The 72,089-nt window shown below is 34.5% G+C and overlaps 4 pseudogenes; all 4 read left to right on the top strand.

The window, feature by feature from the left end:
• The first annotated feature begins 20,013 nt into the window (after positions 1-20,013).
• LOC149578198 (disease resistance protein RPS2-like) lies at positions 20,014-27,654 on the top strand (annotated as a pseudogene).
• A 5,131-nt stretch (positions 27,655-32,785) lies between these two features.
• On the top strand, positions 32,786-33,235 carry LOC149578199 (ubiquitin-conjugating enzyme E2 11 pseudogene; annotated as a pseudogene).
• Positions 33,236-51,288: 18,053 nt separating this feature from the next.
• Positions 51,289-51,738, top strand: LOC149578200 (ubiquitin-conjugating enzyme E2 11 pseudogene; annotated as a pseudogene).
• An 18,055-nt stretch (positions 51,739-69,793) lies between these two features.
• LOC149578201 (ubiquitin-conjugating enzyme E2 11 pseudogene) lies at positions 69,794-70,243 on the top strand (annotated as a pseudogene).
• The last annotated feature ends 1,846 nt before the right edge of the window (positions 70,244-72,089 follow it).

Below are 72,089 nucleotides of genomic sequence, written 5' to 3' on the forward strand. Positions count from 1 at the left end.
GAAGTGAAATGAAATACATTGTATAATGCAAACATTATGCTAGTTATTCAGAACTAGTATATTTGAATATGAGAAGGAAATTTTAATGAAATATAATAGATACAATTGTTACATAATACAAGGAATTAGTTGAAATAAAATAAGAGGAACAAAAAAGTAATACAATAAAAAAATTTGTTAACAAACATAGTTAAAAAATATTGGAAGATTTGTTGAAAATATGAGTGATAATGGCTATAGTAGGACAAGGAGGGAAACTTTTCCAAAGTTCTTGGTTCAATATAAATTTTTATAACATTTTATTTCAAAACCTTAAACCATTGAGTTGGAAAGTAATGAATAAGATAAATTTAATTGTGAAACACCATTTGAAAATAATAGTTTGAAACTTTCACACTTTAAATATTGCATTACCAACTACACATTAAACACAAATATGCCATAAAGTATTGAATTGGAGATAGAAAACCATAGGCAAATTTTACAAACCAAACTTTTCTAGAAAATAAATCTATACATGTGATTGTCACATTCTTTTTCTTTTATAATTATGATTGGTTGGATTATAAATTTTGTATAAATTAATACAATAGTAAAGTCTTGATCAAATGTCCAATAATGTATGCATCTTCTTTGCAACCAAATAGATACATAGTACAATGAGGGATGGTTCTTATCATTCCTGACACATCTAAAAGCCTCCTATCATGCAACATAAAATTTACATAATTAAGAATGATATATGTATTGAAAGATGTGTAATATTGAGTAGTATCAGTGCTTAGTAATGTCAAACCTCAAATTAAATGATGGAGTCAACTATCAAAACAAATTATTGGTGTTAGGATTAACCACAAGTAGAAATAACAATTACATCCAAATATAATCAATATTAGAAAATAATAAATTGCACAAAAGAGAACACAAGACACCGAGATTTATCATGGTTCACCCAATCTTTGGGCTATGTCCACCAAACATTGAGTCCAATATTATTACTATATAGTGATTACAATTCGTAATCACTTATAGCTCAATACCGCTGCAAGAAGTAGTTATCACATCACACCTTATGAAAATGCCTAACCCTATGAAAATCCCTTACCCCAAGCCTTTTTAATACAATATTTTTCCACTTTAGGGTTATAATTAACTACAACATGTTGGCTCAAAATTATCGATAAAATAGGCCCAAATCTTGAAGAATTCTAAAAAATGTACAATACATTCTTGACCAGTCACCACATATTAAAAATTGGAAACTTTTGAAATACTTTGGAAAAAAATTCTAGTATAACAAATAGAGCTTTTTGTGCAACAAAAGTTTTTGGCTTACTATCAAACTCTCATAAATATCCACTCTTTGTGTTAGGTTTTTTTACTACTGAGGTATCCCCTTGACCCAGCCTAGCGCCCAACTGGCTTTTTCCTTGGGCTTACAAATTGCCAAGTTGGAGGCTAGAAGAGGCGAGATGGGGCGAGACTAATCCTCTGCGGGTAGGGCCACAGGTTCATACTATGGTCCCATCAATTAAACTGGAGAGAGTTTCGAACCCGAGACCATGGGGGTAACCCACAGCCTCAAGCCTCTGCTCTCAATTATTTTACTAAGTAATTAGTTATAGTAGGGATAATTATTTGTTAAATAATTGACTTCTTTTAGAAATAACTAGAAACCAATTTTGTTATTGGTTGTTGGGTAGTTTTAATCTTAACCATCAATTGAGAATCAATCTCGGTCATTGATTTTTCAATAGGTGTAGTATAAAAGGGGTTTGGGGGGCATTTGGAGAACACAAGTTTGAGAAACATTTGTAGTGTTAGAAAATGAGTTTTAAGTGAATGAAAATAGTCTTGCAATGCTAGCAAGGGCATAATGATAGTGTTGGGAATAATAGTGGATAAATATCAACAACCAAAAATTGTGAGGTTGTCAAGACAAGAAAATTTATATCTCTTGATTTGCTAAAGTTTAATATAAGTCCTCATCTATAGAACTAGTTTTCCCTTAGGGATTGTTTCAGGGAATTCATTGTGTTGCAATTTTTTTTCCATATTTTATAGGTGAATTTTCTACTGTGTTTTTTTTTATATTACTTGTGAATTAATTTTTGGTAGTTAAATAATCATTTAAGATAGGAGATTAATAATCAGTCACTACAATAATAATTTCACACTAGTATTTTCCATTTTTTTTTAAATGTACTATATACATCATGAAATCAATTGGTTAGTGAGAATGTAAGATAAGGTTATTCCTAGATTGAGAAAAAATTAACAATTTAAGGGAATTTTAATTTTAATTATGTGTATGTGAAGTGTTTATAATAGCTCTTGTCCATTTATAAGTGATATTGTAATTGTCAAATCATAATTACTAGTGGAAAGCTAATTAATGGGATGTGATGATAAGATGTTTCTTATGAATAGTACAAGATTCCAAGAAAATTACTTTTGATACCTAAATGGTTTTAAGTAACAATTCACCAATAAAAATATATTGAAAAAATCAAATGGTTGATTATAAATTAATCTACCTAAGTTGCCCCAAGATAGAGGGAAGAGTTGATATGGAGGGAAAATGAAAACAAGATTGAATTTTTTATAGTCACTAAATACATACTTAGTATGCTATGCATTTGAGAATGGTTTAGTCTTACAATGAAATTGTTTAGTGTATTATTATCTTGAATCTGGGTGAGTTACATATAAGAAAGCATGTAAGATTTTATTGATGGATCAAGTTGATAGGTATATATTCAATATGAAGATGAACCAAAAAAAACATTCAAAGACTCCAGAATATAGTATATGAATGCTTCTCATTGAAACACTTTCAACAAAACCCAAAAGTCTTTATCTTTAAGGATGAAGGGCCAATATGAATTTTGTGCAATGAAGCATGTCTTCAATATGAGAATGGTGCGTACAATATTTTTCCAAATAAATGAAATGTGTGGTTATAATAAGATGAAAGGGACAGTGAGTACCCAAATCTATTTATCAGTATTCTAATTGAAAAGCATAATAGACAACTTATAGGGCATGAATGAACTAAACTTTTACCATGCAAGGCCCCATTTATGTTAAGCATTCAAAAAATTGTCAAAAGATCTAAAACCATAGAGGTGAAGAATTTGAAATGAAAAAATGTCATCTTAATCTTTAACCTTTTTCTTGACATCCTGATGAAGTTTTAAGAAATCAATTCAATATTGTTGTCTCATGTACTTAACTAAAGGTCTGAGGACTTTTTGCACTATGCAAGCAACAATGGTACACCAATGTTTCTTGATAAATACTTTATAGATATCAGAAGGGCAGAGTTATTAACTAGATAAAATGTATGGAGGTGTAAGAAGTCATATTCTAAGGTAGTATAGAGTTATGGAAAGCTTGAAAAGGGATAATGAAAGGCAAGTAAATGAATGAAAACTTGGAAAAAGAAGAAGATAATTCTATGTTTTGCACTAATGCAAAGGTAAGGGAAACTAATAGGGTATGAATGTATCAAAACTTGACCATGCAAGGCCTCATTTATTTCAAATTTCAGAAAATTATCAAAAGATCTAAATCCATAGAGGTACTGATTTGAAACAATGAATAGTGAAACATGAAAATTTACATCATTTTAACCTTTAAACTTCTTAAACTATAGACAATGATGAGGATCTTGGAATTTTATAATTAAAATATTGTTGTCCTTAAGTCTCCAACACATAAAACATTTTGTGGACAAGTTGAAGTTATATTTTACAAGTTACTAATTTTTTTGGAGTATGTATTCAAGTTGTCTTCTCACATTCCAATGAAAGTGCAACACTAACTGTCATATTCATTTATTTCTAGTAGGTCATTTTGAAATTGGTTTTTTTGTGGGAAATGTTTTGTGTAAATAATAGGTAGACCAAAAAGGAGGAATGTTTTCTTGACTATTCTAGAAGTTAGTTTGTGTGCAATAGTAAAAGGAGAAAGTCCAAATTTTACTATTTGTGTACGTGATAAAGACTTTATTGTAGAAACACTCGAGTGTTTTTTTTTTGAGTAGTGATTTCTCTAGACATTTTTGTGAGCTCTAAGAAGATCCAGGTTTATTGTATGTAGGTCTAGAATGCTGCAAGTTTAATTAGTCAATATCTATAGTAGTTTTAGATTTATTTTATAAAGTTTTCATTTGAATTTTTTTAAGATTTGTGGTTGCAAAGTTTTTCTAGATTTTTTAAAGATAAAAAGCAAGCAAACTTGCACATCTCTAGCTCTTATTTTGGTGTCTCCATTTTTATTTTTTTGAGTCCATTGTGCATTTTTTTTGTGGGAAAAATAGAGTAGGAATCTATGTTATTTCTCTATCATTTGGGGATTTTAGATTCTTAGCATGGTATTAGAGTTGTTTGGCCCTAAATCCTTGTGAGTTTGGGCTTTTTTTTTGGGTATTGAATTCTTTTGTGTAGGAGACATGGCTAGAGATGAAGGAAAGACTTGGTAGTAGCCACCATTCTTTAAAAAACTATAACTATGATACTTGGGCAAAGAAAATGAAAATGATAATGATTGCAAATCATTTGTGGGAGTTTTTGATTAATGGGTTCAATGATGTAAAAAACCCAACACAATATGTTGCCCTCACCAAGAATCAAAAGAATTAGCTGAAGAAGTCAAAGAGGAAGAATGAAAAATCATTAAGCTTAATTGAGGCAACTATGATAGAGATGATTTTTCTCAAAAATAGAAACACCAAACTAATCAAAGGAAGCATGGGGTATTCTTGAAACAAATTTTAAAGAGATTGGTAAAGTCCATATAGTGAAGCTCCAAATGATTCGAAGGGAGTTTGAGAATATTCAAATGAAAGATAATGAGTCTATTTTAGATTTCAGCTCAAGAATCTCTAGTTTGATAAACCGGTTGAAGTCAAATGGAGAAGAATCTAAGGAGCAAAGAATAGTGGAGAAATTTTTAAGAAGTCTGCCCCAAAAGTATGATAATATTGTGTTCACCATTAAAGAGGCAAAAGACCTCACCACATTGTCTGTGGATGAGTTAATGGGTATTCTTCAAACCCATGAGCATTAGATTAACAGATTTGTAATTTTTCCCAAGAGAATTTTTTTAAATTTCAAGATAATGTAACAGGTAGGGGGCGAGGAAGAGATAGCTCTAGAAGATGCTTTAGAGGTAGAGGTCCTGGTAACTTTGGACAAAGAAATGTTGGAGGAGAAAGATCAAGGAGAGTAGGTAGTCAAGAGGGAGTGAGTAGCTCTCAAAATAGCTCTAGAGGAGACAAGAAAAATTACAGCTCTAACAAGAGCAATGTTGATTATTATTATTGCCACAAATTTTGGCATTATGTAAGTGACTATTGGAAAAAAAGGAGACTAGTCAAGGAAAAATGAAAATGTAGTCAATGTTAATATGGGTGAATCAAATAAGCCTATGAGCTTCATCCTTTATAACATTGGTTAAGAAGACAACTCTAAAGTTTGCATTTGAATAGTGGTTGCAACAACCAAATGAGTGGTAATGAAAATTTATTTTTATTTATTGATAAAAAAATTCAAATATGAAATTAGAATGAAGAATAATGAAATAATTATTATTGTGGAAAAGGGATCTATCATGATCTACACCAAGCAAGGTGAGAAGGAGATAAAAAAATATTTATTTTTACGCCAACTATGGAGCACAATTTGATGAGTGTTAGAAAACTCATTCAAAATTGTTACAAAGTGCTAATGAAAAATTAAAATTGTGTCATTCATGAGAAAGATGAGAGCAAGAAAGTAATTGCAGCATTCCAAATGACAAAGAACTGAATGTTTCCTTTGAGGATAGAGACATGTTTCCCTTCTTAAATCATTGTTGCACCTCCCAAGAATGCATGTATATAAATACAACAACAATCAACTCTAAAGAGTGTGATTGAAGACCCCTCTAAGCTATAACATGTCAGGGATGGACATTTTGGTTATTTTGGTTTGAATTTAATGTCCAAGAAAAGAATGGTAGATGGTTTTCCAAAGATTGTAGAGTCATGTACTGCAAGTGTGAAGCTTTTATTTTATGTAAGCAACATAGGATTCCCTTTAAAATTCTAGTAATTCTAGAAGGACAAGGACATCATTAGATTTGGTGCATATTGATTTAGTTGGCCCTATGAAAACTATTTCTACTATGGGGAGTACCTATTTTATGACATTTATAGATGATTTTAGTTGTATGACATGGTTATATTTTTCTTGAAGTAAATTTGATGCATTTGATAATTTTTAGAGTTTAAAGCCTAAGATGAAAAAGAATGTGAACATTATGTTAAAGTCCTAAGGTTAGATAGAGGAGGGTAGTATATACCTCTAATTATTTTGTAATTTTTTGCAAGAAAAATAACATCAAAAAGGAGTTTACAATCACTTATAACCTAGTATATGAGGTTGGACAAGTATTTGCAAAGTTGACATTTGTGAAAGGTACTATAGATAGTAACTTATATTTGAAATAATTGAGAATGGCTTGTTGATTATTGTGATATTTGTGGATGACATAATATTTAGAGGTTATAATAGTGAAGCAAGTGACAAATTTTCTAATAAAATGAAAAATAAATTTGAGATGAGCATGATTGGGGAGATTAAATGTTTCTTAGGTTTACATATTGTGTAGAACAGTGATGGTATAATTTTTCCTATCACAAACTAAATATTTGAAGAATTTTTTAAAAATATTTGTCTTGGAAATTTGTAAGCCTATTGATACACCTGTGATAATTGCTCACAAGTTATCTAGCAAAGATAAGACATCTACTATTGAGAAAAAGAAGTCCATGTCCATGATCAGAGGTTTGCAATATCAAGCTCATACAAGACTAGATATAAAAAATACAATTGGTATAGTAGAAAGATTTCAAGAAGACCCTAAGGAATCACACTATCCAATAGTAAAAAGAATATTCATATATTTGAAGGGTATGTGCCTAGTTTTGGGCTATGGTATGATAGATAAAATGACTTTATTATATGTGCATACACTAATGTGGATTGGGAAAGTAGTATGGATGATAGAAAGAGTCTAGTGGTGGAGCATTTTTTCTTGGAGGATGATTGGTTGCTTGGCTAAGCAAGAAACAAGATTGTATTTCATAGAGTATAGCAGAAGCAAAGTATGTAGTAGCAAAAAACAATTACAATCGAATCGTGTGGATGAAATAGATGTTGGAGGATATTGGGATAGAGTTTTCAAAACCTATTATCATACATTATGAAAACTCAAGTACAATATGTATGTCTAAGAATCATGTGTTACATTCTAAGACAAAGCATATATTGATTAAGTATTAAATTTTGAGAGAGAAAATTATAGACAAACTAATTAGATTAGATTATGTTAATGCAAAAGAGAAGATTGTAGATATTTTTACGAAGCCTTTACCTAAGGATACATTTGAATATTTGTGAGGAATACTTGGGGTTATGCCTCTACCTACTTCAAAGTAGATGATGTAGAGATTGTATTAGTCCAATAGTACATAAAACTATTATTTATCTGGACTAATTGTTGGTGCTTTCTGTATAGGGGAATATTTATGGTTGAGCAGAGTCATTAAGGACTCTTGGTAGCTGGCGTGAAATAGTGTCTTTAGACACTTGATATGGTTGAAGAATTTGAGCAGTTGATTGACATAATGATGTATTTGTCATCAATGTCAATGGAGGAGAGAATGTATGAAAAACATCTATGAATGGGGAGAGTGAGTGCATATGAAAAAATCTTTTGATATTATGTGAGAGATGTATAATCACATTGCATTATATCAATGAGGGAGAAGTGCAATCAATTGATGTCATCCATATAAGCATGTGAAGGTATAGATAAAGACTTGTTCCTAAGAGTTTCAAATTTGATTGACAAAGATGATTTGATAAGATGAGAGCATTAGCAACAAAGTTGGATTTTGTATTCACGGACTTAGATGTTTTTCATCTATGTTGTCATCAATGCCAAAGGAGGAGATTGTTAGCATGAATGTTGATGATATTCCTTTGGGGGAGTATCCTAAGCATTGCTAGAGAATTTGAGAGATTGATATGTTGCATTCGTGATTGTGTTTTTCATTAATGTCAACATAGTATTACTTATGTAAAGACAAACAAATTAGAATACAAAGAACGAGGTCATATAGACTATATATTGACAATGAGGTCTAACCTAATAGAGGATATGTTCCACAATATGTCCTAATGAAGTGGACAAGTGCAAGTGCAAGAAGTCGAGGTTAAATGCACAAAAGTTATTTATAATTTATGGAAGATAGTGCATAGACAAAGTACCTAAGAAGTGGTTTCTAGTGTTTGGATTGTATCTCCTAATAGGCATAGAATTATGATGAGTGGAGTTTTATAGTGATAGTTGATAGCCTAATGATGATGTCATGGAGTGTACAAGATCCAAGGTCACGCATGTGAAAAGTTGTGAAGAATGTGAGCCAAGAGTATTTTGTAATTATGAAAAGATGTAATAATTATAATATCTTAATAAGGTCCTATTAAAATTAATTGAGAAATCCTCAAGGCCACTTCAAAAAATTATTTTGAGGAAATGATATAAAGGAAGGTTATTTTCCTTGTGATAGAGAAGTAAAATATTTGTAAGTGTGAATTGTGTAAGTGATATATGAAGTTGATAAATACAACTAAGTGATCAAAAGGATCAATTTGATGCAAAGTTAAAGATCTCATGTTGAGATTTGAGAAGTATTTGGTGTGGTATTGGCATACTAAGAGGACAGAGCAAGAGTTCAAGTTGCAGAGATCAATTTCATTTCTATTTTAGAAAGGAATAATATAGAAGTTATATGGATAGTGAGTTCAGTGGTCTTTCCCCTAAACTATTTGGATGGTTGGTCCATTTTCCTTCTATGACTCTTAATAGGGTTGGCACAACTTCTAACAGGTTTGGAATCTCCTAATTGGGATCAAAAGTCTCCTAAAAAGGACTTATATGTATTGAATTTATTTCATTGGATCTTAATAGAGTCCATCCTCTTATAAGGAACATTTATATATTAGTACATCATTTTGTGGGTACAATCCCCATTGGGGTTTTTGCTTCGATCAAGGGTTTCCTAGTTAATATATCTGGTGTTATTGTGTATTTGTATCTTCTTATGGTTGATGATTATTTTGACCACATGTTTTAGGTTTAATAAGTTTGATAAAATTTATATTAATCTAATAACTATTTCACACCCACCCCCCCTCCCCTAGTTATCTTGGTGGACTTTACTTGCTAAAAAATTAGACATGGGAACTTGTAGATCTACCTAAAGGTAAGGATTGTATTAGAGTTGAACAGGTTTTTAAAATTAAATTTAATGTGCAAGGTGAAGTTGAAAGGTATAAATCTAGATTGGTAGCAAATGGTTTTTCACAATAATATGGTGTATATTATAATGAAATATTTTCTCCAATTGTTAGACTTGATACAATTAGATTGGTTTTCACTACAATTGCAAAAAATGGTTGCAATGTTTTCCAAATGGATATAAACTTAGTTTTCTTAAATTTCTTTCTTAAGGAAGAAGTTTATATTAAACAACCACTTGGTTATGAGTTATATGGGCATGAAACTGAAGTATGCAAATTGAAGAAGGCTCTTTTTGGTTTGAAGCAAGCCGCTAGGGCTTGGTATAGTAGAATTGATCAATAAATGCAAAGAAACATTATTTGCTAGAGTCTTAATGAGCCTGCTTTATATACAAAGATCTATAAAGAAGGTCAAACTTTGATTGTATTCTTATATGTTGATGATTTGGTTTTCAATGGAAATTTTTCTATAGACATGTTTAAGAAAGTAGTGATGAAAGAATTTGGAATGACTAATTTGGATTTGATTAGATATATCTTGGGTATTGAAGTTGTTCAATTTGATGGGATTTTATTTGTGAAATAAAGTATGCCAATGACGTGTTAAGGAGATTCAATGTGATGAATTGTAAAGAAATGCCATTTCCAGTTGTAACAAGAACAAAACTTAGCAAAAATGATTTTGGGCCATATGTTAATTAAAATTTATTACTTGTTCAGAGTTTGATGCATCTCACAACTATAAGGCCTAGCATTGTATATGGTGCTAGTTTGATCTCAAGATTCATGGAGTCACCAAAAGATTCACACTAGCAAATTGGAAAGAGGATAATTAGATATGTTGTAGGAACAAAAGAATATGGAATTTTATATTCTAAAACTAATCATTTTTTGTTGATTGGTTATTCTAACAGTAATTTTGTGGGTAATCTTGATGATAGAAGAAGCACTTCTAGATATATATTTTATTGTAGGATAGGTGCTATCTTATGGGCATCAAAGAAGCAACCTATAGTAACAATTTCATTAGCTGAAGCTGAATATGTAGCAATCACATCAGCTGCATGACAAGAAATTTGGATGAGAAGTATATTAAACAATCTACTTCAAGTACAAGAGGAGTCAACACAAGTTTTCTATGACAATAAATCAACAATTACACTTTAAAAGAACCATTTTTTTCACAAATGGAGCAAGCACATTAATGTGAGATTTCATTTCATTAGAGAATTGGTTAATAATGGAGAAATTCAACTTGACTATTGTAGATTTGAAGACTAACTAGCTGATATCTTCACTAATGCATTACCAAAAGAAAAATTTGAATATCTACGATAAAATTTGGGAGTGACTTGAGGTGAAGAAATCAAGGAGGCACAATGGAAAAGAGAAGTAATTTTGTCCATGTGACAGTTTACTTTCATGCACCAATCTAAATGAAAGTTCATCTCTACCAAACATAGAATGCATAATAGCATGCAACATTTTGAATTAGTAATTCTTCCAATTTACATTCAGAAAAATAAGGAAAATAGCCTTCTACGGTGGTTGAGACTAGCTTTTTTAAGTTAGCTAGAATTTAGATTTAATAAATAATAATTTCTCACACTCTTCATGTATCTAGTGAAAACTGCACTAACAACAGCTAAACATTGAATTAATTTTTTTTTCATTGATCAAACTATTTTTAGGAGGTTATACACTTTAGTTTATCTATTGTACTCTACATAAACACCCACCACGAGTGGTGTGAAAACTAGTGTAAATAAAGGCCATGTATTCATGTTTTAGAAAGGGAATAAGAATTATGATTGTGTTGTAGTAGCGTGACAATAATTGATGGTTTAATATTTTCTTTTATTTATAGTATGTGATTAATATTTTTTGCTGTAGCAATTGACATTTTGATGAATTTCTTATTTCTTTTCTAACATATATCATATTCCAGCAACCAAATGGGCTTATGCCCATTTGGTTGCTAGAATTCAACTTGAATAGGAATAAAAAATTAGATTTAAATTTGTATTCTTCATTTCATGCACCAAATCAGAATTAGGAATAAGAATGTGTATTCTCATTTTGTCCCTAAAATGAGCATATGTCCATTTCATGAAAAAAACTATTATTGGAATAGCTATTCTTATTCCCATTTTTTTCCTTATTTGATAATTTTTTAGATCCTCTTCATACTAATGATATTGAAAAAAATATTTTCAAGATCTATAAGAAGAAATAGGGTCAAAATCAGACTATTTCAAATGTGATGATAAATCAAGGAAGCCATAGTGTACTATGTCTAGAATATACCTTGAGGGTTGTGTAGTTTATTTTCAACATGTCTCGAACCCAAAGAAGAAATTTTTTATAAAATATGTAGTAAATTAAAGGATGATTGTCCTCATGGAGGGCATTGATTCAGTGGATCAGGTGTTTGAGTCCTGAGTCATCCATGTTGTCATGTACATTTACTTGAACACTATGGGATTAATGTTTAAATCTAGAGTTGGATCATCTTCTGAAAGACCATCTATAATGCACTCAAAGTGAATGTCCAACTTTAGGGGCTATAGAGATTCAATGGCCCATGCTACTGTTGGGATAAGGTGACTCAGCCTTACCATGATTTATTGCTTTATTTGTGCTTTCATGGAAAGTTGCTAAATGAAGTTGGATTCTTCCGCAAGAAAAAGACTTGGAGTAGAAAAATATAATTTTTTTTTTTTGATGATTTATTCTCTTATGCTTTTTTTTTATGCAAGGGTTGTGCAAGTTTCTAAAATAATTTGTAGATGCATTGAATGTAGACACTTTAGAAACTATTTCCTCTTGTATGAAAACTCTATAAGTACAAGCATTGTTGTAGAGAATAAAAGAGAGAGACTAGAAGTTATTTGCACAGGGTTATGCTACCAAATTTTCTCTAGAATGGAGCAAGATGTAAATCTTGATGTGAAGGTTGAAAATGTATTGTAACTTGTTGTTGAATAATACATTAGCTTGATGGTTTAGAGGGTGGGGTTTTTACCCGAAAAGGTTTTCCCCACGTATATCTATGTTCTCTATTCTGTCTCATTTCTTCTAATTATTTGATTGTAGAATAATAATCTATATGTCGTAATGCTGCTGAAATTTATTTAGATTAGTAAATTGAAATCACTTTCCTTTAAGGTTTTAATTGTGGGAAATCAACTATGTTTGTTTCCACTTTTATGACATAGTAGTATGCACTTGTATTTGCTTATTAGAAGTTTTAAAAGGAACTACTGTATACAAGATGTGCATACTAATCTCAGATGACTTTCTGGGGTGCTCTCATTTCCCTTCAATTGGTATCAGAGCTCAGTTTTGTGAATTGCATGTTGCTTGCATGTGAGGATTCACAAAGTTTCTAGTTATGGGCATTTCTTCTATAAGATTTCTTAGTTTGCAAAGCTTGAAGAAGTTTGTTTTCAAGAAATGGACTGATAATTAATTCTTTGATGAGTGGAAGTCTTGCAGTTGATTTAGTTTTTTAGGAGACAACAGACATTTCTTGAAGGATGTTGAAGATAGAGAAAATAGAGTTGGTCATGTTGAAATGACATTGATCTGGAGCTCTTGGTTGATATCAAAATAACTCTTGATTCATGGGTATTTAGAGTGTATCTTTTGTTACTTGGAATGCATAGAGGCTATGGAGTTGATCATCTAATGATCTAGAAGCTTCTGAATAGCCTATCTCTCTCTCAAATGCATGTACTAGTTGCTGTTGTGGGATTGGTCTACAAGTGGGCCTGGACTTCCAATACTATGTTCTCCTCTTGGATGTTTATACATGCATGGCTTGGATTCTTGTTTGTTGGATTTGAGGGGTTTATAGATTTTCCTTAAAAAAAAATCTATGGTGATGTTCATCTATGATAATCCATTATTTCAGGTTCAGTTGTTTGGTATTTTATTCAAACTTTGAGTCTTCTAGATGAGAAGTGGGTGTGGATGTGCATGGGTGTTTTTAAACACAATGTTTTTGTAGGTTTTTGCATGCTGAAATCAAAACTTGTAGTTTTTTGTGGATCTACTAAAGAACTATTTTATGGACTCTTGTTCCTCTAGATTGGCACCAGATGAGATAGTTGTAGTTCTACATACATGCATTCTTTGTGCATGGTGAGAGGAGGTGTTTTTCTTTCTCTACATGGAGATGTTGGTACATGATCAGTCACTTAGCATTTTTGTGGTGATGCTTTGTTGGATTCTTGGACTATGGTGCTTGATGTGGACATAACTGGCAAATCAGATTTGTGCTTGATCTGTTGTTTGAGTCATGTTGTCTACATGATTATTCTATTTGATCTCATTTGTATATGTCACTAATGTGATAGTGGGTTTGCATGTTGCAATGATTGGATCTATAAGTTATGCAGTCAAGTGGGTAGGCCACCCATTTAATTGCAGTGGGATAACTTGGATATGGATTGTCTTTATCCACCAGATTTGATTTAGTGTTAGTGTGGACTTGTTAGTTGGCATTGTTTGTGGTCACTTGTGCATTTGTGTGGTTTCTTTGAGATGAGATGATGGATGATATTTGAGTACTTGGATAGTCAATTATGGAGTCCTAAAGCATGGTGAATTTCCTTAGTGTGGAGATCTTGGTTTCACCTAGTGTGATGTGTGGGCCTAGATGATTTTCAGATTTGGAGGATGGTGTGTCATATGCTTGGAGAGCTTGGTATCACACTTCAATGGGATATTTAGAAATGGTTATATTTTTCCATCATATGGTGATGGATGATCTTCTTTAGTGTTGCAGATATTGGAGGATGTCTTAGATCCTATTGTTGTAGAAGGGTCTTTCACATTTGTTGGTTCACTAGTTGGAGATGGTATCTTCATGTGATTGGAGATGTTGACATCTTTAGGATTCAAGGGGTCCTTGGTAGAGATGTCTTTTATGCTTTTATTTGATATGTTATCATGGTGGCTTTTATTTCATGATTCTCTCTTTATTACCAGTTTATAGTTGTGACATGATATAGTTACTTGATATGATCACATCAAGCATGTTATCTCTTTGGAGGAGATGGTTTAGATCATGATGTCATGTTTATGTTCTTGATTCCATGGTTGGAGCTTTGACATTGATCTTGGTTTAGTTTCTTGGTATTGAGTACTTTGATGATTTTCTTGATACTTCATGATAGTGCTATGTTGCAGTGGAGTGATTGATTAAAAGTGCTTGTGGATACTTGGAGATTAAGGTGAGGCTAGAGTTCTCTTGAGATGAGAGACATGTTGTTGAGATGTATACTCTTGATGAGATTTGAACAAGTCCGAGGAGCCTACACCTTTGTTGGACATGAGTTCAATATGGACCTACGAGGAGATTGTTCTTGGATAAGTCACAGGGTGACTTGCATATCTTGGAGAAGCACTCGCATTCCCTACTCTTGGTCTACTTAGTAGTTTATCACTTGAGAGGTATTGCCCAATGTTACTTTCAGGTGCTTTATCTTTTCTTTCATATTCATGGATCTTGAGCTGCAATTAGATGGTTCTGGAGGATTCATTGTGAGAGATGGATAACATGATTATCTCTTTGAAGTGTACTTTCATTTATGATGGCAATAGGAGATGGTAGTGGTCTAATTTCCTAAAATGGGAAATGGGGTTATTTGATCTTTTTTGAGAGGCTTACATCCATGTAGATTCATGATATCATGTTATGTTTGATCTCTAGAGGTTGAATGGTTTTGGATGTTGTTGTGGCTTTTCTATTGGGGTTGTGAAGGAGATCATACTTGGCACAGCTGACATTTATAAGTGTTTGTAGAAGGACATGCTACATGCCTATGATTTGTAGTTTCTTTCTTTGGTCTTGGTTATCTTCTTAGATGTTTTGGTTCATATAAAATTATTTTTGAGATCTGTTGGAGCTATGGTGGTCACTCTTTTGTAGTCATTTGTTATCACTTGTACTTCATTATTTTTGTGATGACGAGGTGGTTCCTTTATCTCTTTTCTTTGTTGGATGTGGAGAACATAGGCGAAGTATGGAGACTGGATGAGAGCGATGTTTCTTGTAGTGCTTTTTCTATAGGATTTGCATTTTTTTTGGATGGTCCTTGGTACTACATGATTGCACTTTCTTTGTGTTGTTATTAGTAGACTCAATATGCTTTTAATTTTTTAGATTCGACATCACCCATGTAGTGGGAGTTCTTGTATGTATTTGGTCTTCATCAACTGGTTTGCACGTAGAGCTTCAAGTTGCAATTATGGGCTAGTTATGTTGCTAGCATGAGTTTTCTGGTGTTGGATACCTTTGAGGTATGGGTGATTGGATGAGTTAGCATTTACTGTGGATGTTATTTTCAATCTCATGGGTTTTTCAATTGGATTGGACCAATCAGTTTGGTTATTTCTCTAACTAACATTTTATCTTGCTTTCTGGAGGATGACTTCACATTTTTGTTGGGGTAAGAAGTTGATTTTTTGATGCTTCTGTGTAGCTCATGAGTGCAGTGAAGTGGTGGCGGTGTTGTGTAGCCATTGTTATCACTAGGATCTTATGCTTGTGTTATTTAGATAGGTGTCTAGTTGGAGCACGAGAGCATGTGTTAAGATTTATGTGGTTTCATGAATGGTTGTGATGATATAGTTTCATCAATTTGAATCTTGTAAGATCTTCGTCAAGTGGGAGATTGTTGCGATAAGGTGACTTAGCCTTACCATGATTTATTGCTTTATTTGTGATTTTTTGGAAAGTTGCTAAATGAAGCTAGATTCTTCCATAAGAAAAAGACTTGGAGTAGAAAAATAGAAAGATTTTGTTTTTTGGTGATTTATTCTCATATGCTTTGTTTCTATGAAAGGGTTGTGCATAAGTAAGTTTCTAAAATAATTTGTAGATGCATTGAATGTAGACGCTTTAGAAACTATTTCCTCTTGTATGAAAACTCTATAAGTACAAGCATTGTTGTAGTGAATAAAAGAGAGAAATGAGAAGTTATTTGCATAGGGTTATGCTGCCAAATTTTCTCTAGAATGGAGCAAGATGTAAATCTCCATGTGAAGGCTAAAAATGTATTGTAACTTGTTGCTGAATAATAAATTAGCTTGATGGTTTAGAGGATGGGGTTTTTACTTGGAAAGGTTTTCCCCACGTATATTTGTGTTCTCTTTTCTGTCTCATTTCTTCTAGTTCTTTGATTGTAGAGCAATAATCTGTATGTCGCAATGCTACTGAAATTTATTTAGATCAGTAAATTGCAATCACTTTCCTTTAAGGTTTTAATTGTGAGAAATCAACTATGTATGTTTTCACTTTTATGACATAGTAGTATGCACTTGTATTTTCTTATTAGAAGTTGTACAAGGAGTTATTGTATACAAGATGTGCATACTAATCTTAGATGACTTTCTGGGGTGCTCTCATTTCCCTTCAGTTACTTTGTGATAATTGCAGTTGAGTGGGATGAACATAACTAGCATCCAAATTCTTTGAGAACTGGAGCACAAGATTCATGTGGCCTATTGCAAGGTATGAAATCGCCACTACGTGACCCTTATTCATATAATTCCCTCCATTCAATAAATTTTCATTTATATTTGTCTAACCAAATAGAGAGAAGAAATTCCAATCTCAAAATACCAATTCCTATCCCTACAACCAAACGGACCCTTAGAGTGCACTCAAAGCACCAATTGTTCATACCATGTCAAAGATTTTGTTAGAAATGTTAAATCAATTATCTCAACCAACAATATATGGTTGACACAAACCAATTTCCTAAGAAACTAACCTCGCTATCCATCATTAATTGGATTACTAACTCTATGCTACATTATAAATAGTATGTAATATAGATTTTCTTATAAATTAATAGATGAGGGCTTGTGATCTAAAGATCCCATATTTGAGTTTGTCATCTATTTGTTTCTCCTATGTGCCCAGTTTCCAATAGATTCAACACATGTGCCAAATTTCCAATAAGGCAATACACAACCATCATTGTGCATCAGATCCTGGCCACATCGTGTTCAAAAATCAAAATGGAATTTGGAAATAGTAGTAAGCCTATGACAACTCCAAGAAATGTTGAAATTTTGGAGTTTACCAATGCTTTGATATTCCCACTATAAATCCCAATTCTTAAATCTTTGGGTATTCTTCTTCGTGCCAACTTGAAAAATAAAAAACTTGAACTGGCAAGCAGGGTTGTTCTCAGTCCATCAAAGTGGAATTATTTTCAAGGAAGAGAAATATAAAAAGAAACAAACACTAAATATGAGAGGTTAAATTAAGTGATCATATATTATTTGTAACATATATGTTAAATTATGATGGGTACATACAATTTGTTCTAATCATAAAAGTGTAAAATCATTATAATAAAACATATTATATTCACCATAGACTCAAAACATACAATACAATTTTTTATCATTAGAATGTTTTATTTATATAGGAACTAATAGAAAAGAAAGGGAAATTGTTTTAAAAGAAGATGCTCATGACATTAAAGGATAAAGCATTATGTAAAGATGATTTGAAACAAAATATATATTAAAAGGGAGAAAGATAATTCAAGTTAGTGATATTGATATAAAGTAAAAATAGCTTTAAAATAGACAATGATCACATGGATAAAGAAGTTTTCTCTTATCAATTTGAATTAACACTTTTGCGTATAAAATATATTTTAAAAATGAACTGACATGAAGGATAGACTTTAAATAGAAAAATCTATAAATTAATATTATTGATATAAAGTAAAAATAACTTTCAAAAAGCTAATTATTAGCATTCATATCTTCTTATGTAAATGTATTACTACTTTTTTTTCAAATGAGTTCATCACATAGGATGATAGCTAAATAATTATATTAATAATAGTACAACCAAAGTTTAAATTTCAAATGAATTAAAAATAATAATAATAAAATTAAACTGATTTTGATAAAATAATTTCAGCATTATATATATATATATATATATATATATATATATATATATATATATATGAAGTATTATATAAGCTATATTATCAATCATTTGGAATCTTAAATTGCTATAACTAATTTGAATGCTGAATTTAAATCTATCATAATATTCATCATTCTTACCAAAATTATAAACCCACTTCATTAAGAAAAACTTGTAAAAATAAGAGACAAACAGTCAAAGAAATGTTATCCACATATAAAATAATAATAATAACAAAATGTATTGTCAGGATGATTCTAGATACATATAGTCTAAGTAGGAAAAGGAAAATATTAGACGAATGTAGTTTTCATCATCAAAGAAACAATATGAAAACAACACAAAGAAATGTTCTTAGATATATAAAGAAAAATATTTTGGAAAATCAATTCAAATCAAACATAGGCTAAAGAAGGTGAAGAAAACCAAAGATATTAGATTTGCCACATGGGTAGGACATAGAGTTAAAGTGATACGCTTCAGTCAAAAGCTGTCGAGATTTGTTGTAAGAAATTACATAATAATACCGACTACATACTTGACTATGTTTTTTCATAATATCAATATGTTTCTAAGGATTATTCAAAACTAGGGTGTTTTGAAGATGTTCTCTCATCAGCCAACCATCAAATTGAATTCATGTATGAGTTAGAGATCTAGTTTGATTCTAAAAATGGGCACGAAGTTAATAAATTCAATTTGATCATAATTCACATTACACACGATTTCTTAAATTCCACATCTTTCAAAATTATATTACTTCTCATTATTTATACTAGCTTAATATGAAAGAATAGTATTCGCAACTAAATTTTCTAAGTCTATATTATCACATATATGTTGTTATTGAGGTGTTCATAGATATACATTAGTACATTAAGTCAAAAAAATTTAATTGTATTTATTTGAGTTCACACAGTTGCATGGACTTTAGGTCTAAAAAAAGGTAAAATACAGGATGTGTACATACACGAGTAACACATGAATCACTACACCGACAATAATCTTTTTAAAAAGAAATAAAAGTAAGGGAAGGAATCTAATATTTTAGTAATCTCACGTAGACGTCTGAATCACTCACTCATTTTTTATAGTGATTTTCTTTATATGCGCCATAAAGCTAAAGTTTTGAATTCTTGAATTCACCGTACAGAGAAAAAGATAAGCATTAATCCAAAAGCGATAGAGAACAGAATTTGGTCATCGGAAGTCTTGGAATCTTTCGTCATCAGTTCTGTGTGCACTGCTTTAAAATTATATGTTCCCCTTGTTGAAATTAATATCCAAGGTTGCTCCAACGGGCTAATGCGCACCAAATGATCAGAATAGGTTATGCCTCCTCAACAGATTTCCAAACACATAAAATGATCAGGGATAAAATCATCGAACTTGCAGAAGAAATGAATGAAAACAAAGTTCTCTTTGTTTAAGAACACAACCCACAACCTTAAGAGTTTTAAAATTCAATTTGAAGTCCACCACACAATATAGACATTTGGCAAGACCTCTTAAACCATGTAGACCTTCTTTAAATGACCGTGTACTGCCAGTGACAGTGTTAACTGTGCAAGAGCCACGTTACCATCTTTTTCTGCCATGTTACGATAGTGCTGCCGAAAACAATTCTATTTAAAAACTGCCCCTTTTATTTAACATGTGACATTTTCAAAAAACACAATGTATATGACAATGATAATTGCCTTTATATTTGCTACCTTTTATTTACGCATTTTGCCATATTTCACAAAAGGGCATCATTGTCAACACGTAAAACGTAGAATGAGGTTCATTATGGAAGATGCAGTGGAGCTGAAGCTTGTTAGGGATCTGACTCATTCAGAGCAACCCTCGACAAGTACAAGTGGGAACATATATCGGGGAGGAAGCCTCATAAAGAGACGTTCACGACCAGTTGCTATTGAGCCCAAGGTCCAACAACTTCTCCATCTGCTACATGACCCTACCTCTCCTGACGTCATCGCCATTGTTGGAATGGGTGGCGCTAGGAAGACATTTCTTATCCAAAATGCTTTCAACATAATAAAGGATAAGTTTGAGAAATCAGTCTGGCTTTCTGTTTCTCACTCATATTCCCTTGCAAGGTTACAAGCTGACTTGGACTCTGAAATAGGAGTGGAGCATGTTGTTAGTGGAAAAGTGAGTGAAGTGTGCTGCAGGAGCAACTGCTGGGCACAGGAATTTTTGGTTTGCAATTATGATGGTGTTTAAATATTTTTTGTTATTATTAAATTTTAGGGTTTGCATTGCATTTGGGGTGGTGTTTAATTTTAGGGCTTAATTTAATATTTGTTATGACTTTAGTAAAGGTTTAAACAAAACCTTTACGGGTCTGGTGGTTGCCAAAACTAGTTCCTAACTGTTTGGCTTTGTCCTTGTTATCTCCTCATCATATTGGTATCAGAGCGAGATAAGATCTTGCTACGAAGTGTATGTCCTTGTTATCTCCTCATCATAATGGTATCAGAGCGAGACAAAATCTTGCTGGGAAGTGTATGTCTGCAGAAGAATCACAGGCTAAAGCTAAGGCTCACACCATGCCTCCGAAAAGTACGACTCCAGATGCCATCAAAAAGATGATGGAGGAACTTCTAGAAGAGAATTTCAAGGAGTTCAAGGAGTCTAGTAACAAGGATAAGGAGAATGAGGTGGAAGAAGGTACCAGTGGAGATGAAGAAGGAGAACAGCACCAAGATCTACCAAAGGAATTGCCTGCAGATCAAAAGGCATTTGTTGATGCTTTAAAGTCAATAAGAGGAGATGTTGCTGACAAGCTACCTACATATGGAGGTAGTCTCAATAGTGAGGAAGTGATTGAATGGATTGAAGAAATTAGCAATCATTGTGAGTTGAATGAAGTTCCAAAGAATGATAGAGTAAGGATTGCAAAAGGAAAACTGAGAGGATCTACTCTGTCATAGTGGAATTATATTCAAGGAGAAAGGGTACAAAATAATAAAAGTATGATTTCTTCATGGGAAGTAATGAAGGCAAAAATTAAGGCACAATTTTTGCCTGCAGATCATGAAGTGTAGTTGTTCAAAAAGCTACAAAGCTTGAGGCAACGAGAGATGGACATGAATACCTATACAAAGGAGTTCCATAGGTTAACTCTTAGGGCAAAGAAACAAGAGGAGGAACCAAAAAGAGTGGCTAGATATTTAAATGGTCTGAGAATGAACATACAAGAGGAGATCAGCCTCTTGGTCCCAAATATATTGGGGAAGTGTTTTCAACTTGCTCTTAAGGTTGAAGAGAAGTTGAAGAGGAAGAGTGAACAACAACAAGGAGGGAGAAGTGGAAGGAATGACCGAGGTAGAGGAAACTTCAACAATAGAGGACAAGGCCAGAGGTCCCAAGGTGAGTCTAACCCTAAGGAGAAAATGGGTGACTCAAGTAGTAGAGGAGGCTACAATGGAAGGGGATCTAATGGAGGAAGGTCAGATGGATCAGGTAGAGGATCCAGGTTCTCAAGAATGAAGTGCTACAATTGTGGTCAGATAGGACACCCAAAATATAAGTGTCCACAAAGGGCATCTACTTCTCAAAATGGTGAAAGGAGAGTCACTTATGTGCAGGAAGATAATGTGAGTATGAACTCACCAGAAGTTCAGTTGATGATAGAGGCTCTGGGAGAAAGTCTCATGTTAAGGAGGACACTTCTTAAGGAACCGCTAAAAGAAGATACTACTCAAAGGAGGGCTCTTTTTCGAGTTCAATCCAAGGTGAAAGGTAAGTTGTGCAAAGTAATAATTGATTCAGCTTCCACAGATAACATCATCTCACTTGAAGTTGTAAACAAATTGAAGTTAGAGAGACTTCCACATTCTTATCCATACAAGGTTAGTTGGTTAAACAAAGGGCAACAAGAAGTTGTGAATGAGCAAGCTTGGGTAGAGTTCAGTATAGGGGAATATAAAGATAAAATATTGTGTGATGTCTTGCCCATGGAAGCTTGCCACCTCTTGCTAGGAAGACCTTGGCAATTTGACAGGAAGGCACGCCATGATGGTGAGAAGAATTCTTATAGCTTCCAAAAGGATGGAGTAACATACAGATTGAATTCTGAAGGAGAAGAGAAAGGGGTTGGTCAAGTTGGACCAAGTGTGTTGATGGTGGGTGAGAAAGAGTTCATTAATACTCTTGAAGAAGATGGAATAGGCTTTGCATTGGTGTTGAAGCCTAAGGAAGATAGGAAGGAGCGTAGGACAACAAGTCTGAAAGAAGTCAAAGAGTTGTTGAACCAGTACAAGGAAATCATTGTTGAGGTAATGCCTGAGTCTCTGCCACCAATAAGAGACATAAGTCACCAGATTGATCTTATTCCTAGAGCAGTGCTACCCAACAAGGTAGCATATAAGATGACACCACAACAAAATGAAGAGATTGCCAGGCAAGTACAGGAGTTGCTTGACAAGGGGCTAATAAGGAAAAGTCTTAGCCCATGTGTTGTACCCTCAGTTCTTTCTCCAAAGAAGGATTGTAAGTGGTAGTTGTGTATTGATTCTAGGGCTATTAATAGGATAACTATAAGATATAGATTTCCTATTCCTAGAATAGAAGATTTGTTGGATTGTTTGGGGGGAGCTTCATATTTTTCTAAAATAGATCTCAAAAGTGGGTATCATCAAATAAGGATATGAGAAGGGGACGAATGGAAGACAACCTTTAAAACTAATGAAGGGTTGTATGAATGGCCGGTTATGCCATTTGGTTTATCTAATGCTCCTAGTACATTTATGCAACTAATGAATGAAGTTTTGTATGACTTCATTGGGAAGTTTTTTGTTGTCTACCTTGATGACATTTTGGTGTATAGCAAGAATAAGGAGGAGCATTTGCAGCATTTGAAGATGGTTTTTCAAAGGCTACAGCCTAAGCAAAAGTTGAAGATAAACTTGGAGAAGTGTGACTTTTTGAAACAAGAGTTGGTGTATCTTGGATTTTTGATATCCAAGGGAGAATTGAAAATGGATCTGTCTAAAGTGGAGGCCATCATTAATTGGCCAACACCAAGAGCTGTTGGAGAGGTTCAAAGTTTTCATGGTTTAGCCACATTCTACAGGAAGTTCATAAGGAACTTTAGCAACATTTGTGCACCAATTTTAGACACCATCAAAGGAGGAGGTAATACAAAATTTGAATGGAATAATGCAGCAAATAAGAGTTTTGAGGAACTCAAAAAAAAGGTAGCCAAATATCCTATTCTTGTTTTAGCATATTTTAATAAAGTTTTTGCAGTAGAATGTGATGCTAGTGGCTTTGCAATAGGGGTTGTTCTTAGTCAAGAGGGTAGACCCGTTGCATTTTTCAGTGAGAAGCTTAATGAGGCAAAGAAGAAATATTCTTCTTATGATTTGGAATTGTATGCCATGGTCCAGGCATTGAAAAAATGGAGGCACTATTTGCTGCCTAAAGAGTTTATTGTGTATACTGACAACGATGCTCTTAGTTTCTTGAATGCGCAGGAAAAACTCAACCATAGGCACATGAAATGGGTTGAGAGATTGTAGGCTTATACTTTCACAATCAAACATAAGAAAGGACAAGCCAATAAGGTGGCTGATGCACTTAGTAGAAGAGTGTTAACAATGCAAGAAGTACAAATCCAAAGCATGGGTGTAGATGCATTGAAGGGAATGTATGCGAAAGATAGAGATTTCAGCGAAGCATATGATGTTTGCACTGAATTGGAAGATAATTTTCATTCTAATTTTTTTGAATTTATTGTGCAAGATGGACTGTTGTTTAAGGGTAGCCAACTATGTATTCCCAAATGCTCGATGCGGGAAAATGTTATTAAAGAAAAACATTGTGGAGGTCTTAGTGGTCATTTTGGACTCAACAAGACATTATAATTGGTACAAAGATTTTATTATTGGCCTAAGATGCAAAAAGACATTAGGAAGTTTGTGGAAGGTTTTCTGGTATGTCAAAGGGCAAAGGGAGTATCAACAAATGTTGGACTTTATCAGCCTTTACCTATACCGAACAGACCTTGGGAGTGTTTGATTATGGATTTTTTAATGGGATTACCAAGGAAAAAGACAGGTTATGAAAGCATATTTGTGGTTGTTGATAGATTCAGTAAAATGGCTCACTTTATTCCATGTAGAACCACTAATGATGCTAGTTATATTGCAGGACTATTCTTTAAGAAAATAGTCTGTATTCATGGTTTGTCATTGAGCATTGTATCTGATAGGGATAGCAAGTTTGTGGGTCACTTTTGGAGAACCCTATGGAAGAAGTTGGGCACAAGTTTATCTTTTAGTTCAGTGTATCATCCTCAAATGGATGGGAAAACTGAGGTGGTTAATAGATCCTTGGGAAACCTTTTGAGGTGCTTGACACGAGAACATGGAGGTAGTTGGGATGGTATCATACCTCAAGCAGAGTTTACATATAATGACTCAGTGAATCGTAGCATAGGCATGAGTCCTTTTGAAGTTGTTTATGGGAGACATCCAAGGGGAGTTTTGGAACTCAGAAATATGGATGGTTTGGAGAAAAGGAGTGGACATGCAGAAGACTTTGCTAAAGCAATGGTGGAAGTACATGAGCATGTGAGGAAAACTCTACAATAGAATAACCTAAAGGTGAAGGCTAAAGTAGATTTGAAAAGAAGAAATGTATAGTTCCAAGTTGGAAACATGGTTATGGTTCACTTGAACAAAGACCGGTTACCTCGGGGCAGCCATACAAAGTTGATGATGAAGAAGATTGGACCGTGTGAAATTTTAGAAAAATATGGAGAAAATGCTTACAAAGTGGCATTGCCTCCAGATGTAGCTATTTCACCTATATTTAATGTCTCGAATCTCACATTGTATAAAGGTTCAAACAAAGAAGTTGGTACAAAAGCAATAGCACATGAATCAAATGATTGGATTCAAGAATTGCCTTCTAAAGAGACACCCCAGATGGAAAGTATCATCAATAATAGGGAAGCAATGAGGACAAGACACAAAGTACACATGGAGTATTTGGTTAAGTGGAAGAGCCTTCTAGATTCTGAAGCTACTTGGTTTCCGAAAACATAAATTCTAAGGCAAGGTGGGGATATACAATAGTTGGTCTCCAAGAGGACTTGAGACAAAATTCACCCCCAAGAGTATACTATAGGAGCAAGTGTTGGGCACAGGAATTTTTGGTTTGCAATTGTGATGGTGTTTAAATATTTTTTGTTATTATTAAATTTTAGGGTTTGCATTGCATTTGGGGTGGTGTTTAATTTTAGGGATTAATTTAATATTTTTTTATAACTTTAGTAAAGGTTTAAACAAAACCTTTACGGGTCTGGTGGTTGCCAAAACCAGTTCTTAACTGTTTGGCTTTGTCCTCGTTATCTCCTCATCAAAGTGCAAGCAACCAAATTGATCCATGACAAACTTTTAGCCTGCATAAGTTGCCTTGTTGTGCTCAATGATGTGTGGAGAGCAACTGGGGAAGATGACTTGATCTATGCACTTGGCCTTCCAATGGGGAATAATAATAATCACAGTACACAATGAAAAGTTGTGGTGACAACAAGAAGCAGATTTCTGTGCCGTGACCTAAACACCCATGTTTAGGAGATGCAGCTTTTGTCAAAAGAAGAGAACTAGGAGCTCTTTTGTGCTCATGCATTCCCTAATCGCCAATAAAATCAACTGCCAAATAAACTTGAAGGGATTGCTCATGAAGTTGAAGGAGAGTGTGGGAGATTGCCCTTGGCTGTTAAGATAGTGGGAGCATCTCTAGCGGACAAGAAGTTGTCAATGGAGTGGGAATCCAAACTGGCACAACTCAAAGCAGTATCTCATGTTGAGGATCCAATCATTCAGATTCTCAAGTTGAGTTATGATTCTCTCTCTCCTCATCTCAAGCCTTGTTTTGCATTTCTCTCTTTCTTTCTTGAGGATGAGGAGATCCATTCCGATTATCTCATAAATATGTGGGTAGCAGAAGGATACATTCCTCAAGGAGATGACATGCTAGATATTGGATGGGATTATATATCTCATCTCCATAGTCTCTGTTTTCTTGAGATACAACCCTTCCATCATGGTGATCTAAACAAATATTGTAGTAAGTTGGATACAAGGTACAAATTGCATGATTTAGTGCTTGATTTGGCAATCAGTATATCAAAAGAAAGTAAATGTGCATTTAGTGTAGATGAAGTCATGAAGAAAGTCCCAAGTAGGGTTTTAATGGTCAAGAAAAAAGTAGGCAATGAGGACGTAGTTAAAATGGAAAGTAATAGGGCATATTCTGCGTCACATCTTCACACTTTGTCTCTTTCTAGAAATGAAGACATAAAAAGTATTCTAGCAACCTCGCTTGCCAGTGCCAAAGTGTTGCGCATTCTTGACTTGAGTTATACAAGCATCTCATCATTACCTGCTTGTGTTGAAAATTTGAAGCTACTTAGATTTTTGAATTTTTAAGGTTGACAAACATCACTATGGTCCCAGAATGTGTAAGAAGCAACACGAGTCTTCGCTTTCTTGACATTTCCAACTGCCCTAGTCTTCAATAGTTTCCTGACTGGATTGGAGAGCTGAATTGTCTACATCTGGATATAAGGGGTTTCATTCCGAAGGAAATATCAAAAATTATATCTTTACAGGTACTCAGATCATCTTTTCAGGAACCAACATGCATGGCGCGAAATAGCTACAAACTGTCAGTTGAAGACGATGGATTCTTAAAGCTGGAACATTTGGTAACTTGGTCAACCTCCGTGAAGTGCACATAAATATTGATAACAATGCTCAATTGAAAAGTATAGAAGATGGGATCCTTACCAGCTTGGTGAAGATGCGTATTCTAACACTACACAACAAAGTTAAATTTGGTAATCCACCACCTCTATCAGAGAAGATGACAGCTATGAAAGATCTTGAAGTCCTTTTCTTAGTCAACTTTGCATTGCCAGATTGGATATGTGACTTTTCAAATTTGATGAAATTGCATCTACGAAGAACCCATTGTTTTACATATCCAGTACTAGAAATAATCTCCAATTTAATGAGTTTGGAGCTAACAAAAAACAAAAATTGCAAGGCACTGCCACAAGGGTTTTGGAAGCCCAGAGGATTCCCCCAGCTGTGCTTTTTCAAAATTTCAGACTTTTACGAGTTAGAAGAGCTGTCAGAAATAGAAATAGAGGAAGGAGCAATGCCACGCCTTGAGATGCTACAAGTATGTTCCTGTCCAAGTCTAAAGAGAGTTCCAATTGGATTGGAGCTCCTGAAAAGCTTGAAAAACTGCAATTTTGAATTAACTGGAGTGACTCATTTGTTCAAAGAGGGTGGAGAATTATGAAATAAAATGAAAGCCACTAACCCCAATCTCATTATCAAGACTTAAGTGAGGTTGTGGGAGTCAAGGTAGTGACATGCAAAGAAATTATGTATTTTTTATTGTAAATATCAGTTACTGTATAGTCGTGACGCATATGCTATATGATAATTGACAGGTTCAGTTTATTAAAACAAGAATAGAATAATTGAAATGTAATCATAATGCATCATAATATAGGGGCAACAAATTTTTTTTTTCTTACATCAATAGTTTACATTAAGAAAGCTACAATTAACTATTCTCTAGTATTTATATAAATTTTGTTCTAAATTCTTGTTAATGTAGATCAATTGTATTACTTTTCTTTTATATAAGTATTATATATTATACTTGTTCATTATTATATAATTAGTTAAGATGAAGACGGAGGGAAAAATTGCTCTACAACTATGTATGGCAGCTAGACACCTATGTGCCTCGGCTTCCGCACCTTTCTACATGGTTATTGCCCTATTTTCTTCTTTTGTACCCTAGTTTTCATTTTTTTATTGCTCTTGGTACTTGTTTTTTGCTGTGCATCTTTGGGTCTCCATTTTCTTTTGTGATTGATGTTTGTGTGTCATTTGGGCTTCTCTGATAATTTTTTGGTAATATTTCCCCGCCTTGCCATTATATGTCCACCTTGGATCACTCGTGAGAAACTAAAGGAAGGCAATCATGGTTGAAGGTGGGGGAGAGACATCTGAGGATATGATGAAAGTTGATGAGGTTTTAAACATCACCCATGACTAGGACAAGCAAAAGGAAGTGCTTGAGAAATTGTAGTATAAGGTAGTGATGTAGGAGTCTTCAACCTCTTCCCTGTTGTCTGCTTTCTTTTCTAGCAAGATTTGCATGAGCACTCTGGATGGAATTCGAAGTGACAGAGCCACAACCAATAGAGATAGACTTGGGGATGGAGGTAACTTCACATCTAGTGTTGGTGGAGGAAAGGAGGAAGGTAAAATCCCACCCCATGAACTGAAAACCCTTTCTCTCTCGCCAAATGAGAATATGGTAAGAGCTATTAAAATTGACCAATCTCGGCTTAAAAATGTTATAGTTTTTTTTTGCATAATTAGATAAAGGATTTATGCCCTCCTGCAAGGTTTTTGATGAATGGGTTATAAGTGTTTGGGGTAAGACACCTGGGATTCATGTTACTTTCTATAGAATGGTTCAAAGAGGGCTTTTTGTTGTGTTTGTCAAGACTCATAGAATGCATTATGGAAAGGGAGTGCACCTTCAATAATGACACATGAATTATCAAACTAGGTGGTAGGTCTTCTTTTTTACATGTGGTCACAAGAATGTGGTGCTTCGTAAAGGGTTTTTTTAGCATGCTTGAATGTCGATTAACATTTATGACATTTATGTCCCGACTACTATGAATATTGATCACTGCCGTAAAAGGACGTAGAGGGGGGATTCAACGATATTTTAAAAATGATCTTGTAATGATCATAAAGATAGTTTAATTAATCCTCATAATTGGTACCACTGACGATGGCCATTTCCAGATGGAAAGGGTCTGCCCACATGTACTGCCTTGGGAGATTTTTTGGTTTTTGGGAAACATTGTGAAATCATGATGACTATGTATTGCCTTTTCATTTTCTCCATTTTGGCCTTGCATATTATATTTTGCAACTCCAAAACTTGGTGCAAGGATACATCATCGGAAGAGTTGGTTGTGGACTTGGGCAATAGCATGGGCACTAGCAACTGTATTGAACCAGGGGGTGTGCAGGAATGTATCAGTAGCAACGAAGTGGCAATGGTCTACTTGTAGGAGGGAGGCCTTCTACCTTATATGGAGGTCATGGTTAGACACAACGGGATCATCTCGATGCAGATCTTTCAAACCTAGAAGGATATAAATGTTACTATTAATGGCATGAGCTTTGAAATTTCTAAAGAAAGCATTGTGAAGGTAGGGGATTTTTTTTTGGATGGCAAGAAATGGTAGAGGCAAGCTAAGGTCAATGAAGAGGCAAGCTTGCAAATTTTCTTCAAATTCAAGGAGGAATTGAAGAAATTGTGGTGAGTTTGTGCGGGCTACCCTGCCTAAGCCATGGGATGTCATCTGCTACATGATTATCAGATACATTACCTTGGAGGACCACTGCCAGGTACTTTATTATTATCACTTTCCTACCTTCAATCATTTTATAAATCATGACCTTATCTCCTTTTCATTTATGTTATTGCATTTGCTGGAGGATAGCATTTATAAGGCTAGAAGGAAACAAGAGGAGGGGAAACCCTTCTACCTTATCCACCAGGACCTCATGAATAAACTTTTCATCTATCACCTGGCTTAGAATCCCCCTCTCCTGATTAACCCCTTGGCCTCTATCACCCCTCAGACTTCCTTGGACCCTAGCCCTAGCTCTATTCTTAAGAGGTCCAAGAAAGCCCATGACATTGAGGTCAAAATTAACCTTGAGGTTAAAGTTAGCATTATTGAGATGGATTTGGAGACCAAAAAGGGCAAGTAGGGTGCTAAGAGAACTAACAAGTGTCTTCAGCTAGAGAAATTTAAGACCCCCTCGAAGTATGACTCCAACTTTGATTCCTCTAATAGTGAGGAGAAACCTACTAAAAAGAAAAGACTCCACCATGATATTAAACCCACCCCCAACTCTATTAGACCATCCTGTGTCTCTGATACCTTGGAAGCTACCCTGACTCATAGTGGGGGGGAAGACATCACCTCTCCTAGAAAGGAAACCCCCAAGGGAACTTAGAAGAAAGGTAAACATAGCCAACTAAGATGCAGGTAGAGAGACTTGAGAAGGTCATGAGGGACCTAGTGGATAACCATACTACTATCTACCATAGATTTGAAACCCTAGTTGAGTTCTCCAACAAGGTAATGCAATTTGCAGCCACAACCCTCTACTTCCTCTAGCCTAACAAAGAGGAAAAGGACCTGGGAAAGACAACTAATGTAACCCATTCCATCTATGGGTTCTTGGCAAAGGGCTAGCTAAAAACCATCATGGACAAACCAATGAAAGTGAAGGAGGAGGATACAACAAGGGAAGCACCAAAGGAGAAGAAGAATGGTAACCAGGAGAAGGAAGAGAGCATCTAGCCCAAGTTATATTGTGTTTTTTAGCTATTTTTATGATTATGTTTCTAAACTTTACACCCCATAAGGTTTTTTGGACTATGTCAATTACTTGGACCATGTCAATTACTTGGACCAATAGCAATGATGTTTTTAAATGTTGTTGGTTTATTATTTAGTTTCTTATGCATAGTAGTTTAAGGATTGTGGCTAAAAACAATTCAGCTCTAAACATATTATGGTTTTTGATGTTTAAAGTTGGTATAGGTTAGATAACTAGGAGGTAACCTCCGGCTGAATTCTAAACCTTTCTGTACTCTGGGGCCAGCCCTCCATTTTTTAAGCTACTATAAACTACTTCAAAAACATGTACATAAGTATTATAATTTTCTAACTAAAAGTGTTTTAATGTAAACAAGTTTTAATGAAAATTATTTAGCTTTTGGTTATACTTGGAGTTTAAACAAAAATAGTATGAAATAGTTTTACTTAGGAAATTTTCATAGGTGGGATAAATTGTGGAGGCCATTTACAAAATCACATTTTCAAAAATAGTCCCCATAAACTAAAGGTTGAGTTTTAGTTTTGATATATCTTTAACCAATTCTAAAGTAAAAATTGGAATAAGAGTCATAATAGTAATTCAAATATTAATTTAATCTAGAATAAATGGCTTATAGTACATAGAGGAATGTGAATTACTAAAGTTGGCTCTTGGAGAGTGTGACATTGGACAACATAATTGAAGTTGTAGTATTCACAATTTTTTATTTAAAGATCCTTCCTCATAGTATGATTTGGGATACATTAGCCCATAGTATTTATCTATCATTACAGAGGCTAAGAAATCAAAAAACAAGCTAAAAATTGATGTAGTGTCTAGTTTTTTATTTTTCCTTCAATTCAATAATTATCTTCTTAGTATACATATGATAGATTAACATCTACAAGTACTTAGGAACTTAGGAAACTTAGGGGGGTAAAAATATTTTTTCAGTTATATCAAAATAAAAAACATAATTTTTAAGGGTGGATGCTAACAATATATATAGTTAAGGATAAAAAATCTAGAAATAAAGTATGGCATCCATGATTCAATCGATACATAAAACTTGATTGAACTATTTAGTCATTCATAATGGTTATCACATTAAAGATGGTATAGACAATAATAATCCATAAAGCACAAGATATCAAAATGAATAGATTAACAATTTAAATATTAAATTTTATGTGTACATTTTCCTAAATTCTGATCCTACAATAATATGAAGGTAAACAATACTACACATATAATGCTACAAAAGTAACAAGAGGAGTTTCAATCAACACAAATAAAATATTGAAACAAAAATTATTTTTTTGTTGTGTATATATTTTTTTTATAGTAAGACTTGGAAAAATGTTTCGTTATAATATATTTTTATCAAGAAAAAACTTTAAAATTAGTTTAAGAGAATGTAAAAGAGACAACCACCTCATACCATTGACTATAGTATAGGATCTTAACTTTGTACTCCTTAAAATATTATGTAAAATGTTTGATAGCAATTTTTAATAGCAAGTTACAAATCTGGTGCCTATAATTACGATTATAAGACCATCCGTATGATATCACGCTAGCATGATATCCAAAAATACTCAAAAAAAAAAATTTAAAAAAAAATGATAAGTGTACATTAAATCTAATTTAATCAATCCATTAATATAAAATCACATAATTTATTACCTTTTACAATTCAATTTTAATAATAATCATTAATACAAACAATTTTACAATTTAGCTGCAAATATGAGATGGCACAAGGGTGGCCGACCCATGTGGAACGTATGCCGCGCCGAATCCTTCCATCATTGGGAGAATGCTTTGGTATTAAACCTGAACTTAGTAAGAGCTCGATTTGAACATCTTTCTATCAAAACAAAGCTAACTGTAAAAGCAGAAAGGTGTTTGAATCGTTCCTCTGCTCCTACTCTCGTCTGCCATTTTCATTATTCAAATTTCTCTTGCTGTTGTTGGTGTGGTAAATAGAATTGATGGCTTCTAAGCGGATTGTGAAGGAATTGAATGATCTTGAGAAGGATCCCATTCCTCTTTGCAGCACCAGTCCAGTGGCTGATGATGATATCTTTCATTGGGAAGCCACTATTATGGGTCCCCCTGAAACTCCCTATGAAGGAGGTGTGTTTCTTCTCACAATCCACTTCACCACTCATTATCCATTCAAGCCTCCAAAGGTTGAATTTAAGACTAAGCTCTTCCATCCAAACATAAATAGCAATGGCAGCATCTGCCTTGACATATTGAAAGATCAGTGGAGTCCTGCATTGAACATCTCCAAGATCTTACTTTCAATTTGTTCTTTGCTCAATGATCCAAACCCGGATGATCCACTTGTAACAGAGATTGCTCACATGTATAGGACTCATAGGTCCAAATATGAGACAACGGCAAGGACTTGGACTCGCAAGTATGCAATGAAATAGTGCTTGGAAGATAACTTTAGCTTCAAGAATTAATACAGCTTGTTCAGCTTTCACAAGTTAGGCATTTTTGTGAAGTTTGAGTTATTGATTGTAAGGAATGAAGTCTGAGTTATTGAGAATGCCATTTTATTATTTTTCAAATGCAACTATGTACGATTGTGAAGATAGGCGAGCTTAGACCAGACATCGTAGTTGTTATCATCAGCTGTTTGTATATTTGTTTACTGTTTCATATATGGTTTGGTTTCTTTAGTCATATTAAATTAATTTCCCCGGTGATAATTTATTTGAAATCTTCTATTTAGTTATCGGATAGATATAGAAGATTGTGATTTTGTATGCTTATACATGGTTCATAGTTTTCCATCATACATTCATGTGCATGATTCAAACCCATTCTGGAGGATATAGTTAAGTAAATGGTGTATGCTTTTGTTAGTCTATGAGTGATTCTATAAACTTCTAGATACGATAGACTATAATATGTGCATGATCTTATATGCTTTTCTTCCTCTCTCTTTTTTATCGATAGATATATTTACATTTTCATTGATTATTACTATATGTGATTATGGATGGGCGTTGAATATGAAGAAAAAAGATAGTAAGTTTCTAGCGAAAGGTATGCTTAGAAATGGTTCAAGTATTCATGATACAAAGTCATTGTGAAGGAAAAATTTATGCAGTAGAATGATATATACTTTTGTAAGCACTATAATTGTTTCTATAAATCTGTAGAAAAGTTAGACTATTGAACTTGTATGATCGTATATACTTTACTTTTCTTTCTTTCTCTTTTTAATGTGTATATATATGTATTCATATTTTCATTGATTATTATATGTGATTATGGATGGGTGTTTAATGTGGAGCAAAGAGAATGGTAAGTTTTTAGAGAAGAGTAAATCTCTACTTTAACTTATCTGCCAATAGTTAGCTCAAATGATGCTTTGGCGAAATCTTATTATTTGATCTCTTAATGTATGCTTCATATTTAGCTCATTGTGTTCCACAATATATTCCATATCATGATGTTATTATATTAACATATCAACTTGTAGGTACATAATGCAATACTAGATTCCATCACCTAGGTATCATTTTCAATTTTCTAGGTATCCCCAAGGAGGTTTGAGGAAGGAAGTTTTAATGATTCATGATCCAGAGGGAAAATGCTTTGAAGTTTTTCTCAAGCCATGGTGTGCTTGAGGGAGATAGATGCTTATGGTTCCTATTAGCATTATTATTAGTTATGTACTCTACATATTCATTTCATGTGACCTATGATCTCTTATAAAGTGAAGACTTTCTTATCTTTGTGCTTACGTAATTATAAATTATACAAAACTATCTTATTCTATCTCTATTCTTATGTATTTTAGCAAATTGAATTTAAATTAGGCGTAATTATGTGTGTGTCTCCTTCTATTTACTTAATTTAGTAAAAAATATGAAGGTGCCTACATATAGTATTAGAACTCTAGATTCTACATTAGAGACTTAAGTTCACTATGTTAAGTTGTGCTAGTTGATCACATATCCCTTAAATTAAATAGTGCTTAGCAAACATGTATGTAAGTACCAATAGATTGAGTCGTAATAGTAGGGAAAGGAGCCTCCTAAACTTTCATTACAACTCCCTTTCTTGAAACCTTTTAAAAGAGAAAATATTTGTTCTCAAGGAAATACCCATTTGCACATATAATTTCTTGTTGATACTTTATGTGTATAACTATGTAATGTTTGGCTACTCAATTTTCATTGCTTGATCTGAAAGGAAAATCCGAAATAGGAAACATCGATTCTTCTGCACACATCATCCAAAATGAGAAGTAGTCGCTTTTCCTTAGACGGATGCAACATCCCTGTCGCCTCGTCGATGCTCAAATTGGATCGCTAGGGCAATTCAATTTTTGTCAAAAATGCTCCACCAAATAACAGATATAGCAGAATCTTTCGACACATTAACTCAAATGACAAACTTGAAAAAGTTAACTACCTTTTCATTGTTGATCTGTCTGATTAGGGACGTCTTTCCAATGCTAGGCATTCCATAGACGCCAACGACATGAACAGAGTCATTTTCTCCTTTGATAATTTGCTATTCCGTGAGCTAAGCCAATGCCTTATGAGAGTTGAAAGTGTGAAGTACAATTGGCATTTCTCCTCTCCTCTTCCGCCCCGTTTGGTTGGGGAAGATAAATTTGTCTCATAACTAGGTTCTCAAAAATCTGGTTATACGTTTTAAGAAGATAGTTGGACCATTTGGTTGACACGGAAGATGAATATACAAATCCATATTCTGTGTTTGGTTGCCAAGTTAGTGTGAAAAATTTAACTATTGCAGTCACTGATTATTAATCTCCTATCATAAACGATTATTAAACTGCTGAAAATAAATTTTCAGCTAATATCGAAAAATAACACAACTGCAACTTCACTTATAAAATACGGAAAGAAATGCGCAACACAATGAACACAATATTTTCAGACAAATTGTCCCTGGAAAAACCCCTAAGGGAAAACCAGTTCTACAGATGAGAAATTATATTAAACTTCAGCAAATCAAGAGATACAAAATTCCTTGCCTCTTACTGGCAGAATTTCGACAACCTCCTAATTTATCCTGCTGATATTCCCCATTGCTATTCCCACGCTAACACTGTGCCCTTGCTAACACTGCAAGACTATTTGCTAACACTGCAAACGTTTTTCCAAACTTCATGTTCTCCAAATGCCCCCCTGACCTCCTTTTATACTACTCATATTGGTAAACCAATGGCCGAGATTGATTTACAATCGATGGTTGAGATTAAAACAACTTAACAACCCTAACCAAGTCGGTTTCTAGTTGTTTTCAAAAGTGGTCAATTAGTTAACAAATATTTGTTTCTAATCTAACCAATTAGTTAGCAAAAAAATTACTTGTTAAATAATAGCAAATGGACAAATAGCTATCCAAAGCTAACAAAACTAAAACTCCCTTTTAGCAAGGAAGCTATTCTGTAGGACACCTAACTTATCTCTGAAGAAGATAAATTTTGCTTTCCCTAATGCCTTAGTCAGAATGTCTGCTACCTGCTCCTCTGTAGGTATGTACTGTAGCTGAACAACTCCCCTTTGTACACAATCTCTGATGAAGTGATATATGATATCTATATGTTTAGACCTATCATGAAACACTAGATTCTCAGACAACTTGATGCAACTCTGATTGTCACAATGTATTACAGTAGTCTCAACCTTCTGACCAAACAGGGCTACTAACAACTTCTGAAGCCATATAGCTTCACATGTCGCCATGCTAGCTGCTATGTATTCTGCTTCTACTAAACTTGGAGCCATAGACTTTTGCTTCTTGCTGAACCAAGATACAACTCCTAATCCCAATCTGAAACAACACCCTGAAGTGCTCCTTTTGTCTGTTGTACTTCTTGCCCAATCTATGTCAGTATAGCCTATCAACCTGATACCTTCACCTCGAACATATTTGATCTCATACTTGACTATACCATGCAAGTAACATAGCACATGCTTAGCCTCTATCCAATGCATTCTCTTTAGTTCAACCATGAACTGACTAAGAGAGTTTACTGCAAATGTTATATCTGGTCTAGTGTTGACCAAATACATAAGCGAACTAATCAACTGTCTATATAAAGTGGGATCTACATCTTTCTCCTTAGTTGTATCTACCTTTCTCCAATTTGTGATCATGGATGTAGACATGGCTTTGCAATCCTCCATCCCAAATTTCTTCAAGATTTCAATGCAATATTTCCCTTGACCAAAGAAAATCTCCCCATCTGTCTGCCACACTTCCATGCCTAGAAAGTAGTGCATAAGTCCTAAATCCTTCATCTCGAACTCTTCTACAAGGTTCCTCTTGCAATCCACTATGAGCCCTAGTGAACTTGTAAGAAATAGGTCATCTACATAAAGAGCGAGAATGAGAATCTCACCCCCAACCACCAAGTAGTAGAGGTTAGCATCTGCTTCACTCTTCACAAAGCCCATTTTTTGCAAGTATGTATCAATGCGCTCATACCACGCTCTAGGAACCTGCTTGAGTCCGTACAATGCTTTCTTCAATCTGCACATGTGGGTCTCTTTGTTGTGTGCTACAAAGCCTTCTGGTTGTTCTATGTATACCTCCTCCTTCAACTCACCATTAAGGAATGTTGTCTTGACATCCATTTGATGAATTTTCCATCCCATCGGTGCTGCAAGTGAGATTACAGCTCGTATAGAAGTATACCTGGCAATAGGAGCAAATGTCTCCTCATAGTCTATTCCCTCCTTCTGAGAGAACCCCTTTGCCATGAACCTCGCCTTGTATTTCTCGATGCTACCATTTGCACTGTGCTTTATCTTATAGATCCAACATGATCCAACTACAGCCCTATCTGTTGGTCTAGGTACTACCTCCCACACATCATTTTGCATTATTGAAGAATATTCCTCAACCATAGCATCTTGCCATACCTGATGTTCTGCAGCTTCCTGATAGCTAGAAGGCTCACTATCTACCAACTGACTAACTAATGCCACATAGTCATTGAACTTGGTTGGTTGTCTTCACTATCTAGTACTCTTCGTAGGAGCTCCCACAAACTCCTGAGTATCCCTTTGTGTATCTGGAACCACTTGGTTCCCGCTGCTAACTATAGAGGATGAAATGTCAACCTCTAAGTCTTCTAGATGCATTTCTTATTGCACCTGTTGCTCCATACTATGTGAATCTTCACTAACTGAGTCTACACTCGTACTAGTAACTGTACTTGAGCTTTGTTGCTCTTGACTTGGTCTTGGAGCTTCTATTGGCTGCTCACTCTGATCATCTACTGGCAAATCTCTAGATCTCCTGAATGCCTTGTCCTCCATGAACTTGATATCCCGTATTACAATAATTCTTTTAGTCCTCAGAATAAAAATCATGTATGCCTTTGAGGTCTCACTGTACCCAACAAAGTACCCCCTCTCTATAGTCTGATCTAACTTTGTACATGTATCTCCAGGAATATGGCAATATGCCAAACTCTCGAATATCCTGAAGTGACTAACATCTGGCTTCTTCCCTATGAAAGCCTCCTCTGGTGTCATCTTCCCTAGCACCTTGTGTGGAACTCTATTCTGGATGTAGACTGTTGTATTACACGCCTCTGCCCATAAGTAATGGGGCATGTCCTGGTCATGTAGCATAGCTCTTGTTACCTCCGATATAGAACGGTTCTTCCTCTCAGCAAATCCATTTTGCTGTGGATTGTAAGGAACAATCCATTCTCTCTTGATTCCTTCTTTGCTACAGAACTCTTGGAAGACATTTCCTTTGTACTCGCTTCCATTGTCTGACCGAAGAACCTTTATCTTCTTTCCTGTCGAGTTCTCCACAAGAGCCTTGAACTCTTGGAATCGACTGAAAACCTCATCCTTAGTCTTCAAGAAGTATATCCAAGTCTTTCTAGAGAAATCATCAATAAAAGTAACATAGTACTCATATCCTTTGAGAGATTTCGTCAACATCAGTCCACAAACATTTGAATGTACTAGATCAAGAACACCCTTAGATCTGGTCACTCCTTGGAAAAGATGCTTTCGCAAACTTCCCCAACACACATCCCTTACATACATTGTCGTGCTCTATGCTCACCTCTAGAACACTTGTCACTGTCTCACGAAGCAATCTAAGTGCTCCATGATGAATATGGCCCATCCTCCTATGCCATAGCTCTCTAAGATCTCTAGGATTACTGTTGCTCATGAGTGCCTTAGGAGTATCAAACTGCAATCTATAAAGGCGACCACTCCTAACTCCAATAGTTATGGGTGATTTCCAATCCTTGTGCTTAATCAACACATTTGTACCTCTAAAGAGTACATTATACCCCCTATCCTGAAGAACAGATACAGAAATCAAATTCATACCTAAGCCTAGAACATATAACACATCATGGAGTGGAATTATCTTTCCATTCTCCGTCTGAAACTGAACAGTCCCTTTGCCAACAGGGTTGAGTTTGGACAAGTACCCCATAGAAATCTGGATGTTGGTGTCCTCCTCCTTGTAATTGGAGAAGTACTCTCTAACTCCTGTCATATGAAATGACGCCCCACTATCTATATACCAAACACACTTTGAGGTTGAGCTAACCATACAAGCTATGAGTGCAAACTCATCTTCCATTCTACTAGAGAGTTCTTCCACACTTGTTGAAGCTGCCACCTGCTTCTTACCCTTCTTCCTCTCTAGGCAATCACTGACATAGTGGCCAAACTCGTCACGTCCAAAGAACTTGACCTTAGAATGGTCCTTCTTCTTCTTCTCACTTTGTGAATTTGATCCTTTGCTAGATCCCTTCTTTGCTTTCCCTTTACTCGCTAGGGCAACGTTCTCTTGTCCCACCTCATTTTTCTGGCTCTTGTTGGCCCCATTGACAAGACTTAGTCTAAACTCCTCCTAAGTGAAATCAATCCATAGTCGATCCCAACTCGATAAAGTATCTCGTCCACTGACAACTTGAACAAAGACACTCCATTGTTTAGTAAACCCATTTAGGGCTATTCTCACTAGCTCGTCATCACTAGGGCTATCTCCAATAGTTGCTAACTCATCCTTGACAAGTCTGAGCCTGGTGAGGTAACTTGTGATGTCTTCTCCCTTATTCATCTGGGTATTCTTTAGCCTCTCTCTAAGAATCAACTTCCTGTTGGTGGTAGCATTCTAGTATAGATTCATAATGGTGTTCCACATCTTCTTCGTCGTATCTAGCTCTGCGATATGTGGAACAATATGATCCTTGACACCATCAAGGATAATCCTCCTCACTTTTGCATCATCCTTCCTATATGTTGCATGTTGTGTTGCATCCGTTGGTACAGGTACAACACTGGTAGCATAATCCTTGATACCATTCTCTTCCAACAATAAAGAAATTCTGGCCTTCCAAACACCAAAATTTGAAGCACCATCCAATCTGTCCTGATCTCTCAAAGCAGCTGAAGCCATCTCAAGGGTTTAAAGCAATAATAAATCTAAAGAGATCAAAATTTCTTTCTTAGGGAAAAACTCTTCTACCCTTAACAATGCTCTGATACCATGTGAAAATTTTCACTATTGCAATCACTGATTATTAATCTCCTATCATAAACAATTATTAAACTGTTGAAAATAAATTTCCAACTAATATTGAAAAATAACACAACTGCAACTTCACTTATAAAATATGGAAAGAAATGTGCAACACAATGAACACAATATTTTCGGACAAATTGTCCCTGGAAAAACCCCCAAGGGAAAACCAGTTCTACAGATGAGAAATTATATTAAACTTCAGCAAATCAAGAGATACAAAATTCCTTGCCTCTTACTGGTAGAATTTCGACAACCTCCTAATTTATCCCGCTGATATTCCCCATTGCTATTCCCATGCTAACACTGCGCCCTTGCTAACACTGCAAGACTGTTTGCTAACACTATAAACGTTTTTCCAAACTTCATGTTCTCCAAATGCCCCCCTGACCTCCTTTTATACTACTCTTGTTGGTAAACCAATAGCCAAGATTGATTTACAATCGACGGTTGAGATTAAAACAACTTAACAACCCTAACCAAGTTGGTTTCTAGTTGTTTTCAAAAGTGGTCAATTAATTAACAAATATTTGTTTCTAATCTAACCAATTAGTTAGCAAAACAATTACTTGCTAAATAATAGCAAATGGACAAATAGCTGTCCAAAGCTAACAAAACTAACATTTCAAAATTGGAATTGGAACGAAATAGACTGGGAATATCATTTTTTTGTGTTTGGTTGTTCATTTTCTAATTGGAATGGGAATTTGAAGTAAAATTTTTCATTCTTATTTTATTAGTGAAATAGAAGTATTATAATGAGTAAAGTATTAATATTTAATTTAATATTTATGATTACTAATTTATTTATAATTAGACTACATTATTATTATTTTTAATTCTTGAATATTCACAGTTTTATTTTATTAGTAAAGAATAAATTTAAAATGATTATTATTTTTTATTTTAATTCTATTTATTAACAAAGAAAAGTAAGAAATGATCATACTTGCAATCATTTGTACAAAGTTATAAACTATCCCATAGTTGGGAATTGTGATCATATATATTTATATATTTTTAGAAAATTATTTAAGATAAATTTATCGTCAAATTTTTTTCAATCTTTTTGCCTTGTTGAACTTTATCTGAACTTCATAATTGTCAAACTCAAACTTGAACCTTATGACTTAGTTGCTAAATATGAGAACACTAGGAAATCTATGCTCTATACCATTATGGCCCACATTTGGCAAGCAACCCTCTCATGTTGGTCATTCTTCCCATTATTGTATGTATTGTTAGATGGTCAATCCTACATATATAAACTATGTATAGATCAAATAGATACCAACATTTAAATAACAATATCATCAAAATATGTTCAAATTATAAATGTGATCCAAATATGTTTAAATTATAAATGTGATCCAAATATGTTTAAATTAGGTATGTGATCAATAATTCAATGTTACATATGTACCATAAGATAGAAGATAGAAAAATAATATCCATGAATTGATGAGAAAGAACAATATCCATGATTTGAATGGTGGTGTGGAAACACACTGTTAAATATGAAAATACTGGGAAATCCATGCTCTATACCCTTATGCCCCATATTTGGTGAGCAACCCTCTCATGTTATTCAATCTTCCCATTACTGTCTATATTGTTAGATGGTCAATCCTACATATGCGAACTAAACATGCTTGAAAAATTAAAACCTGATTTTTTTTAATGGAATACACCAAGGATGAGCATAAAAAATATTGACCATTTACAAACATGCATAGCAAACCATCATTAGATAGCTCATTTTTTATCACCATGTGTGGTCTCTCCATATTAGTAAATCAGGAGCAATAAAAAAATACAAAAGAAAGACACTTTGTCAATATTGTTGACAATCTTGTCAAGAAGCACATACATAAGAAACCAAATTGCAGAAAAAAGACAAGAAATTTTTTTAAAAAATCCAAGCAAATTAGGAATATACATATAACATGGGACAGAATCATGAACTGTACAATCATCTACCAGAAATCCTCAATACTTTTGATAATCTTGTCAGCGAGAACATACATAGGAAATCAAATAGGGACAAAAAGACAAGAAATAAAAACATATGCAAGCAAATTAGGACTATAGATATAACATAGGACAGAATCATGACCTATACAATCATCTACCAAATCACATTTCTATCAGCATATGCTCTCAAATTTTAAAATTGAGCATTCATCATTTACCACTCCTCGTGTATTCCACATATGTATGGTTCAATTATAGCTCTAGCTAACAATCTAATGAACAACTATACCAAATGTTTATGAGATCATAAACTATGTATAGATCAAGTATGTATACATCAAGTATGCTTAGCAAAATAGTAAAACTGTGCTTAGTAATGAGTTCTAGTATAGTGTTGTGAGAGATCAATGCAATACCATTAAATAAAGCCAACTAACCATCTAGAATTACTTCACATGCCAATCATGCGAACGCCAATGAAATGAACAACTAAACTACATATTGACCAATGCCGATCATGCCAATGAAATGGACAACTAAACTATGCATAGATCAAATATGTATACATTGTACATACATGTGTGTACATACATACAAACACACATACATACATACATACATACATACATATACATGTACATATATACATCAATGCAATACCACTAAACAGAACCAAGCCAAAAACTAGAATTACTTCAAGTGAAAAGCATGCTAATGCCACTGAAATGAACCACTAAACTATGTATTGATCAATATCAATCATGCCAATGAAATGAACAACTAAACTATGCATTGACCAATGCCAATCTTGCCAATGAAATGAACAACTAAATTAAGCATAGATCAAGTAATCAATTCCAGTTTAGTGTTGTGAGAGATCAATGCAATACCATTAAACAAAGCCAAGTCATAAACTATGTATAGATCAATGGAAATTATGGCTTTTATCTCTACATAGTCAATATGTGCTCAATAATGAATTCCAATATGTGCTCATGTGATTACCTCTGATTACCTGTATATAACATAGTGCTAATCATAAAATAGAATTACTTTAGATTCCAAGCATACCAATCATACCAAAGGCAACTCATAAAATAGAATTACTTCATATGCCAATCATACCAATGCCAATGAAATAGTCAAAATTTACTTAGTAATAATTTCCAGTATAGTGTTGTGAGAGATCAATGCAATACTGTTAAATAAAGCCAAGTGGTAAACTATGTATGGATCAAATATATATAGATCAATGGAAATTATGGCTTTTATCTATACATAGTTGACCTATACATATTTTATCATGGTTCTATTTCTATTTGCTATCTGCTTAGTAAAATAGTCAATATATGCTGTAACTATTTGTTTCGAATCTGTTTAGTAGAACAATCAATATATGTTGTAACAGTTTGTTTAGAATCTATTTAGTAAAATAGTAAATATGTGCTCACTAATGAGTTCCAATATAGTGTTGTGAGAGATCAATACAATACCATTAATCAAAGTGAATCATGCCAATGAAATGAACAACTAAACTATGGACATATCAAGTATGTATAGATCCATGCAAACCCATTCAACATACTTATGATGTCATAAACTATGTAGAGATCAATGCAATACCATTAAACACAACCAACTCATAAACTATGTATGGATGTCTGTCCTATATTTATGTAGTATATATGGAAGATCAATGACAATAATGACTTTTATCTATACATTGTTGACCTATACATAGTTTATCATGATTTCATTTCTATCTGCTATCTACTTAGCAAAATAGTCAATATATGATGTAACTTTTTGTTTCAAATCTATTTAGCAAAACAATCAATATATGATGTAATAGTTTGTTTAGAATCTGTTTAGCAAAATAGTCAATATGTGCTCACTAATGAGTTCTAGTATAGTGCTATGAGAGATCAATGCAATACCATTAATAATGCCAATGAAATGAACAACTAAACTATGTATTGATCGATGCCAAACATTAAACAAAGGCAATTCATAAACTGGTCCATGCAAAACAATTAAAAAAAGGCAACTCATAAACTAGAATTAATTCAAATGTCAATCATACCAATGCCAATGAAATAGTCAAAATGTGTTCAGTAATGAGTTCCAATAGTGTTGTGAGATCAATATAGTTCTAGTTTAGTGCTATCAAAGATCAATGCAAAACCATTGAATAGAGAAATCATGTAGTATACATCATTGCAATCTAGTCACTAGCTGAAATAGCTAAAGCATACCAAATGTCATAGCAATCCACTCCACTCTCTCTACCTCATCCATCATCAAGAACAATTTGGCTCTTTCATGTTGAAGCATGAAGTTATCATGTGCTTTCAAGAAAGCTAGTCGACTCAGTTCAGGGACAGCTTTGAGAGTGGTATATGTGGCACTCAGAACGTTCTCCTCTTCAGATTTATCCACTTTTACAATATGAGGCTTACCAAGGCCATCTTCAGTTCCTTCATAGTTTCACATATCACATCCAATGATGCAACCAGAGTTGTCTTCTTTCTCTTTCCCCTCCTTGATGATGATGGTGGAGGAGTCCCTCTACCACTTGCACTCAATTGATTGGAATGATATAACTCTTCATCAAAATCTAGTTGGTTTTCAAGAGGTGTACCACAATTGGTTATTTTCCTCATCAAGCACATGGAATGCATTGTTCATAGCGTGCTCTTATTTAGCATCAAGGGGCGTTGTAGTTACAAACCCTTCAACAATGTCATTGTCGACAATTAAAGCCAACTCATTGAAATATTGGAAAGATGACCTCTTATACATCTTTGCATTTTTGAATTCTCTCCTCTATAAGTAAGCATTAATAGATGGATTAGATTGTTAGTTTTTCAATACTAAAATAAGAAGGGAAAATTTCTTCGATCAAAAGAGTACAAAGATCATCCTACCTTCAAAAGCTCATCCCACACACAATCCTCAACATCCACAGTTTGAGTTTCTTCATTCCAAGCTAACCCACTTGTATTTTTCAAGTCCTTCATTACTCCATATCTTACTTTCCATGTTTTCAACTTATTCTTAAAATGATCTCATGATAGATCATGATGGGTAAGTGCACCAAGTTGTGGTGCCAAAAGGGGGGTATAAGTGGACACTTATTTTTTGAAATCAGCAATTTTTGAACTTCAACAAGAATTTGAAGATAGTTATGCTCAAAATTTTAAGATATGACAAAAGCAAAAGTAGTAGTCCTTTGAATCTAGTTTCTAAACTACTATTTTTTTTTCAAAATGGTTTAGTTTTAGGTCCTCAAAAAAGGGGGCTACAGAAAGTGGTACTATTTATTCCAAAAATATATAACATAGTACAAAGTGTGGGCCCCCTAATATTTTAACTTCTTTTTTGAAATTATTTAATCGCTTTGGTCACAAGTTACCTAACACTACGTAGTTTATCCTAGATTTTTTGAGTAATATTATAATGTGTATTTTTCTTATAAATTTTTTAATTAGACACATCCCAAAAACATGAAATATTTGTATGCTCCCCCTAGAAATGATTGAAAACTAATCTAAAATCAAAACTTCTTTTTTTCTAAGTGTGTAGAATGAAGTCTAGTTTCTAAAAAACTAAGTTGTTGCAAAACTCGATGAACGAACTAAAATCTACAGCCCAATTAGTACATGTTGGTTTTTGACAAAAAATGGACATACATTCAAAATAAATTATAGTTGAAAGGCTTGAAATAGTTCAAATAAAAAACAAAATTTATTGTTATATAACTAACATAGAGACCTACAATGTCATGTAACCTAATTTTAGCGATGCTCAACCATGAGGAAACTTGAAGGAGAGAACACAAGAAAAATCGATCATTTTTTGTATGTTTGTAGAAAAACGTCTTAGACTAGTTTACAGACTCCAAACCTTTGGGTTGGATCCCCAAGGAAAAACCAAGCCTTAAGCTTGGTAGAATGCAAAGCTTTAAATAGTGTGTGTGCACTATAACACACATTCGCTATTTAAAGCTTTTTAAAATTTGAGTCTTAATAGCATGTATGTGCTTTAGTGTGTGTACACTTTAGTGTGCACACACTATTAAGACCTAAATAGTGCATAGAAAGGGAAGGGGAGAGGTAGAGAAAGAGCGAGAGAGAAAGAGGGAGAGGAGAGGGGGGATGTGCGTGTGTGTGTGTGTGTGAGAGAGAGAGAGTAGGGGATGGGAGAGAGTGGAAGTGTGAGAGAGAGTAGGGGTGGCAGAGAGAGTACGGGGTGGGAGAGAGAGAGATTGAGAGTAGAGGATGGGGGAGAGAGAGGGAGAGAGAGTAGGCGATGGGAGATAGAGTGGGAGAGGGAGAGTGAGAGGAGGATGGGAGTGTGTGTGTGTGTGTGAGAGAGAGAGAGAGAGAGAGAGTAGGGGATGGGAGAGGGGAGAGAGAGATAGAGGGGGGATGGGAGTGTGTGTGTGTGTGTGTGTGTGGAAGAGAGAGAGTAGGGGATGGGAAGAGAGAGAGAGAGAGAGAGAGAGAGAGAGAGAGAGAGAGAGAGAGAGAGAGGTGGTGGGAGAGGGAGTGGGAGAGGGAGAGAGAGAGGGGGGATGAGAGTGTGTGTAAGAGAGATTAGGGCATGAGAGAGTGGGGGTGGCAAAGAGAGAGAGAGAGAGAGAGAGGGAGAGAGAGAGAGAGAGAGAATAGGGTATGGGAGGGAGAGAGAGAGAGAGATAGTAGGTGGAGGAATTTGAAGCGACAGAGCCGCAACCAATGGAAATAGACTCAGGGATGGAGGCAACTTCATATCTAGTGTCAGTGGAGGAAAGGAGGAAGGTAAGATCCCCCCCCCATGAACTAAAAACCCTTCCTCTCTTGCCAAATGAGGATATGGTAAGAGCTATTAAAATCGACCAATCTTGGCTAAAAAATGTTGCAATTTTTTTTGCATACTTAGATAAAGGATTTCTGCCCTCTTGCAAGGTTTTTGATGAATGGGCTGTAAGTGTTTGGGGTAAGAAACTTGGGATTCATGTTACTTTCTGTAGAATGGTTCAAAGAGGGCTTTTTGTTGTATTTTTAAAGACTCATAGAATGCATTATGGAAAGGGAGCACACCTTCAATAATGACAGATGAATTATCAAACTAGGTGGCAGGTCTTCTTTTTTACATGTGGTCATGAGAATGTGGTGCTTCATAAAGGGTTTTCTTGGCATGCTTGGATGTTGATTAACATTTATGACATTTATGTCCCAACTACCGTGAATATTGATCACTACCATAAAAGGATATAGAGGGACGATTCAGCGAGATTTAAAGAATGATCTTGTAATGGTCATAAAGATAGGTTAGTTAATCCTCACAATTGGTACAGCTAGCGACAGCCATTTCTAGATGGAAAGGGCCTACCCACACGTACTGCCTTGGGAGATTTTTTGTTTTTTAGGAAACATTGTGAATTCATGATGACTATGCATTGCCTTTTCATTTTCTCCATTGTGGCCTTGCATTTTATATTTTGCAACTCCAAAACCTGGTGCAAGGATACATCATCGAAAGAGTTGGTCGTGGAACTAGGCGACAACATGGGCACTAGCAATCATATTGAATCAGTGGGTGTGGAGTAATGTATCAGTAGCAATGAAGTGGTGATGGTCTACTTGTAGGAGGGAGGCCTTCTACCTTATATGGAGGTCATGGTTAGACACAACAAGGTCATCTTGAGGCAAATCTTTTAAACCTAGAAGGATATAAAACTTACTATTAATGGCATGAGCTTTGAAATTTCTAAAGAAAGCATTGTGAAGGCAGGGGATTTTCTATTGGTGGCAAGAAATGGTAGAGGCAAGCTAAGGTCAATGAAGAGGAAAGCTTGTGAAATTTCTTCAAGTCTAAGGAGGAACTAAAGAAATTGTGTGGTGAGTTTGCGTGGGCTACCCTACCTAAGCCATGGGATGTCATCTGTTATACAATTATCAAATACATTACCTTGGAAGACCATTGTCAAATGCTTTATTATTATCACTTTCCTATCTTGAATCATTTCATATATCATGACCTTATCTCCTTCTTGTTTCTATTATTGCATTCACTAGAGGATTGCATTTGCAAGGCTAGAAGGAAACAAGAGGAGGGGAAACCCTTCTACCTTATCCACCATGGCCTCATGAATAAACTTTTCATCTATCACCTGGCTTAGAATCCCCCTCTCCTGATTAACACCCTAGCCTATATCACTTCTCAAACATCCCTGGACCCTAGCCCTAGCTCTACTCTTTAGAGGTCTAAGAAAGCCCATGCCACTGAGGTCAAAATTAGCACTGAGGTTAAAGTTAGAATTACTAAGTTGGATTTGGACACCAAGAAGGGAAAGTATGGTGCTAGGAGAACCAACAAGTGTCTTCAACTGGAGAAATTTAAGACCCCCCCCCGAAGTATGACTCCAGCTCTGATTCCTCTAATAGTGAGGAGAAACCTACTAAAAAGAAAAGACTCCACCATGATATTAAACCCACCTCCAACTCTATTAGCCCATCCCATGTCTTTAATACCCTAAAAGCTACCCTAACTCGTAGTGGGGGGGAAGACATTGCCTCTCTTAGGAAGGAAACCCCCAGGGGAACTGGGAAGAAACATAAACATAGCCAACTAAGATGTGGGTGGAGAGGCTTGAGAAGGTCATGAGGGACCCGGTGGATAACCATACTACTATCTGCCATAGATTTGAAACCTTGGTTGAGTTCTCCACCAAGGTAATGCACTCTATAGCCACAACCCTCTACTTCCTACAAGCTAACAAATAGGAAAAGGACCTGGGAAAGACAACTAATGTAACCCATTCCATCTATGGGTTCTTGGCAGAGGACTGGCTAAAAACCATCCTGGACAAACCAAAGAAAGTGGAGGGGGATACGATAAGGGAAGTACCTAAGGAGAAGAAGAATGGTAACTAGGAGAAGGAAGAGAGCATCTAGCCCAGGTTCTACTTTGTTTTTTAGCTATTTTTATGATTATGTTTTTGAACTTTACACCCCATAGGTTTTTCTATACTATGCCGATTACTTGGACCAATAGAAATGATATTTTCAAATGTTGTTGGTGTATTATTCAGTTTCTTATGCATAGTAGTTTAAGGACTATAGCTAAAAAAAATTCAGCTCTAAACATATTATGGTTTTTGATGTTTAAATTTGGTATAGGTTAGATAACTAGGAGGTAACCTCCGATTGAATTCTCAAGTTTCAACTTTTTTGTACTTTGGGGCCAGCCCTCCATTTTTTTGGCTACTATCAACTATTAAAAAACATGTACATATGTATTATAATTTTCTAACTAAAAGTGTTTTAATGTAAACAAGTTTTAATGAAAATTATTTAGCTTTTGGTTGTAGTTGGAGTTTAAACAAAAATAGTATGAAAGAGTTTTACTTAGGAAATTTTCATAGGTGGGATAAATTGTGGAGGCCATGTACAAAATCACATTTTTCAAATGCATTTTAAAAAATAGTCCCCATAAACTAAAGGTTGAGTTTTAATTTTGATATATCTTTAACCAATTCTAACGTAAAAATTGGAATAAGAGTCATAATAGTAATTCAAATATTAATTTAATCTAGAATAACTGGCTTATAGTACATAGAGGAATGTAATTTATTAAAGTTGGTTCTTGGAGAGTGTGACATTGGGCAGCATAATTGAAGTTGTACTATTCACAATTTTTTATTTAAAGATCCTTCCTCACAGTATGATTTGGGATACACTGACCCATAATATTTATCTGTCATTATAGAGGCTAAAAAATTAAAAAACAAGGTATAAATTGATGTAGTGTCTATTTTTTTTCCCTTCAATTCAATAATTATATTCTTAGTATACATATGATAGATCAACATCTACAAGTACTTAGGAACTTAGGAAACTTAGGGGGATAAAAATATTTTTCTAGTTAAATCAAAATTAAAAAAATAATTGTTAAGGGCAAATGCTAACAATATATATAGTCAAGGATAAAAAACTAGAAATAAAATATGGCATCCATGATTCAGTTGGTACCTAAAACTTGATTGAACTATTTAGTCATTCATAATGGTTATCCCATTAAAGATGGTATAGACAATTATAATCCATAAAGCACAAGATATCAAAATGAATAGATTAACAATTTAAATATTAAATTTTATGTGTACATTTTCCTAAATTCTGATCCTACAATAATATGAAGGTAAACAATACTACACATATAATGCTACAAAAGTAACAAGAGGAGTTTCAATCAACACAAATAAAATATTGAAACAAAAAAAAAAAAATTGTTGTGTATATATTTTTTTTATAGTAAGACTTGGAAAAATGTTTCGTTATAATATATTTTTATCAAGAAAAAACTTAAAAATTAGTTTAAGAGAATGTAAAAGAGACAACCACCTCATACCATTGACTATAGTATAGCATCTTAACTTTGTACTTCTTAAAATATTATGTAAAATGTTTGATAGCAATTTTTAATAGCAAGTTACAAATCTGGTGCCTATAGTTACGATTATAAGACCATCCGTATGATATCACGCTAGCATGATATCCAAAAATACTGAAAAAAAAAAAAAAATTTAAAAATGATAAATGTACATTAAATCTAATTTAATCAATCCATTAATATAAAATCACATAATTTATTACCTTTTACAATTCAATTTTAATAATAATCATTAATACAAACAATTTTACAATTTAGCTGCAAATATGAGATGGCACAAGGGTGGCCGACCCATGTGGAACGTATGCCGCGCCGAATCCTTCCATCATTGGGAGAATGCTTTGGTATTAAACCTGAACTTAGTAAGAGCTCGATTTGAACATCTTTCTATCAAAACAAAGCTAACTGTAAAAGCAGAAAGGTGTTTGAATCGTTCCTCTGCTCCTACTCTCGTCTGCCATTTTCATTATTCAAATTTCTCTTGCTGTTGTTGGTGTGGTAAATAGAATTGATGGCTTCTAAGCGGATTGTGAAGGAATTGAATGATCTTGAGAAGGATCCCATTCCTCTTTGCAGCACCAGTCCAGTGGCTGATGATGATATCTTTCATTGGGAAGCCACTATTATGGGTCCCCCTGAAACTCCCTATGAAGGAGGTGTGTTTCTTCTCACAATCCACTTCACCACTCATTATCCATTCAAGCCTCCAAAGGTTGAATTTAAGACTAAGCTCTTCCATCCAAACATAAATAGCAATGGCAGCATCTGCCTTGACATATTGAAAGATCAGTGGAGTCCTGCATTGAACATCTCCAAGATCTTACTTTCAATTTGTTCTTTGCTCAATGATCCAAACCCGGATGATCCACTTGTAACAGAGATTGCTCACATGTATAGGACTCATAGGTCCAAATATGAGACAACGGCAAGGACTTGGACTCGCAAGTATGCAATGAAATAGTGCTTGGAAGATAACTTTAGCTTCAAGAATTAATACAGCTTGTTCAGCTTTCACAAGTTAGGCATTTTTGTGAAGTTTGAGTTATTGATTGTAAGGAATGAAGTCTGAGTTATTGAGAATGCCATTTTATTATTTTTCAAATGCAACTATGTACGATTGTGAAGATAGGCGAGCTTAGACCAGACATCGTAGTTGTTATCATCAGCTGTTTGTATATTTGTTTACTGTTTCATATATGGTTTGGTTTCTTTAGTCATATTAAATTAATTTCCCCGGTGATAATTTATTTGAAATCTTCTATTTAGTTATCGGATAGATATAGAAGATTGTGATTTTGTATGCTTATACATGGTTCATAGTTTTCCATCATACATTCATGTGCATGATTCAAACCCATTCTGGAGGATATAGTTAAGTAAATGGTGTATGCTTTTGTTAGTCTATGAGTGATTCTATAAACTTCTAGATACGATAGACTATAATATGTGCATGATCTTATATGCTTTTCTTCCTCTCTCTTTTTTATCGATAGATATATTTACATTTTCATTGATTATTACTATATGTGATTATGGATGGGCGTTGAATATGAAGAAAAAAGATAGTAAGTTTCTAGCGAAAGGTATGCTTAGAAATGGTTCAAGTATTCATGATACAAAGTCATTGTGAAGGAAAAATTTATGCAGTAGAATGATATATACTTTTGTAAGCACTATAATTGTTTCTATAAATCTGTAGAAAAGTTAGACTATTGAACTTGTATGATCGTATATACTTTACTTTTCTTTCTTTCTCTTTTTAATGTGTATATATATGTATTCATATTTTCATTGATTATTATATGTGATTATGGATGGGTGTTTAATGTGGAGCAAAGAGAATGGTAAGTTTTTAGAGAAGAGTAAATCTCTACTTTAACTTATCTGCCAATAGTTAGCTCAAATGATGCTTTGGCGAAATCTTATTATTTGATCTCTTAATGTATGCTTCATATTTAGCTCATTGTGTTCCACAATATATTCCATATCATGATGTTATTATATTAACATATCAACTTGTAGGTACATAATGCAATACTAGATTCCATCACCTAGGTATCATTTTCAATTTTCTAGGTATCCCCAAGGAGGTTTGAGGAAGGAAGTTTTAATGATTCATGATCCAGAGGGAAAATGCTTTGAAGTTTTTCTCAAGCCATGGTGTGCTTGAGGGAGATAGATGCTTATGGTTCCTATTAGCATTATTATTAGTTATGTACTCTACATATTCATTTCATGTGACCTATGATCTCTTATAAAGTGAAGACTTTCTTATCTTTGTGCTTACGTAATTATAAATTATACAAAACTATCTTATTCTATCTCTATTCTTATGTATTTTAGCAAATTGAATTTAAATTAGGCGTAATTATGTGTGTGTCTCCTTCTATTTACTTAATTTAGTAAAAAATATGAAGGTGCCTACATATAGTATTAGAACTCTAGATTCTACATTAGAGACTTAAGTTCACTATGTTAAGTTGTGCTAGTTGATCACATATCCCTTAAATTAAATAGTGCTTAGCAAACATGTATGTAAGTACCAATAGATTGAGTCGTAATAGTAGGGAAAGGAGCCTCCTAAACTTTCATTACAACTCCCTTTCTTGAAACCTTTTAAAAGAGAAAATATTTGTTCTCAAGGAAATACCCATTTGCACATATAATTTCTTGTTGATACTTTATGTGTATAACTATGTAATGTTTGGCTACTCAATTTTCATTGCTTGATCTGAAAGGAAAATCCGAAATAGGAAACATCGATTCTTCTGCACACATCATCCAAAATGAGAAGTAGTCGCTTTTCCTTAGACGGATGCAACATCCCTGTCGCCTCGTCGATGCTCAAATTGGATCGCTAGGGCAATTCAATTTTTGTCAAAAATGCTCCACCAAATAACAGATATAGCAGAATCTTTCGACACATTAACTCAAATGACAAACTTGAAAAAGTTAACTACCTTTTCATTGTTGATCTGTCTGATTAGGGACGTCTTTCCAATGCTAGGCATTCCATAGACGCCAACGACATGAACAGAGTCATTTTCTCCTTTGATAATTTGCTATTCCGTGAGCTAAGCCAATGCCTTATGAGAGTTGAAAGTGTGAAGTACAATTGGCATTTCTCCTCTCCTCTTCCGCCCCGTTTGGTTGGGGAAGATAAATTTGTCTCATAACTAGGTTCTCAAAAATCTGGTTATACGTTTTAAGAAGATAGTTGGACCATTTGGTTGACACGGAAGATGAATATACAAATCCATATTCTGTGTTTGGTTGCCAAGTTAGTGTGAAAAATTTAACTATTGCAGTCACTGATTATTAATCTCCTATCATAAACGATTATTAAACTGCTGAAAATAAATTTTCAGCTAATATCGAAAAATAACACAACTGCAACTTCACTTATAAAATACGGAAAGAAATGCGCAACACAATGAACACAATATTTTCAGACAAATTGTCCCTGGAAAAACCCCTAAGGGAAAACCAGTTCTACAGATGAGAAATTATATTAAACTTCAGCAAATCAAGAGATACAAAATTCCTTGCCTCTTACTGGCAGAATTTCGACAACCTCCTAATTTATCCTGCTGATATTCCCCATTGCTATTCCCACGCTAACACTGTGCCCTTGCTAACACTGCAAGACTATTTGCTAACACTGCAAACGTTTTTCCAAACTTCATGTTCTCCAAATGCCCCCCTGACCTCCTTTTATACTACTCATATTGGTAAACCAATGGCCGAGATTGATTTACAATCGATGGTTGAGATTAAAACAACTTAACAACCCTAACCAAGTCGGTTTCTAGTTGTTTTCAAAAGTGGTCAATTAGTTAACAAATATTTGTTTCTAATCTAACCAATTAGTTAGCAAAAAAATTACTTGTTAAATAATAGCAAATGGACAAATAGCTATCCAAAGCTAACAAAACTAAAACTCCCTTTTAGCAAGGAAGCTATTCTGTAGGACACCTAACTTATCTCTGAAGAAGATAAATTTTGCTTTCCCTAATGCCTTAGTCAGAATGTCTGCTACCTGCTCCTCTGTAGGTATGTACTGTAGCTGAACAACTCCCCTTTGTACACAATCTCTGATGAAGTGATATATGATATCTATATGTTTAGACCTATCATGAAACACTAGATTCTCAGACAACTTGATGCAACTCTGATTGTCACAATGTATTACAGTAGTCTCAACCTTCTGACCAAACAGGGCTACTAACAACTTCTGAAGCCATATAGCTTCACATGTCGCCATGCTAGCTGCTATGTATTCTGCTTCTACTAAACTTGGAGCCATAGACTTTTGCTTCTTGCTGAACCAAGATACAACTCCTAATCCCAATCTGAAACAACACCCTGAAGTGCTCCTTTTGTCTGTTGTACTTCTTGCCCAATCTATGTCAGTATAGCCTATCAACCTGATACCTTCACCTCGAACATATTTGATCTCATACTTGACTATACCATGCAAGTAACATAGCACATGCTTAGCCTCTATCCAATGCATTCTCTTTAGTTCAACCATGAACTGACTAAGAGAGTTTACTGCAAATGTTATATCTGGTCTAGTGTTGACCAAATACATAAGCGAACTAATCAACTGTCTATATAAAGTGGGATCTACATCTTTCTCCTTAGTTGTATCTACCTTTCTCCAATTTGTGATCATGGATGTAGACATGGCTTTGCAATCCTCCATCCCAAATTTCTTCAAGATTTCAATGCAATATTTCCCTTGACCAAAGAAAATCTCCCCATCTGTCTGCCACACTTCCATGCCTAGAAAGTAGTGCATAAGTCCTAAATCCTTCATCTCGAACTCTTCTACAAGGTTCCTCTTGCAATCCACTATGAGCCCTAGTGAACTTGTAAGAAATAGGTCATCTACATAAAGAGCGAGAATGAGAATCTCACCCCCAACCACCAAGTAGTAGAGGTTAGCATCTGCTTCACTCTTCACAAAGCCCATTTTTTGCAAGTATGTATCAATGCGCTCATACCACGCTCTAGGAACCTGCTTGAGTCCGTACAATGCTTTCTTCAATCTGCACATGTGGGTCTCTTTGTTGTGTGCTACAAAGCCTTCTGGTTGTTCTATGTATACCTCCTCCTTCAACTCACCATTAAGGAATGTTGTCTTGACATCCATTTGATGAATTTTCCATCCCATCGGTGCTGCAAGTGAGATTACAGCTCGTATAGAAGTATACCTGGCAATAGGAGCAAATGTCTCCTCATAGTCTATTCCCTCCTTCTGAGAGAACCCCTTTGCCATGAACCTCGCCTTGTATTTCTCGATGCTACCATTTGCACTGTGCTTTATCTTATAGATCCAACATGATCCAACTACAGCCCTATCTGTTGGTCTAGGTACTACCTCCCACACATCATTTTGCATTATTGAAGAATATTCCTCAACCATAGCATCTTGCCATACCTGATGTTCTGCAGCTTCCTGATAGCTAGAAGGCTCACTATCTACCAACTGACTAACTAATGCCACATAGTCATTGAACTTGGTTGGTTGTCTTCACTATCTAGTACTCTTCGTAGGAGCTCCCACAAACTCCTGAGTATCCCTTTGTGTATCTGGAACCACTTGGTTCCCGCTGCTAACTATAGAGGATGAAATGTCAACCTCTAAGTCTTCTAGATGCATTTCTTATTGCACCTGTTGCTCCATACTATGTGAATCTTCACTAACTGAGTCTACACTCGTACTAGTAACTGTACTTGAGCTTTGTTGCTCTTGACTTGGTCTTGGAGCTTCTATTGGCTGCTCACTCTGATCATCTACTGGCAAATCTCTAGATCTCCTGAATGCCTTGTCCTCCATGAACTTGATATCCCGTATTACAATAATTCTTTTAGTCCTCAGAATAAAAATCATGTATGCCTTTGAGGTCTCACTGTACCCAACAAAGTACCCCCTCTCTATAGTCTGATCTAACTTTGTACATGTATCTCCAGGAATATGGCAATATGCCAAACTCTCGAATATCCTGAAGTGACTAACATCTGGCTTCTTCCCTATGAAAGCCTCCTCTGGTGTCATCTTCCCTAGCACCTTGTGTGGAACTCTATTCTGGATGTAGACTGTTGTATTACACGCCTCTGCCCATAAGTAATGGGGCATGTCCTGGTCATGTAGCATAGCTCTTGTTACCTCCGATATAGAACGGTTCTTCCTCTCAGCAAATCCATTTTGCTGTGGATTGTAAGGAACAATCCATTCTCTCTTGATTCCTTCTTTGCTACAGAACTCTTGGAAGACATTTCCTTTGTACTCGCTTCCATTGTCTGACCGAAGAACCTTTATCTTCTTTCCTGTCGAGTTCTCCACAAGAGCCTTGAACTCTTGGAATCGACTGAAAACCTCATCCTTAGTCTTCAAGAAGTATATCCAAGTCTTTCTAGAGAAATCATCAATAAAAGTAACATAGTACTCATATCCTTTGAGAGATTTCGTCAACATCAGTCCACAAACATTTGAATGTACTAGATCAAGAACACCCTTAGATCTGGTCACTCCTTGGAAAAGATGCTTTCGCAAACTTCCCCAACACACATCCCTTACATACATTGTCGTGCTCTATGCTCACCTCTAGAACACTTGTCACTGTCTCACGAAGCAATCTAAGTGCTCCATGATGAATATGGCCCATCCTCCTATGCCATAGCTCTCTAAGATCTCTAGGATTACTGTTGCTCATGAGTGCCTTAGGAGTATCAAACTGCAATCTATAAAGGCGACCACTCCTAACTCCAATAGTTATGGGTGATTTCCAATCCTTGTGCTTAATCAACACATTTGTACCTCTAAAGAGTACATTATACCCCCTATCCTGAAGAACAGATACAGAAATCAAATTCATACCTAAGCCTAGAACATATAACACATCATGGAGTGGAATTATCTTTCCATTCTCCGTCTGAAACTGAACAGTCCCTTTGCCAACAGGGTTGAGTTTGGACAAGTACCCCATAGAAATCTGGATGTTGGTGTCCTCCTCCTTGTAATTGGAGAAGTACTCTCTAACTCCTGTCATATGAAATGACGCCCCACTATCTATATACCAAACACACTTTGAGGTTGAGCTAACCATACAAGCTATGAGTGCAAACTCATCTTCCATTCTACTAGAGAGTTCTTCCACACTTGTTGAAGCTGCCACCTGCTTCTTACCCTTCTTCCTCTCTAGGCAATCACTGACATAGTGGCCAAACTCGTCACGTCCAAAGAACTTGACCTTAGAATGGTCCTTCTTCTTCTTCTCACTTTGTGAATTTGATCCTTTGCTAGATCCCTTCTTTGCTTTCCCTTTACTCGCTAGGGCAACGTTCTCTTGTCCCACCTCATTTTTCTGGCTCTTGTTGGCCCCATTGACAAGACTTAGTCTAAACTCCTCCTAAGTGAAATCAATCCATAGTCGATCCCAACTCGATAAAGTATCTCGTCCACTGACAACTTGAACAAAGACACTCCATTGTTTAGTAAACCCATTTAGGGCTATTCTCACTAGCTCGTCATCACTAGGGCTATCTCCAATAGTTGCTAACTCATCCTTGACAAGTCTGAGCCTGGTGAGGTAACTTGTGATGTCTTCTCCCTTATTCATCTGGGTATTCTTTAGCCTCTCTCTAAGAATCAACTTCCTGTTGGTGGTAGCATTCTAGTATAGATTCATAATGGTGTTCCACATCTTCTTCGTCGTATCTAGCTCTGCGATATGTGGAACAATATGATCCTTGACACCATCAAGGATAATCCTCCTCACTTTTGCATCATCCTTCCTATATGTTGCATGTTGTGTTGCATCCGTTGGTACAGGTACAACACTGGTAGCATAATCCTTGATACCATTCTCTTCCAACAATAAAGAAATTCTGGCCTTCCAAACACCAAAATTTGAAGCACCATCCAATCTGTCCTGATCTCTCAAAGCAGCTGAAGCCATCTCAAGGGTTTAAAGCAATAATAAATCTAAAGAGATCAAAATTTCTTTCTTAGGGAAAAACTCTTCTACCCTTAACAATGCTCTGATACCATGTGAAAATTTTCACTATTGCAATCACTGATTATTAATCTCCTATCATAAACAATTATTAAACTGTTGAAAATAAATTTCCAACTAATATTGAAAAATAACACAACTGCAACTTCACTTATAAAATATGGAAAGAAATGTGCAACACAATGAACACAATATTTTCGGACAAATTGTCCCTGGAAAAACCCCCAAGGGAAAACCAGTTCTACAGATGAGAAATTATATTAAACTTCAGCAAATCAAGAGATACAAAATTCCTTGCCTCTTACTGGTAGAATTTCGACAACCTCCTAATTTATCCCGCTGATATTCCCCATTGCTATTCCCATGCTAACACTGCGCCCTTGCTAACACTGCAAGACTGTTTGCTAACACTATAAACGTTTTTCCAAACTTCATGTTCTCCAAATGCCCCCCTGACCTCCTTTTATACTACTCTTGTTGGTAAACCAATAGCCAAGATTGATTTACAATCGACGGTTGAGATTAAAACAACTTAACAACCCTAACCAAGTTGGTTTCTAGTTGTTTTCAAAAGTGGTCAATTAATTAACAAATATTTGTTTCTAATCTAACCAATTAGTTAGCAAAACAATTACTTGCTAAATAATAGCAAATGGACAAATAGCTGTCCAAAGCTAACAAAACTAACATTTCAAAATTGGAATTGGAACGAAATAGACTGGGAATATCATTTTTTTGTGTTTGGTTGTTCATTTTCTAATTGGAATGGGAATTTGAAGTAAAATTTTTCATTCTTATTTTATTAGTGAAATAGAAGTATTATAATGAGTAAAGTATTAATATTTAATTTAATATTTATGATTACTAATTTATTTATAATTAGACTACATTATTATTATTTTTAATTCTTGAATATTCACAGTTTTATTTTATTAGTAAAGAATAAATTTAAAATGATTATTATTTTTTATTTTAATTCTATTTATTAACAAAGAAAAGTAAGAAATGATCATACTTGCAATCATTTGTACAAAGTTATAAACTATCCCATAGTTGGGAATTGTGATCATATATATTTATATATTTTTAGAAAATTATTTAAGATAAATTTATCGTCAAATTTTTTTCAATCTTTTTGCCTTGTTGAACTTTATCTGAACTTCATAATTGTCAAACTCAAACTTGAACCTTATGACTTAGTTGCTAAATATGAGAACACTAGGAAATCTATGCTCTATACCATTATGGCCCACATTTGGCAAGCAACCCTCTCATGTTGGTCATTCTTCCCATTATTGTATGTATTGTTAGATGGTCAATCCTACATATATAAACTATGTATAGATCAAATAGATACCAACATTTAAATAACAATATCATCAAAATATGTTCAAATTATAAATGTGATCCAAATATGTTTAAATTATAAATGTGATCCAAATATGTTTAAATTAGGTATGTGATCAATAATTCAATGTTACATATGTACCATAAGATAGAAGATAGAAAAATAATATCCATGAATTGATGAGAAAGAACAATATCCATGATTTGAATGGTGGTGTGGAAACACACTGTTAAATATGAAAATACTGGGAAATCCATGCTCTATACCCTTATGCCCCATATTTGGTGAGCAACCCTCTCATGTTATTCAATCTTCCCATTACTGTCTATATTGTTAGATGGTCAATCCTACATATGCGAACTAAACATGCTTGAAAAATTAAAACCTGATTTTTTTTAATGGAATACACCAAGGATGAGCATAAAAAATATTGACCATTTACAAACATGCATAGCAAACCATCATTAGATAGCTCATTTTTTATCACCATGTGTGGTCTCTCCATATTAGTAAATCAGGAGCAATAAAAAAATACAAAAGAAAGACACTTTGTCAATATTGTTGACAATCTTGTCAAGAAGCACATACATAAGAAACCAAATTGCAGAAAAAAGACAAGAAATTTTTTTAAAAAATCCAAGCAAATTAGGAATATACATATAACATGGGACAGAATCATGAACTGTACAATCATCTACCAGAAATCCTCAATACTTTTGATAATCTTGTCAGCGAGAACATACATAGGAAATCAAATAGGGACAAAAAGACAAGAAATAAAAACATATGCAAGCAAATTAGGACTATAGATATAACATAGGACAGAATCATGACCTATACAATCATCTACCAAATCACATTTCTATCAGCATATGCTCTCAAATTTTAAAATTGAGCATTCATCATTTACCACTCCTCGTGTATTCCACATATGTATGGTTCAATTATAGCTCTAGCTAACAATCTAATGAACAACTATACCAAATGTTTATGAGATCATAAACTATGTATAGATCAAGTATGTATACATCAAGTATGCTTAGCAAAATAGTAAAACTGTGCTTAGTAATGAGTTCTAGTATAGTGTTGTGAGAGATCAATGCAATACCATTAAATAAAGCCAACTAACCATCTAGAATTACTTCACATGCCAATCATGCGAACGCCAATGAAATGAACAACTAAACTACATATTGACCAATGCCGATCATGCCAATGAAATGGACAACTAAACTATGCATAGATCAAATATGTATACATTGTACATACATGTGTGTACATACATACAAACACACATACATACATACATACATACATACATATACATGTACATATATACATCAATGCAATACCACTAAACAGAACCAAGCCAAAAACTAGAATTACTTCAAGTGAAAAGCATGCTAATGCCACTGAAATGAACCACTAAACTATGTATTGATCAATATCAATCATGCCAATGAAATGAACAACTAAACTATGCATTGACCAATGCCAATCTTGCCAATGAAATGAACAACTAAATTAAGCATAGATCAAGTAATCAATTCCAGTTTAGTGTTGTGAGAGATCAATGCAATACCATTAAACAAAGCCAAGTCATAAACTATGTATAGATCAATGGAAATTATGGCTTTTATCTCTACATAGTCAATATGTGCTCAATAATGAATTCCAATATGTGCTCATGTGATTACCTCTGATTACCTGTATATAACATAGTGCTAATCATAAAATAGAATTACTTTAGATTCCAAGCATACCAATCATACCAAAGGCAACTCATAAAATAGAATTACTTCATATGCCAATCATACCAATGCCAATGAAATAGTCAAAATTTACTTAGTAATAATTTCCAGTATAGTGTTGTGAGAGATCAATGCAATACTGTTAAATAAAGCCAAGTGGTAAACTATGTATGGATCAAATATATATAGATCAATGGAAATTATGGCTTTTATCTATACATAGTTGACCTATACATATTTTATCATGGTTCTATTTCTATTTGCTATCTGCTTAGTAAAATAGTCAATATATGCTGTAACTATTTGTTTCGAATCTGTTTAGTAGAACAATCAATATATGTTGTAACAGTTTGTTTAGAATCTATTTAGTAAAATAGTAAATATGTGCTCACTAATGAGTTCCAATATAGTGTTGTGAGAGATCAATACAATACCATTAATCAAAGTGAATCATGCCAATGAAATGAACAACTAAACTATGGACATATCAAGTATGTATAGATCCATGCAAACCCATTCAACATACTTATGATGTCATAAACTATGTAGAGATCAATGCAATACCATTAAACACAACCAACTCATAAACTATGTATGGATGTCTGTCCTATATTTATGTAGTATATATGGAAGATCAATGACAATAATGACTTTTATCTATACATTGTTGACCTATACATAGTTTATCATGATTTCATTTCTATCTGCTATCTACTTAGCAAAATAGTCAATATATGATGTAACTTTTTGTTTCAAATCTATTTAGCAAAACAATCAATATATGATGTAATAGTTTGTTTAGAATCTGTTTAGCAAAATAGTCAATATGTGCTCACTAATGAGTTCTAGTATAGTGCTATGAGAGATCAATGCAATACCATTAATAATGCCAATGAAATGAACAACTAAACTATGTATTGATCGATGCCAAACATTAAACAAAGGCAATTCATAAACTGGTCCATGCAAAACAATTAAAAAAAGGCAACTCATAAACTAGAATTAATTCAAATGTCAATCATACCAATGCCAATGAAATAGTCAAAATGTGTTCAGTAATGAGTTCCAATAGTGTTGTGAGATCAATATAGTTCTAGTTTAGTGCTATCAAAGATCAATGCAAAACCATTGAATAGAGAAATCATGTAGTATACATCATTGCAATCTAGTCACTAGCTGAAATAGCTAAAGCATACCAAATGTCATAGCAATCCACTCCACTCTCTCTACCTCATCCATCATCAAGAACAATTTGGCTCTTTCATGTTGAAGCATGAAGTTATCATGTGCTTTCAAGAAAGCTAGTCGACTCAGTTCAGGGACAGCTTTGAGAGTGGTATATGTGGCACTCAGAACGTTCTCCTCTTCAGATTTATCCACTTTTACAATATGAGGCTTACCAAGGCCATCTTCAGTTCCTTCATAGTTTCACATATCACATCCAATGATGCAACCAGAGTTGTCTTCTTTCTCTTTCCCCTCCTTGATGATGATGGTGGAGGAGTCCCTCTACCACTTGCACTCAATTGATTGGAATGATATAACTCTTCATCAAAATCTAGTTGGTTTTCAAGAGGTGTACCACAATTGGTTATTTTCCTCATCAAGCACATGGAATGCATTGTTCATAGCGTGCTCTTATTTAGCATCAAGGGGCGTTGTAGTTACAAACCCTTCAACAATGTCATTGTCGACAATTAAAGCCAACTCATTGAAATATTGGAAAGATGACCTCTTATACATCTTTGCATTTTTGAATTCTCTCCTCTATAAGTAAGCATTAATAGATGGATTAGATTGTTAGTTTTTCAATACTAAAATAAGAAGGGAAAATTTCTTCGATCAAAAGAGTACAAAGATCATCCTACCTTCAAAAGCTCATCCCACACACAATCCTCAACATCCACAGTTTGAGTTTCTTCATTCCAAGCTAACCCACTTGTATTTTTCAAGTCCTTCATTACTCCATATCTTACTTTCCATGTTTTCAACTTATTCTTAAAATGATCTCATGATAGATCATGATGGGTAAGTGCACCAAGTTGTGGTGCCAAAAGGGGGGTATAAGTGGACACTTATTTTTTGAAATCAGCAATTTTTGAACTTCAACAAGAATTTGAAGATAGTTATGCTCAAAATTTTAAGATATGACAAAAGCAAAAGTAGTAGTCCTTTGAATCTAGTTTCTAAACTACTATTTTTTTTTCAAAATGGTTTAGTTTTAGGTCCTCAAAAAAGGGGGCTACAGAAAGTGGTACTATTTATTCCAAAAATATATAACATAGTACAAAGTGTGGGCCCCCTAATATTTTAACTTCTTTTTTGAAATTATTTAATCGCTTTGGTCACAAGTTACCTAACACTACGTAGTTTATCCTAGATTTTTTGAGTAATATTATAATGTGTATTTTTCTTATAAATTTTTTAATTAGACACATCCCAAAAACATGAAATATTTGTATGCTCCCCCTAGAAATGATTGAAAACTAATCTAAAATCAAAACTTCTTTTTTTCTAAGTGTGTAGAATGAAGTCTAGTTTCTAAAAAACTAAGTTGTTGCAAAACTCGATGAACGAACTAAAATCTACAGCCCAATTAGTACATGTTGGTTTTTGACAAAAAATGGACATACATTCAAAATAAATTATAGTTGAAAGGCTTGAAATAGTTCAAATAAAAAACAAAATTTATTGTTATATAACTAACATAGAGACCTACAATGTCATGTAACCTAATTTTAGCGATGCTCAACCATGAGGAAACTTGAAGGAGAGAACACAAGAAAAATCGATCATTTTTTGTATGTTTGTAGAAAAACGTCTTAGACTAGTTTACAGACTCCAAACCTTTGGGTTGGATCCCCAAGGAAAAACCAAGCCTTAAGCTTGGTAGAATGCAAAGCTTTAAATAGTGTGTGTGCACTATAACACACATTCGCTATTTAAAGCTTTTTAAAATTTGAGTCTTAATAGCATGTATGTGCTTTAGTGTGTGTACACTTTAGTGTGCACACACTATTAAGACCTAAATAGTGCATAGAAAGGGAAGGGGAGAGGTAGAGAAAGAGCGAGAGAGAAAGAGGGAGAGGAGAGGGGGGATGTGCGTGTGTGTGTGTGTGTGAGAGAGAGAGAGTAGGGGATGGGAGAGAGTGGAAGTGTGAGAGAGAGTAGGGGTGGCAGAGAGAGTACGGGGTGGGAGAGAGAGAGATTGAGAGTAGAGGATGGGGGAGAGAGAGGGAGAGAGAGTAGGCGATGGGAGATAGAGTGGGAGAGGGAGAGTGAGAGGAGGATGGGAGTGTGTGTGTGTGTGTGAGAGAGAGAGAGAGAGAGAGAGTAGGGGATGGGAGAGGGGAGAGAGAGATAGAGGGGGGATGGGAGTGTGTGTGTGTGTGTGTGTGTGGAAGAGAGAGAGTAGGGGATGGGAAAGAGAGAGAGAGAGAGAGAGAGAGAGAGAGAGAGAGAGAGAGAGAGAGAGGTGGTGGTGGGAGAGGGAGTGGGAGAGGGAGAGAGAGAGGGGGGATGAGAGTGTGTGTAAGAGAGATTAGGGCATGAGAGAGTGGGGGTGGCAAAGAGAGAGAGAGAGAGAGAGAGGGAGAGAGAGAGAGAGAGAGAATAGGGTATGGGAGGGAGAGAGAGAGAGAGATAGTAGGTGGAGGAATTTGAAGCGACAGAGCCGCAACCAATGGAAATAGACTCAGGGATGGAGGCAACTTCATATCTAGTGTCAGTGGAGGAAAGGAGGAAGGTAAGATCCCCCCCCCATGAACTAAAAACCCTTCCTCTCTTGCCAAATGAGGATATGGTAAGAGCTATTAAAATCGACCAATCTTGGCTAAAAAATGTTGCAATTTTTTTTGCATACTTAGATAAAGGATTTCTGCCCTCTTGCAAGGTTTTTGATGAATGGGCTGTAAGTGTTTGGGGTAAGAAACTTGGGATTCATGTTACTTTCTGTAGAATGGTTCAAAGAGGGCTTTTTGTTGTATTTTTAAAGACTCATAGAATGCATTATGGAAAGGGAGCACACCTTCAATAATGACAGATGAATTATCAAACTAGGTGGCAGGTCTTCTTTTTTACATGTGGTCATGAGAATGTGGTGCTTCATAAAGGGTTTTCTTGGCATGCTTGGATGTTGATTAACATTTATGACATTTATGTCCCAACTACCGTGAATATTGATCACTACCATAAAAGGATATAGAGGGACGATTCAGCGAGATTTAAAGAATGATCTTGTAATGGTCATAAAGATAGGTTAGTTAATCCTCACAATTGGTACAGCTAGCGACAGCCATTTCTAGATGGAAAGGGCCTACCCACACGTACTGCCTTGGGAGATTTTTTGTTTTTTAGGAAACATTGTGAATTCATGATGACTATGCATTGCCTTTTCATTTTCTCCATTGTGGCCTTGCATTTTATATTTTGCAACTCCAAAACCTGGTGCAAGGATACATCATCGAAAGAGTTGGTCGTGGAACTAGGCGACAACATGGGCACTAGCAATCATATTGAATCAGTGGGTGTGGAGTAATGTATCAGTAGCAATGAAGTGGTGATGGTCTACTTGTAGGAGGGAGGCCTTCTACCTTATATGGAGGTCATGGTTAGACACAACAAGGTCATCTTGAGGCAAATCTTTTAAACCTAGAAGGATATAAAACTTACTATTAATGGCATGAGCTTTGAAATTTCTAAAGAAAGCATTGTGAAGGCAGGGGATTTTCTATTGGTGGCAAGAAATGGTAGAGGCAAGCTAAGGTCAATGAAGAGGAAAGCTTGTGAAATTTCTTCAAGTCTAAGGAGGAACTAAAGAAATTGTGTGGTGAGTTTGCGTGGGCTACCCTACCTAAGCCATGGGATGTCATCTGTTATACAATTATCAAATACATTACCTTGGAAGACCATTGTCAAATGCTTTATTATTATCACTTTCCTATCTTGAATCATTTCATATATCATGACCTTATCTCCTTCTTGTTTCTATTATTGCATTCACTAGAGGATTGCATTTGCAAGGCTAGAAGGAAACAAGAGGAGGGGAAACCCTTCTACCTTATCCACCATGGCCTCATGAATAAACTTTTCATCTATCACCTGGCTTAGAATCCCCCTCTCCTGATTAACACCCTAGCCTATATCACTTCTCAAACATCCCTGGACCCTAGCCCTAGCTCTACTCTTTAGAGGTCTAAGAAAGCCCATGCCACTGAGGTCAAAATTAGCACTGAGGTTAAAGTTAGAATTACTAAGTTGGATTTGGACACCAAGAAGGGAAAGTATGGTGCTAGGAGAACCAACAAGTGTCTTCAACTGGAGAAATTTAAGACCCCCCCCCGAAGTATGACTCCAGCTCTGATTCCTCTAATAGTGAGGAGAAACCTACTAAAAAGAAAAGACTCCACCATGATATTAAACCCACCTCCAACTCTATTAGCCCATCCCATGTCTTTAATACCCTAAAAGCTACCCTAACTCGTAGTGGGGGGGAAGACATTGCCTCTCTTAGGAAGGAAACCCCCAGGGGAACTGGGAAGAAACATAAACATAGCCAACTAAGATGTGGGTGGAGAGGCTTGAGAAGGTCATGAGGGACCCGGTGGATAACCATACTACTATCTGCCATAGATTTGAAACCTTGGTTGAGTTCTCCACCAAGGTAATGCACTCTATAGCCACAACCCTCTACTTCCTACAAGCTAACAAATAGGAAAAGGACCTGGGAAAGACAACTAATGTAACCCATTCCATCTATGGGTTCTTGGCAGAGGACTGGCTAAAAACCATCCTGGACAAACCAAAGAAAGTGGAGGGGGATACGATAAGGGAAGTACCTAAGGAGAAGAAGAATGGTAACTAGGAGAAGGAAGAGAGCATCTAGCCCAGGTTCTACTTTGTTTTTTAGCTATTTTTATGATTATGTTTTTGAACTTTACACCCCATAGGTTTTTCTATACTATGCCGATTACTTGGACCAATAGAAATGATATTTTCAAATGTTGTTGGTGTATTATTCAGTTTCTTATGCATAGTAGTTTAAGGACTATAGCTAAAAAAAATTCAGCTCTAAACATATTATGGTTTTTGATGTTTAAATTTGGTATAGGTTAGATAACTAGGAGGTAACCTCCGATTGAATTCTCAAGTTTCAACTTTTTTGTACTTTGGGGCCAGCCCTCCATTTTTTTGGCTACTATCAACTATTAAAAAACATGTACATATGTATTATAATTTTCTAACTAAAAGTGTTTTAATGTAAACAAGTTTTAATGAAAATTATTTAGCTTTTGGTTGTAGTTGGAGTTTAAACAAAAATAGTATGAAAGAGTTTTACTTAGGAAATTTTCATAGGTGGGATAAATTGTGGAGGCCATGTACAAAATCACATTTTTCAAATGCATTTTAAAAAATAGTCCCCATAAACTAAAGGTTGAGTTTTAATTTTGATATATCTTTAACCAATTCTAACGTAAAAATTGGAATAAGAGTCATAATAGTAATTCAAATATTAATTTAATCTAGAATAACTGGCTTATAGTACATAGAGGAATGTAATTTATTAAAGTTGGTTCTTGGAGAGTGTGACATTGGGCAGCATAATTGAAGTTGTACTATTCACAATTTTTTATTTAAAGATCCTTCCTCACAGTATGATTTGGGATACACTGACCCATAATATTTATCTGTCATTATAGAGGCTAAAAAATTAAAAAACAAGGTATAAATTGATGTAGTGTCTATTTTTTTTCCCTTCAATTCAATAATTATATTCTTAGTATACATATGATAGATCAACATCTACAAGTACTTAGGAACTTAGGAAACTTAGGGGGATAAAAATATTTTTCTAGTTAAATCAAAATTAAAAAAATAATTGTTAAGGGCAAATGCTAACAATATATATAGTCAAGGATAAAAAACTAGAAATAAAATATGGCATCCATGATTCAGTTGGTACCTAAAACTTGATTGAACTATTTAGTCATTCATAATGGTTATCCCATTAAAGATGGTATAGACAATTATAATCCATAAAGCACAAGATATCAAAATGAATAGATTAACAATTTAAATATTAAATTTTATGTGTACATTTTCCTAAATTCTGATCCTACAATAATATGAAGGTAAACAATACTACACATATAATGCTACAAAAGTAACAAGAGGAGTTTCAATCAACACAAATAAAATATTGAAACAAAAAAAAAAAAATTGTTGTGTATATATTTTTTTTATAGTAAGACTTGGAAAAATGTTTCGTTATAATATATTTTTATCAAGAAAAAACTTAAAAATTAGTTTAAGAGAATGTAAAAGAGACAACCACCTCATACCATTGACTATAGTATAGCATCTTAACTTTGTACTTCTTAAAATATTATGTAAAATGTTTGATAGCAATTTTTAATAGCAAGTTACAAATCTGGTGCCTATAGTTACGATTATAAGACCATCCGTATGATATCACGCTAGCATGATATCCAAAAATACTGAAAAAAAAAAAAAAATTTAAAAATGATAAATGTACATTAAATCTAATTTAATCAATCCATTAATATAAAATCACATAATTTATTACCTTTTACAATTCAATTTTAATAATAATCATTAATACAAACAATTTTACAATTTAGCTGCAAATATGAGATGGCACAAGGGTGGCCGACCCATGTGGAACGTATGCCGCGCCGAATCCTTCCATCATTGGGAGAATGCTTTGGTATTAAACCTGAACTTAGTAAGAGCTCGATTTGAACATCTTTCTATCAAAACAAAGCTAACTGTAAAAGCAGAAAGGTGTTTGAATCGTTCCTCTGCTCCTACTCTCGTCTGCCATTTTCATTATTCAAATTTCTCTTGCTGTTGTTGGTGTGGTAAATAGAATTGATGGCTTCTAAGCGGATTGTGAAGGAATTGAATGATCTTGAGAAGGATCCCATTCCTCTTTGCAGCGCCAGTCCAGTGGCTGATGATGATATCTTTCATTGGGAGGCCACTATTATGGGTCCCCCTGAAACTCCCTATGAAGGAGGTGTGTTTCTTCTCACAATCCACTTCACCACTCATTATCCATTCAAGCCTCCAAAGGTTGAATTTAAGACTAAGCTCTTCCATCCAAACATAAATAGCAATGGCAGCATCTGCCTTGACATATTGAAAGATCAGTGGAGTCCTGCATTGAACATCTCCAAGATCTTACTTTCAATTTGTTCTTTGCTCAATGATCCAAACCCGGATGATCCACTTGTAACAGAGATTGCTCACATGTATAGGACTCATAGGTCCAAATATGAGACAACGGCAAGGACTTGGACTCGCAAGTATGCAATGAAATAGTGCTTGGAAGATAACTTTAGCTTCAAGAATTAATACAGCTTGTTCAGCTTTCACAAGTTAGGCATTTTTGTGAAGTTTGAGTTATTGATTGTAAGGAATGAAGTCTGAGTTATTGAGAATGCCATTTTATTATTTTTCAAATGCAACTATGTACGATTGTGAAGATAGGCGAGCTTAGACCAGACATCGTAGTTGTTTTCATCAGCTGTTTGTATATTTGTTTGGTTACTGTTTCATATATGGTTTGGTTTCTTTAGTCATATTAAATTAATTTCCCCGGTGATAATTTATTTGAAATCTTCTATTTAGTTATCGGATAGATATAGAAGATTGTGATTTTGTATGCTTATACATGGTTCATAGTTTTCCATCATACATTCATGTGCATGATTCAAACCCATTCTGGAGGATATAGTTAAGTAAATGGTGTATGCTTTTGTTAGTCTATGAGTGATTCTATAAACTTCTAGATACGATAGACTATAATATGTGCATGATCTTATATGCTTTTCTTTCTCTCTCTTTTTTATCGATAGATATATTTACATTTTCATTGATTATTATTACATGTGATTATGGATGGATGTTGAATATGAAGAAAAATAATGGTAAGTTTCTAGAGAAAGGTATGCTTGTAAATGGTTCAATAGTTTTCTATATACTAGTATGCATGATACAAAGCCATTGTGAAGGAGAAACTTATGTGGTAGAATGATATATACTTTTGTAAGCACTATAATTGTTTCTATAAATCTGTAGAAAAGCTAGACTATTGAACTTGTATGATCGTATGTACTTTTCTTTCTTTCTCTTTTTAATGTGTACATATATGTATTCATATTTTCATTGATTACTATAATGTGATTATGGATGGGAGTTTAATATGGAGCAAAGAGAATGGTAAGTTTCTAGAGAAGAGTAAATCTCTACTTCAACTTATCTACCAATAGTTGGCTCAAATGATGCTTTGGCTAAACCTTATTATTTGATTCTTAATATATGCTTCATATTTAGATCATTGTGTTCCACAATATATTCCATATCATGATATTATATTAATATATCAATTTGTAGATACATAATGCAATACTAGATTATCATTTTCAGTTTTCTAGGCATCCCCAAGGAGGTTTGAGTAAGGAAGTTTTAAAGCTTCATGATTGGGATGGAAAATGTTTTCAAGTTTTTCTCAAGCTAGGGTGCGCTTGAGGGAGATAGATGCTTATGGTTCCTATTAAGATTATTAGTAGTTATGTACTATATGTATTCATTTCATGTGATCCATGATCTCTTATAAAGCGAAGATTTTCTTATGTTTGTGCTTACGTACTTATAAATTATACTAAACTATCTTATTCTATATCTATTCTTATGTATTTTAGCAAATTGAATTTAAATTATGCCTAATTATGTGTCTCCTTCTATTTACATAATTTAGTAAAAATATGAAGGTGCCTAAATATAGTATTGGAACTCTAGGTTCTATGTTGGAGACTTGATTTCACTATGTTAAGTTGTGTTAATTGATCACATATCCCTCCAATTAAATAGTGCTTAGCAAACATGTATGTAAGTACTAATAGATTGAGCCATAATAGTGGGAGAAGGAGCCTCCTAAATTTTCATTACAACTCCCTTTCTTGAAACCTTTTTAAAAATGAAAATATTTGTTCTTAAGGAAATACCCATTTGCATATAACTCATTGTTGATACTTTATGTGCACAACTATGTAATTTTTGGCTACTCAATTTTCATTTCTTGATCTAAAAGGAAAATCCCAAATAGGAAACATCGATTATTCTGCACACATCATCCAAAATGAGTAGTAGTTGCTTTTCCTTAAAT

Source organism: Cupressus sempervirens, chromosome 1 (genome assembly GCF_028749045.1).
Source record: "Cupressus sempervirens isolate cs-2001-9-10 chromosome 1, ASM2874904v1, whole genome shotgun sequence".
In the NCBI taxonomy this organism is placed as follows: domain Eukaryota; kingdom Viridiplantae; phylum Streptophyta; class Pinopsida; order Cupressales; family Cupressaceae; genus Cupressus; species Cupressus sempervirens.